This window comes from Empidonax traillii, unplaced genomic scaffold, assembly GCF_003031625.1.
Source record: "Empidonax traillii isolate 1590-97213 ecotype Southwest subspecies unplaced genomic scaffold, ASM303162v1 scaffold91:size2966241, whole genome shotgun sequence".
Taxonomy (NCBI): Eukaryota; Metazoa; Chordata; class Aves; order Passeriformes; family Tyrannidae; genus Empidonax; species Empidonax traillii.
The window spans coordinates 1886480-1957574 of NW_020955284.1; the positions used below are offsets into that span (position 1 = coordinate 1886480).

Below are 71095 nucleotides of genomic sequence, written 5' to 3' on the forward strand. Positions count from 1 at the left end.
AGGGGCACAGGGACAAAGAATGTGTCCAGCTCTGCTCCTGTAACTTACAGTCTCCAGGCATTTTGATATCAAATTCCATAGGACAAATGTTTTCAGCTACAGCAACTGCTGTTTCAGAACTGAGGAACTGATTGTACCTGTTACTGGCACTGACCAAGAGCAAACGATGAAGATTCATCTTCAGTTCTTTCATTTATCTTTATTTATGTATTTTTGAAGGTGAGTGAGTGGAGGGAAGCATATCAAGAAGGAGGGATGATAACAGTGATTGCCATAACTGGTCAATTGTTAAATGTGACCAGTAAAAAACTCCTTTTGATGGGGCAGAAAGGCAATAATCTAAGAAAGCTGTCTCATGGTATTAACTGGAAAAAATCCAACCATCTTAAGTTCTTAAAGCAAACAGGAGCACTGGTGGAGTAAATGTTCAATGTTGGATGGTGCTGGAAAGCTCAGAGAAGAATTAGAGCAGCTCTGAACTAAGAGAGCACAAGAGTCCTGAACTGGAATATCCATGGTATCAGGTTGTCTGAGGGTATATTGTTGATAAAACATCCCTGGCAGGGTCATACTTTGCCCACAGAGAATCCCAGACCAATTGAAGAAAACCCTGCCAAAGTCAGCTATCACTAAAAAGAAATATTTCAAACATATTCTAACAAATCCTGACTGTTAAATGTGCAAATTGGATTTCCAGTAATGAGACCCATCAGTAGGCACATTTTCTTGACATATTCTGTCTTGGAAATAGTGATTCAATTTTCAAAAAGTTCTTTGATTTGCTTGGAGAGGAAAGCATTTTCATTTTGCCAGGTCAGTTCTAATAATTTGCTAAATTCAAAATATGTGAAATTACCGAAGCTGGTTGGCTGTAGTTACCAGAAGGACCTCTAATCTTTTAATAATATTTTTTCCCCCATGAATGATGTAGACTTGCACAAGAAATTTTTCAGAGCAGATAAAACACAAATCTTTGTTGACATGCCCGCTGCTTGTCTCCTCCGTGGACAAAACTCTGGACATTTGCTAGTAATCTCCATTCAGAGGATTTGCTTTAAAAATCTCTGCCAGCTGCTGGGGTGTGTGGTTAGAAACTCCCATCTTCTTATACAAGTGCTCCTTTTTCTTAGTAAAGTTCCCCAGGAATTCCCGTACAGATGAGACTGGATACTGATACTTCCTATCTTGGCAGGCAGTAACAAGCGTGACGAGTAAGATGAAGAGCAGTTGGGAAGGAAAAACAGTATTGCACAGCCCTTTCAATACTGTAAAGCCTTGAAGGGTTTTAAACAATAATCCTTTATCCTACGGTTTATTCTCTGGGCATCTTGTTTTGGGCACAGGATGTTGAGTTACACGGACTTTGGAATGCCTCAGGACAGCCCTACTTAAATAACTCCTGTGTGAGTTGCATGTAGCATGTATTAGTGACACAATCTTCTGTCCCATAAACACTAGGGGACATTGCCCAGGCGGTTGTGTGCTCAGCTAACTCTTCATTTCGAAAATCAAGATCATAACTAATCTCTCTCCAACAGATATTTTCTAGGTATTTCCCACATAATAACTAGGTATTGGTAAATACCTTGTGTTTAAAAAGAGGATAACCTCTCATGCTGTCACATATTTATTCAATCAAATATCTTTCATGAAAAGAAGAGCTGGTTTTTTTTCTGCTCTACTTCTGGAGTTCCAGTAACTGTTAGGTAGATATAAACATTTTAAAAAGTGGATGCTTTTGCCATTCCTCTTCCCCTAGTGAGGTGTTCAGTCCAGAACACTGATTTGCAGTCAAAAGTGGTGCTTTTGTAGCTGGCAGAAACAGTCCGGTACTCACGAGGACAGATACTGTCCTTTGGTGGAAATAGGAGTGTAGAGAGGTACGATTATCACAAAATAAAAGGGGAGGGTACACTTCCTTTTCAAATCTACTATTCAACTCTTGTTATTTTACTCTGCAGGGGTTAAGACTTTTTCCTGGAGCATACCATACTTAATTTTGAATATTAATCCCTATTAGGAGCATTAGACTTCTTCAGGGATTCACTTAAGGACAACTGAAGTACATGGGATGATTTGAAGACCAAGACTTTAACAGTGTTTTGAGATTCTAGGGAGAGGACATGCAAGGGCATAAACTGCAAAGAGGCTCTTAAGTAATTTTATTTATTTCCAGGTATATGTATGTAGTAAGATTTTATTTGCCCCTAAATTCAAAGTAAAAAAAACCAAGAATATTTTTCCTATAGGTTGTCAAATGTTTGTATTTCAGATGCATATGAAGTCTTGATGGTTTTGCTGAACACTTGTTAGAGGAGACTGGTACTGGCAGTGATACTTTCTAATAAACCCCAAATGTGGGTTAATTTCATCATCTTGTTTGACTGAACTTGTGGAATCGAGGTATTACTGCTCAAGTCCCAACTTTCAGCATTTGAAATGATCGGTGGCTGGGTGAGGAAAGGACAGGAAACAGGAGCAAAAAATCACCAGTCAGAATTATCACTGTCAGTTTTTCATCTATTTATTGATGGGCCCGTAGTCTTCCGAAGGTCAGTTAAGACTGAAACCATCTGTAGGCTTCTCTGCTCTGTCCCTTATCACCCCAGTCCTTACCTCTCTGTCAGGTATTCCTGTAATGAGTTTTAGGCTGACTAGATTTAAAAAAACAAAGAGAAAAAGAATGGCATTACCACAGCCTGAGACACAGTGTCTGTGTCATGATCTACATAGGCTATTTCTAGGGGGAAAAAAAAAGTATTTTAAATAATAATATCCTTAAGGGAGCAGTTGAAAAGAACTGACAGCTCTCTGTTTTTCCTGTATAGCTCCTGCTAAGTTCTGCTCTTTGACACATGGAGAATCCATATGCGCCTGTGATATTCAAGATCTTTTGATGTAGCTGATAGGTGAACTCCACAGCATTCATTGTATACTCAGTCTGATTATTTCTACACCAACATCAATAATTACCTGTAACCCATTACTAGAATTCTTATGCAAGTTGCTCTTTTATATCATTCAAAACGTGAGCAGTACAGCACAGAGGAGCTGGAATCCCTGCCCTGAAGAATTCAGTGTAGAAACTTATTTCCAGTGTCAAACAAGAGACAGAGAGTATGAAAAGATAAATTATTCGGTAATGAATCCTACACACTTATAATGCACAAGTTGTAATGAATCTCAGTTGCTCTTGTAATTTTGTGAAGTTGTTTACCTAATATGGTAGATGTGCCATATGGTACACTAAAGAGAGTGTTAGAATGAGGACGTGAAGATTTCGAGGTTTTTATTTCTAGTTTTGTAGGCATCTGTAAACTACATTCAAGCTGCCCTGGAATGTGAGCAGAGGAACAATATAGGCTGCTCTGCCCCTTGATGCTGGCTGCTGCTGCTGCCACTTGATAACATCCTACATCTCTTCCTGTCCCTCTCTCTTCCCTTGGGCACCGTGGCCCAGCACGGGGCTGTACCCTGGTGAGATGCCATCAAAGACTTTCAGCCACTCTGTACCTTTGGGCTGGTTTAGCTTAAGTCGAGCTTTTCCACCCTTAATAAATCATTTGAGCAGCTGATGTAGATTAACTCTTCTGCTGGTTAGGGAATGTGACCAGGCTTCTATTCCAGAGAGTTCTTTGGTATGTTGCTTATAGAATTTCACCATAGCTAAAACTAGCAACGTGCTCGACTGTGGCAGCAGCAGAGGTAGGGACAGCCCTGCTTGAAGCAGCATTCCTGTCTTATAAGAAACAGGCAACGTGACCTACAGTGATGTCTGTAAAATCACAGCAACTTTGCACCACTGTAATTTGCCAAAAATTGATAAAATGGAAGTTAAAAGTCACAGTTATGGAAAGGGCAGTTTCTGTCCTTGAATTTCAAATGATGACTGAGAAAAGCATTTGACTACAAGAATAAAAGATTAATATATAACTTCTCAGAGGACTTAGGCAGTCTCTCCTAGTCATGCCACCTGGTGAAGTGAGTGAAGCCTTGGGAAAGGCTCAGTGTTGTAATTTTTAGTCACTAGCCAAAGATTACTGCAGGTTAGAGGAGGGCATAGAAACCAAAAGAGCAACATCCCTTACAGGGAACTGAATTTCTAAGATTTTTGATTTAAAGATACTTATACTGTTATTTGGGGCCTATGTGTTAAGACCAAACACCCATCACTTTTAATGTTTTTTTCCTGAGAGCTTTTTTAGGTACATTTGCATGTTTGGGGGCAGGGTATGACATGGACAGTACTTCGGCACTGTTTCCACTGCTCACAGGGTCAACTGTCAAGCAGATCAATTTATTTCATGCTACAGCATTACAAGTGATCACCACAAATATGCGATGGGGAAAGCGTTGACACCCACATTTGGGCAATCCTAAGTAGACAATACTCTGACCTGTTTAAATCCCCTTCTCAAAGATAACTCAAAGCTCTTATTCTTCCAGGTCTCCATAAGCCTTCAGGCAGCAGCTTTCAGGTCAGTCAATTCTGGGCATCGCAAACCAGCAGGTGCTGAGCCCATCCCACTAACAACAGAGGTCCAGCCTCTAATGCCGCCCATTCCCAAAACATAAGAGCAAAGCTTATTTTAAAATACTGATATAAGAGGTGCTATTTTAAGCTTGTTGCCCCTTAAAACTTAACTGAAAATTAAGTTAAACCAGGCATTTGAATAGGTTGCCGAGGGAGGTGGTAGAGGTGTTTAAGGGGCATCTGGATGTGGCGCTGGATGATGTGGTTCAGTAGCTCAGGGGTTACAATGGTAGTGCTGGGTTTATGCTTGCGCTTTATCTTAAAGGTCTCTCCCAACCTTGACGATTCTACAATTTTATTCCCCGAAAGATAAATCGTAGCATCTGGCAATATTGTTCCAGCAATCCAGTTTTTCCAGGGAAACAAGCGCCTGGCAAGAAGAAGAGAGAGAGAGAGAGAGCGCGCTTATTGAAAGGCGGGTTGTGCCTTTTTTTTTTTTTTTTTTTTTTTTTTTTTTTTTTTTTTTTTTTTTTTTTTTTTTTTTTTTTTTTTTTTTTTTTTTTTTTTTACGTTATTTACTTCCTTTATGATGGTTGCACAACAAGGTCAAAGTGCAGCCGCCTCCCGCATACGCGATCGCGTCCCACCTGCCGGCAGCGCCCGGCCCCGCTGCCCGCGGGCCGCCCTTCGGGGGGCTGCGCTCCGGGCCGGGCGCTGCGCGCAGCGCGGCTCCCCCACAAGGGTTAAGCGGCGCCGGGGGTGTAACGCGGGCTGACACACGGGCGGGGATCGCCCCGCCGTGCCGGCTCGCAGCTGCGACTGGACCGTTCAAAATCGCCGTCTCCCTCCTTCTCTTTTCTCCCCCCCGCCTCCCCTCTCTCCTCTCCCTTTTCCCTGCGCGGCGCCCGGGCTCGCAGCGCTTTCCCCGGCCCGTGCTGAGTCAGACCGCGCCCGGCGCCCGCCCCCGCGGCTCGGCCGCGCCGAGGGGCTGCGGCCCCCGGGTCGCCCCGCTAGCGGCGGAGGGAGGGAGGGAGGCAGGCACAGGGGCTCCTCCTCGCCCGCTGCCCCCGCCCGGGTCTGGGTGTGCGCCCCGCCCGCCCCGCCGGTGGATCAGTTACACGCAGCTGGCACAGGTGCGGGGCGCCCTTCAGACTCGCGCCGGCGGGGGAGACCCGGACGCAGGGAGCAGCAGGGAAAAACATGCAGCCATTTTGGGCCGAGGCAGACAAAGGGCGGCCGCGGCCGCTCCCCCCGCCCCGCTCCGCACGGGCTCCCCGCGTCAACCCGCGCCCGCGGCGCGGCCGCCCCGAAGGGGCCGCAGCCCCCGCCCGCCCCGCGGCCCGCGCGGAGCCGCCGCCGCCGCCACCCGACTCCCAACTAAGCCTTCGCAGCCATTTGCACGGCCTTTTATAGCGCGGGCGCCGGCCAATCAGCGGCGGGCGGAATCCCTGGCCGGCCCGGTGATGTGAGGGCCGGGCGCGCGCGCGTGCGCGGTGGGCGCGGGGGGAGCGGGTGCGAGCGGGGCGGGGGGAGGAGGGAGGAGTGAGAGGGGAGGGGGGGGAGGAGGGAGCGCTCACAGGAACCCTCCGAAAAAAAGATGGCGGCGGGCTCGGATCTGCTGGATGAGGTTTTCCTGAACACGGAGGTGGATGAGAAGGTGGTGAGCGACCTGGTGGGCTCCCTGGAGTCCCAGCTGGCGGCCTCCGGCCACCACCACCAGCACCACAAGGCGCAGGAGCCCCTGAGGGCCGCTGGGGGGCTGCTGGGGAACCATGTTGTGAGCGGCAGCAGTAGCAGCAGCAGCCCAAGCCCCAGCCCTGGAGGAGTAGTAGTAGGAGGCAATGCTAATGCCCAAACAGAGAGCGGCAGCGGCAGCAAGATGGGACTGAGTGCCCCAGAGATCACAAAAGCAGGTAACGTGGGCAGGGGTGGGGGGCTCTGAGGGAGAGGGGCCCTCCCCTCCCCCCACTCCCCAGCTCCCGCTGCCTCCTTCCCTCTCTGCTTTCCCCCCTTTTCCCTCTCTCCTCCTTCTCGTTGTGGCAGGAGCGGGAGTGCAAAGGGTGGTATCGATCACACGGGGGAGAGCCTCCCCTCATCATGCCCCCTCGGTGTGTATCCGCGCCTCTGCTCCCTCCCCTTTATTTTCCCTCCTCGCCCGTGCTTACTCGAGGGTGTTGGATCATGTGTGGGGGCAGCCGCCCCGCAGAAGGAGCCGGCAGTGCCCGTCCGTGACTCTGCCGGTCCCCTCAGCTTTTCCTGCCCTTGTTGCTGGAGTGTAAAAGGGCTCTGTTAATCCTGGGGGCTGAGGGGAGGCAGAGCCCACCCCCTCGGTCATGGCTGTGCCTCCCGTGCCGCCTGTGACTGCTCCCCTTCCCTTCCCAGGGGTGGAGGTTATGGGGGGGATTCCCTCTCGATAATGCCGCCTTAGCTGTCTGTGTAAATGCTCCTTCCCCTCCCCCTTCGCTGTTGCTGAAGTGGAAGGGGGTGTTATTAATCATGACACCTATTTCCTGTAGAGGAGGAAGCGAGGGGGGATTTCAAGGGGAGGAAGTCCCTCAAAATGCTTTCCCCCCCCCTCCCCAATATCTGCCTGACTAGATATTCCCCCCCTCACTCCCTCCCTTGTTCCAGGGGCTTGCAGGGGGCATCCAACACCTCCCGTTCCTCCTCTGCCCTCAAGGGGGGGTTGTCACAACGCCGGGTCCCAGCAAGGGGGGGAATTCAGGCCACAGCACCCCACCTTGCACAGCGCCTTCTCCCACCCGCCCACCCCCGGAGCTGCCTGGGAATATTCCCCCCTTCGTGCTGGGAGGGTTGTAAGGGGGGCAGTGTGAAGGCTGAGACTGAGGGCTCACTACATGGGAATGGAGGGAAGCTGTTTTTTTCAGGGGGATTGGGAGGAATGTCTCCCCAGAATCTCTCTGCAATTCCTCCCCTCCCCCCCACTTTTTTTTTTCCTGCTTTCTACTTGCTGAAGTGTAAGAAGATACTACAGACCCTCTGTTATGATTGATGAAGCTCTTCTAGGAGGATCTCCTTGACCCTTATAACGTGCATCTCAGTGTCTCTCTGTCACTATTCTTTTCCCATTTCTGTCTCCTTTAGGGCCAGGACCTGGACTGTGTATGATTGTACTTGTGATAACACCAGGCCTCATCAAGGGGCATGAGGATTATTCAGGACAAGAAGCTACATCATCTTGTCCTTTCTGAAACCCAGCTTTGTTTTTTATTTATTTATTTTTAACTGTCTCTGGCTGTGGGAACTTCAGGTCCATAAGAACAAATTCTGTAATAAAGAGAAGGGGTCTTCTAGCAACCTACTTGAGGTCCTGCAGTACTTCTTATCTTGCCAGGCCGATGTTTTGCTTTCCTTTCACTTTTCATATTTTGCTGTTGTTGAATCTCCTGATCTGATTGACTTACTCTGTAGGACACGACGGGATTAGAGAGTAATATGTGCTGGATATAGGGAATATGTCTCAATTATGTGTCTTGCATGGCCATTTTTCCCTCCTTACAGTTGCAGTCCTTTTGCTAAGTGTGATGTCAGGCTCTAGAATGGGGAAGAGGTCTAAGATGATCTTCTTCTTCCCTTCTTTTGGTTCAGATTAAATCTGTTTTCCCTGTTTTGTCTTACTGTAGAGTCAAAGGCAGGGGTTTAGGTTAAGATATTCAATTAATATTGAATCTGCCAGAGTTTGGTTGGAAATTGAAGGCTTCAAGATAATGTCTTCAAAGCCATGTTCAGTTTGTACTCTGTCCTGTTTTCCTGGCTTCAGGCAGGCAGCCTGGGAGATGGAGAAGACCTGGTGATGAGGGAGAACATTCTGTCTTCTCTTCTTGCTCATTCTCTCTGTTTATGCCTTGCTGTTGTTTTGCAGGAGCAGGAGGAGTACAGGGGGGTGTTATTAATCATAACACCAGGTCCCAGACTTCAGCTCTGGATGGAGCCACCACAACTAGCACCAGCACCACCACTGCAGCAGCAGGAGGATCTGAAGTCACTGCTGCTCCAGGGACCCTCAGTCAGGGCAAATCGGTGGTTATCAGCACCATGGCAACTGCCTTGTCCACCAGGAATGGCAAGATTGGGACCACAACAGTGCAGACTTTGAATGGGAGTAACGTGGTGATGAACTCTCACCACACAGGAAGTGCTGCTTTCTCTGGGACTCCTGTGACCGCCAACCCCGCTCCCGCACCTGCTGTTGCCCCTCTCGTTAACAATGGACCTGGATCCGTGGGGAAGGGAAACACTGTTAATGCTGTTTTGCCCTCAGCTTCCAACACTGTCATCCAGACTTCTTTCCTTAACACTGCTGTGTCCTCTGCATCTTCCTCCTCGCCCACAGTTATCTCCTCACAGCCACCGCCGAGCGTCGGGACCGGGGCGCCCACGGTGACGCTCGTGAGGCCCCCGATCCACACAGCAGGACCCACGGTAGCTGCAGCTGGTGCAGCCACTCAGAATGGGAGCAATACTGTGATCAATTCAACCATCAGTGTGGGGAGTTTTCCTGCTGTTGCCACAGCCACTGTGGGATCTGGAGTTTCCCTCCAGACATCGCTGGTGAACAGCCAGTCTGGTTCCGCTGTGCCAGCAGCTCCTGCCACACAGGTCATCAAATCTGAGTCTCCTAAAACTATAGTCCAGGCAGTGTCCCAACAGCAGACGCTGGCTACTGGTGGCCAGCCCAGTACTACAGGGGGTAACATGATTATTGGGCAAACTATACAAGCTGGGCTCTCCAATGTTGCTCCCAATCCTGGTGGGATACCTCCTGCGGCTCCTGGCACCCCCACAGGAATGGCTAAAGGCACTGCCAACACGGTGGCACAAACTCTGCCGAGGACTCCAACACCAACTACCAGTGGAATCAGAGCAACTTTGACTCCTACAGTTTTAGCACCTCGTTTGCCTCAGCCACCTCAGAATCCGACTAACATTCAGAACTTTCAGTTACCACCAGGTAAGTAAGAGGATTGAGGGATTTTGTTTTTGGAAGTGTATTTCTTGCAGGGAGAAAGAGTTCCAAGTAAGATTCCTTGCTGTTTAATTGTGAATTGTGGAAAAGGCATTACATGTAACAATGGGAATCGTCTGGTGTTTGGTAGTAGCATAGTAGCATTCCACTACTCAGAGTATGACTTCGGGTGACTGGAAAGTATTTTCAACAGTAATAATTTGAAAATAACTCTTCCTGGTATCTTTGTTCCAGTGTGAGTGTAGATGAAGTTGCAAACTGCCAAAGTGTGACAAGGGAATGTTATGCAATGAAATGTTGATATTTCATTTTCAAGAAAGGCATTTTGACTTTTCAGTTTGTTTTGTCAGTAGCTTGTAACCTTCACGTGCTGCTCAGTTCCCTCTCTGTCCCTGCGTGCCCTCAGTACCACAGAGCTCTGGTGAATAGAGAAGCAGCAGATACAACACGAGACAACTGCCTTCCTTTTGCTTTAAATACCTTCAAAGTCTGACTTAAAAACTCTCAGATTTGAAGCTTATGATCATCTTTTTAGTCACTGGCATTCTGATACAAAAGGCAGACTTCCTATGTCCTTACCTCACCCTGTTGTGTCTAGGGCTGCAGCGTTTGTAGTAGCTAGTCTCGTGCTTAGTGCTGAGCATCTCTGGACAAGGAATCTAGTCCTGAACTCAGTGAGTGAGTAAAAACGAGGATGAGAAGCATTTCTTTGCTGAGAACTGGTCTATCCCTCCTTAAATATCCTAAATTTGGAGATTTTAAGGTTATATATTTGCTATTATTTTGAGCCAGGCTTGTTACTTGTATCTGCTTTGATTTTTGACTGAAAATACTTGTGTGAACCTACACGTTGCTTCCTGTCTTCCTAATAATACATTCAATAGCTGTATTCTTACTCTTCAGTGTTTTCAGGGCAGTGTACAAAGAACAGCTAATTAAATTTTGCTGTGAATGCCGAGTGAAGTCAGTGGTGGTTGTGTATCATCTATTTCAAGTGGTCTTGGTAAAAATACATCTCTTGGAGTTCCTGACCAACCTCAGAGCAATGCACCTGTCACATAAAGTAGATCAGGAACTGTGCTGTGTTACTACACACTGTCTTTTTGTGTAATATAGTATCAGTGGTATGTGCTGCCATGTAGTTTGATGAAGTCTGTCAAACATTCTGGGTATCCAAGTTTTAACTGGCAAAAATATTTCTCCTTTTTTTTTTTTTTCTTTATAGAAGATTATTCCCTATATGAGTAAATGGAATGACAATGTTGCTAATTTAAAAAAACAGCAGGAAAACTCAGATCTTGAAATCCCAGTGCTTCATTTGAACCTTGTAAATTGATAGGCTAGAAAATCCTTATTTATTTGTTTATTGCCATACCGTATCAAAGGATTGTTCAGGTTTACAGTCTGTTGCCATGTATACCTACGTTTTTGTTAATACTGCATTATAAACCTGACTATGGGGAAAAATACTCCTGTGGAGTCCAATGGGACCTTTTTTCAGGTGACTGATGTTTTCAAACTGCCACAAGGTACTGAAATGCGTTACTCTGAGAAGCAGCATTGCCAGTCCTTACGCAAAATTGGACTGTAAATTTGCTTCTTTGGAGTTCTCGATAGATCAAAGTAAAACAATATAAGTTCTAAGCACTTGGGTTTTTATTAAGCACTTTTCTTGTCTCTCCTACACTTTAAGAAATATTTATAACTTCAAAAGAATAAGCATGATTTAAAATAAGCAAGTGTTATGTGACTGGATACATAGAAATTGGAAATTGGGTTCTTACATGACAAGACAGCCTTAATATGGAAAAAGAATTATTTTTTTTTTTTTAGTGAAACAGATTATTTTTCTTTTAAATTGCTTTGACTTGTTTGTTATACTTTCCAAAGTAGCCAACTTTGAAAATGTTTTGTATAAATAATTTCTTTCAATACACTTAAGAATTGGTGGATGCTGAGCTCTTACAAATGTCTCCCAGGTTCAAGGGCCAAGCGCCTCTGCAAGTCTGGCCACCTGCAACTGCTGGGATCTTTAGCAGAGTGCAGGTACATTCCTAGTGAAAGGAGGATAGGTGGCTGTGCTTTTGAAATTGTATTTCAAATCGGAGCATCGTAAGACAGATTTTTGGAGGCAGTTTGGTGGGATGAAGCTGCAGCTGCAGTGCCTGCGTGCTGTGCACCTACTGCATGCATCACATTTGCATTCACAAGTTTGTTTTTAAAAGTTAGTAACGTGTGCTAGTAAGAGTTTCTGAGACTTAGTGCTTGAAATCGTACACTGCACACACAGCTTTTTACACCAAGAATTACAAACACTTAGAAAGAAGGTTCTGATGGAAGGTTTGACCAATAAACAGCACATGTTTTACGGTTATTTTCTTACCCAGAATCACTGTTTCTAGCTCTCCAAAATACAGTTTGTGTCACACATATGGAAAGCAGAATATAAAATGTCAGTGAGTGTTATTAACCTGGGCCTTGAAAACTGGAAACCTTTCAAGGTTTCGAATGTTTTCTTGAAAAGAGCATGTGGGAAACAAGCTCATTCAATGGTCTTTAAAACAGAGGACTTTTAGAATAATTCTTTGTATGAATTCAAGGCAATTGTGCAACAAACCTCAACTGACCAACCGGAGATGTTTGAAGAGCCAATGGGCCATGGTTGCTGTGACCTTGCTGGATTTTGGTGTATTGATTCTCTAAGCAACTGGAATACTGAGAGTATCCGTGCACTAGTAGTGGTTTTCCACTAGTGACATCTTTGAGGAAGAGGACTCTTGCACTTGGTCTTTTCTTCAGGAGCCTGTGTTTGAAACTCTGTAGTCCAATTGGGCAGATTTGGGTAATGATGGTCCCAAAATAACCTTATTTATACCTTCTTAGCAGAGACGTGGAAATATCGTGAGATGATTTGTAGGGGGCAGGAACAGAAGTTTCTCTTTATACAATCTTGTTTTAAGGATGCAACATCTACTGAAACTGTGACTGAAAATAAATTGAATGAAGTTTGTTGTTTCCGAGTACTTCAGTAATGTGAAACATGTTCTGTAGAGTAATATGGTAAGAAGTAGGAAAATCAGTGAATTTGTTAAAGCAGTAAATCAGTGTTTAGCTGTTACAGGTGCTTAGAAAAACCTGCATGAAAATATGACTGGGGTTATGCCCTAAAATTTGTCTTCTGCATTGTACAAGTTTGTAAAATGTTTAGAGGTCATTGCTGACACAGAATAGAATCATCTTGTAAAATGGCAAAACTTATGTACTTAAAAATCACTTTTGAAAATACCATCTTGTCCAGCCAGTGCTGTAGTACAAACCCAGCACTGTGAGGTTGTACCTGCTTTAGCACTACTGTCAGTTTGGGGTTCAAAGATTTGGTTTCTCTTCTTGCAGTGTTGTCACTCTGCTGCTTGATCTTTATGTACAAGCATCTCATGATAAGTTTTTAAGGTGCCTGCTTAGAGAAAGGAGCAGATTGGCGAGTGCTGTAGGTTTATGGTAAGAACAGTACAGTGCAGGTGGCTATGAAGAATTTTCTCTATTAGCTTAGGTAGAATTGAAATCTAGAAACTTTCACTTCCTCCTTTCCCCTGTTTTATTTTACCTACTGAGTAACTGTTTGTACTTACAGAAATTTGGTGGCTTGATCCTAAAGGCAAACTCTTTTTTTTTTTTTTCCTAAATAAATACAATTCTGTGACAGTCCTGTTTGAAGATAACAGATAGGATGGGTTGTCTTTATGTTTTGGTTTTTTTTACTTCTGCAATCATGACCAGTGTTCCCACTGGCAGTAGTGCAGCTGTAGTAGAACTGCTGTCACAGAGTTGTTTTGTTTTGTATCTAAAAATAAAACTTCTTTATTACTTTCCCAAAACTCAGTTGGATCTGCCAGTAGCTGAAGACAGGGAATGAGACAAGACTTCTTCGTTACTTTCTTCCTGGAGGGCATCTCATGGGCCATTTCTTTGCTGAGGACAGGATGGGCCCTTTCTAGACTGAGAAACTGCTGGCGCCCCTTTAACGTGGAATGTTCCAGAGCTCTGAACGTTTCCAGTGGTTAAAACTTTCTGTTGATGCTTTCCAGAAGCAAAGGGTACCCTGAGGAGCGTTGTACATCTGCAGATCCTGGAAGATGTACCATGTGAATATGCACCCTCAAGGTTTCCTTCATGGCCTTGGAGGCTCAAAACTTCACTTGGTGTTAAACAGGAGCTTCTTTTGTAGAAAGTGATCAGTTTTTAGCTTTGTTCACTATCCAGGAAGGATTTGAACTTAGGCCTTGGCTACAGTGGCTTTAGGATGGGAAAGAGTGGGCTCAGGTCCTTTTCACTTGAGCAGTCATACATTTTGGAGCTGGAGCAACTGAAAAAAAACTTCTGCAGGAGTAATTCCATTTCTTTCAGTTGGGAGTTGGGGTAGTGGGTGGTTGGGCAAAGGAGAGTGTATAAAAAATGGAGAGAAGTGACAGCTGAGACGAAAGAAACAAACAATTTGTGTTACTTTTTTATATTGAGTGCCTCATTCCTTGGGTTACTTTGTACTTGAAACATGTACCCCAGAAGCGCCCAAAGGAACTAGAACGTGGATAGATGAGGAAATCGTCAGACTTCCCTAATATAAGAATTACAGAAAGGAATGATAGAAATACTATGAAGTAGTGGAATGTGGTTGTTTCTATTTCTCACTAACTAGTAAGCAAGTTCAAACATATCCTCATTATAGTTTCCCTGTATGTTGCATGTGCTGCCAATATTATGCCTGTTAAGTGTGTTGGCATGGCTTGATTTTGTTAAAAATAATGTCTGTAATGCACCATGACAATAGGAGCTCCTTAAAGTACTTATAGGATGTTTTACTTTCAAAGCATTTTACAAAACTTAATCCTTGCAACATGCCTGTGTGGTTGGTAAATAAAGTAGTATGAACTCTGCTTTAGAGCTGGGGGAAAGAGCAACTTAGAGAAGTTCTGACTTGCCCAAGGCCATGCAGGAATCGATATTTTGCCAAGACTAGAGCTTGGGAGTCCTACACTTGGCGTGGAAAGTGGTATCTCCCTTTCTGAAAGATAACTGTGGATCTCCTCTGCAGAACTCTTCTGGGTGAGGGGTGGATTTTATGTGCAAATCATTCATCAGCAAAAGGAACATTCTGCTTTATTTGGAATCTGCTACATCAGATTTGCCATATGTCGCCAGACTGAAAGTTGTGTTTGTTCGCATTGCAACTTCCATAACTGAGGAATCCATCCTGCATCCTGGGGTCCTTTGTACCCCAAAGGACCTGAGGCTCAGAGCTGTGCAGTAGGATTTTTTGGCTCTCTTGAAAAGGGTGTCTCAGTGTTTTGCACATCTGATAAGAGTGGCTCGTTAAGTGATGGGATCTAATGGGAATATAATTGTGATTCCGTTAAGCTATGAAAGCTACTGACTTTGACTACATATTGTTCACTTCTGTTGTGGAAAACACTCTCGTTCCCAACAGCCTGTATGTCTATATACGCTTCAAATTGTGGTCTTCCGGGTTTTTTGGGTGTCACTAGACTTATGATAAAGGTTATTGGTCAAGTGAGTGATTTATTTCTTTTGAGCTGTTTTGCACTCTACAAGAAGTTGTGTGTTTTCCATCTCTGAAATCCACCAGGTTACTTATGAAATGCAGCTTCTTGGTTTGAGGACCTCAAATTTGGATGCTGCCTAGGACTTGAATTCCTTACTAACGCAGGATGCTGCAGCAAAGTTAGCAAACTGAGGTAAAAATGCGTTTTGGGCACTGATAAGATACAAATTAGTAGGTGTCACAAACTCCTCAAATAAAATGTTTTGGTGTATGAAAACTCTTACTATTGTCTGTCTTCCCTGTTTTGGGAAATAGGCTATAAATAGACCTCTAAAAATTTTTTGGAACTAGTTCAAAAACACAGTTGAAAATACTGATATTTAAACTACCTGGGTTTTCAGCAGAGGAGATATTGGTGTGTGGAAATGTTGCTTTCTGTTCTCATAAAAACTGGGTGATCAAAAGTGAGTCTGCTCAGAAGGAACTGGACATAGAAGTCACTTTACACATTAAACACTTTTTGTTACTATAGGCAGTTTTTGTCAGACGTACTCAAAATCAGCATTTTTACCTGAAAACAGCTACTCTTGTCAAGGTTATTCTCTGTGTTGAAACTTTATGAATGTTTATAACTCCATTTATCTGTCTGACTCTGCTCCTTGAATTTGATGCTATTGCTTTATGTCAAAAAAAAAGGCTTCTGCTAGTTGGAAGACTTAGCAGGTTTAGCTTTATTAGGCAATGTTATCTCTCACGAAAGAAGGTTTGAAAATCTAGTGGCACAAAGAAAATAATTTTGAAACTACAACAACCAAAGGCAATGATGGAAAGGAGATTTAGCCATAGGTAACAGTTATTTCAGGTGCATTATGAACTGGGAAGCTCAGAGCACCTCCACAGGGATGTTCCTGTTACAGGGAGTTGTGTGATCCTGGAATGTTGCTGAAGGTTCCCTGGTGCACTCCTGGGACTGGACCCTCGGGATGCCCCTGTCCCATTGACAGGTTGCACACGGTTGTTGTACAGAGATGGTGGCTGTGGGGATGGTCAGCCTTTGTTTTTGTGCTCTTACGGGTTGTTAATCCATTACCTTTAATTTGTTTGGAAGCTAATTAAGATCTTGCCTAAGTGCGAGAAGTTGTGTATTTGTACTGATAAAGGTTTCTTCAAAGTTGTAAAAGCTTTCTTGTCTGAATCCAGTTTTTGCTGTATCAGCCCTCTTGCATCTGGTTCCTCATAAGAGAAGCAAAATACAATAAGCTGCTTCTACAAGAGCAGGGTTGTGTTCACACTGCAGATTTTAAGACTAAATTGGTGTGGCAAAACATCCAGCTCAGATGTTGAGAGAAGCATAAAAACTGCGCACAGACCAGGCTGTAATTAAACAGGTGTACAGACTGTGTGATCGCTCATATTTCAGATTAGATGAGGCTTTGCTTTTCACTGAGGCTATGGACACACAAATGGAGCTTGTTGGTGGTTTTAAACCTTTTAGGACAGTGTTACCTCAGCTTACTCTAAACATTTTTACCCCAGTTCCGTTCTGTGGTAATTTCTTTCCAGAAATGCTGGTTGTCTTCTGGAGGTGTGGGTATCTCAAGGAACTGAGAGCCAGTTTTTTACCACAAAGCCTCCTGTCTTGGAGTAATTTTCTTCAGGTGTCTTTAGCATAATATTTAATGTAAAATGAAATTGTCCTGGAAGCCTTTAAGGATTTTCTTAAACCATAGAATGTCTTTTAATGAGGACAGAACCTTGATTATCATCACTTTATAGAGGTATAGATTATCAATAGTCAAGAAAGAGGTGATAATCATAAGGAATTGATACACCTGCGTCCTGTTCCTGCAGTGAGATCTGCTCAGTACCTCAGTAGAGCTGTCTTAAGGCACTGTACAAACGTAGCTAATCTTTTGTCTGTAACTGTTGGAAGGCTAGAAATAAAAATATGAGTTTCTATACTTACATTACCATGATCAGAAAGTTACACTTTGAATATCAAAGGTTGATTCTCAGCAAAGTGCATAAATAGGTTTGAATCCTTGTAGCCAGGGGTGGTGCTTTTGCTGTGTATTTATACAGAATTTAGTGCAAGGTCTGACTGGGATACCAAGCTCTTTTTTGTGGGATTTAGAAAAGTATATTGATAAAAATTAAGTGACTTTTTGCCATTGCAGAGCTCTATAAATTGGTATTGTAAGTTATGAATTATGAGTAACGTTTGGTGCATTTTTCCTTAAAATACATTACTAAAATAAGTTTGTGTTGTAATCAGTACCTGGACAATGAGTAACATAAAATTTACAGGAGTGCGTAATGTTATTTTACAAGGCTGGCATGACTGTTCTATGACTTCTATTGATTCAAGTAAGCCTCTCTAGTAAGAGTGGTCTAACTTATGATTATAACTTGATTAATATACGCTTCTGAGAGTAGCTGAACTGTTAAAAGCTATCACAGTGCTTTTGTGCAGAATAAAGCACGTGGTGGACAGACTGTGCTGACAACCAGTATAGTTGAAAAATGTGCGCTCTAGATACCGGGGTATAAACAAAACCAAACAATGAGGTGTGGTGCCGTGCTCGAGCCTTTCTGAAATGGTTTGAGGGGGCAGCAAGGCTGTAGTAAGTTGTCTGCACACCTTCCTTCAGTTTATTAATCAGATATTTCTGTAAGGGAGGGTTGGACTGAGAACCTCTGTCCGAATGCAGAATAACATCAGGTGCACTCGGCCGAAGTGGCGGAGTGGCGAGTGGGACCAGTTGTGCTCACATGAGTCAGAGGTACCAGCTCTGAGGAGTAACACTGGGGAATTGCAGCACTGGTGCAATTGACAGAGGTGACCAGGAGAGTGTTTGCTGAGGGATCAGGGTGGGGATGTCAGGAGACGAGATCTGGAGCAGGAAGGCTGAGAGTGGCTGAACTGTGTGGAAGTTAATAGACAGGCGTGAAGAGTTGTTGGTTTTTAATAGACATACGTGCGGTCGTGTTTGCATTGGTATTAAGGGTGGATTGGGAGAAGATACAAGTGTTCATGCCCTGAGCTTCAGCCTCTTATTTCCTTTCATTCTTCCTTTTTTGCAGTGTATCATTTGGTTTTCTTTCCTTCCCTGTCCTCCATGGGGGAGGGGGAGAGAAGGCACTAATTATTTATAAGTGTTAGTCATACCCAGTCATTAAGCTTAGTCACTACTCAGGACTGTGCATTTGATGGTTGGTAAAAATCAAAACGAGACCTGATTTTGTGTAAAAGCTTTCTGAATTCAAGCTTACAGGTGTGAAAATAGTTCTGTTTCTGTGTGCAGACTAACTGAAAAAGCAGAGCTATTTAATAAATGTTGCTATCAGCCAAATGACATGTAATATCATGTCCCCGTTGATAGTTTGTATTGAACTTGCAGGCGTAGCGTTTGGCATATTCTCAAAGCAGAGTAACTTCTGTATGGGCAGTGAGAGAGGCGTGGAATCCCAGAGGAGGATGTGGAGGGAACCTTTCCACTGAGGCTGCCCTGGGGAGCTGGCAGTCAGTGAAATTGTCCAGTGTCAGGTCCCCACAGCCCTGCGTGAAAAGGTGGCATCAGCAAAGGGTTTTCTCACTGCTGAAGTTACAAAGGGCACATACCTGGAGTAGGGAATTCACAGTGGGGACAAATTGAAGGAATCCACTTTTTATGGGTTTTCATGCACTTAGGTGGTGTAGGGTATTGCTTTTTGAAGGAAGAAAACAATAATTTAAAGCATTTAAGGCATTACTCCCCATTAAGTGTGTGTGTGTGCAGGCTGTGGTAAATGCAAAGTAGATTGGCCATTCCCATTCAGCACAACGTTGATATGCCTTGGTTTAGACAATCTGTTTGTCACAAATGAAGACTAGTTGAGTTTTAAAGTCTCCTATTGAACTTAACAGAGGAAAAGAATTAGTGACAATTTTGTCTTCCTTTCTGAAGACCAAATCTGATTTTGTTATAACTGCATTGTTGTATGATATAAATATATTGAAAATGGCAGAGCTAAATCTGAATCACTTGGAGATCAATAATTAAAGCAATTGGTTTAGCTCTCGATAGTGTTTTTCTTAGCTCTTGCTACATCAGACTAAAGACAGATTTGTGTGATGATTGGGTTGCAATTTAACAGAGCACTCTGATGTTTTGGCTTTGTATGCTTGACTAGAAAGGAATGTTAACACACTTTCAAGGAATATAGCTTTCCAGAGAAGTCAGAGTAGCTTCAAATCACATTGTTGTTGAAGCATTTGTCAATTGTTGCTATATAAATTGATATATTTCCCAGAATGATTCTTGCACACCTTTTCAACGGAGCAGGTAAGATTTTTTTTCCATATGGGATCACTGTTAAATGCAGGGGCTTTTTGGCTCTCCAGCATGACATTATTCCGTTAACTATATTCTTAGAAGACTTGTGAATCAATGCTTTACAAATGATTCACTTCCTCACCTTTTAGACAGTACAGTTGAGTTCTGTAATTTGAAACTGAATTCTTGCATAGTAAGAGTAAGCAAAAGCTTTTAAAATGAGGTTGAATTTTTTGTCTGTGGACTCTTTAGTAAGAAAAAAGAGACAGCTTTTCATAATACGAACTTGTGTACTTGGTCTGTACAAAATACTCTTTCTGTGCACTGCAGTCAGGATTCTTGAGGATTTTTGCAAATGTATCTTTCACTCACGTTGGCAATAATCATAAATCAACTGTTAAAGAATCAGCATTTCCAAGACCGTAAGGATTAGTTTTGATCTGTATGTGCAGGTTGGGCGTGTGGAGAAAGGGCTAATGGCAAACAGTGGAGCACTATAGTAAACTTTTAGGCATTGGATCTGGGTAGAATTTTACTTTATTCCAGAGTGGCAGGAGCTGAAAAGTAAACAGAGTGGTGTGCTTTTGTAGTTCTTGTCCAAAACTCTGTGCCGTGCCAGTCTTCACTATGGGTAATATTTAGTGCCTGTTGGGAGAGACTCCAAGTGTTTTGTATTGGAGATGCTCTGAAGCAACAACTGACAGTCATGGCATGTTTTTTCATGCTAAGTTGTAACTCACCTTCAGCACAGCAGGTGCCCTACAGACGCGTGGGCACAGTGTGCACTGTGTGCTCAGTGCAGCCCTGCAGAGCCTCAACTTCATGGCTTTGGGGTGCCCATTCCTCTGAAACAAGCTGTGAGGGAATCTGGTACACACTCTCAGGTTGCTCCAGCGTGCTGGACAGCTCTAGCTCTGCTGGCAGTTTTATGGCCTGCAGACCTGCAGCTGAGCAGGGAACGTATCTGCTACTAACTCGTGTTTGTACAGCCTGACCTCGTCGTGCCAGCGCAGGGGAGGCACTTCTGGAGCAGCTCAAGTCACACTTAGTGTTCATTTTGTGCTGGCTGGTTTGCGGGACCTGATACCTGCGCTATGGAGACTTCTCTGTCTCAGCAGGGTAACTGTTGTTATCTTGTGGAGCTGAGATGCCTTTATAGAAGTCATGAAACAACCATTTTGTTGATGAAACTCAAGAGCCTGGATCTCTGATGGTGTCAAAGGCTTCAGCGGGAAAGTTCAAGTAAAAGCTTTCTCTTGGCTTCTTGTGCAGCACAGGTCACCTGAGGTTCTAATCACCTAAACTTAAGCCAGAGCATTTAATGCAGCTGGTGCACACCTTTCATGAAGAGCAAAATAATGTGTCTTCAGTGACATCTAATCCACAGCTATGTTACCATTTACAGTTCTGTGCTATTCATCTTGACTTGTAATTCCCATTTCTCATGAACTGGTATATAGATTGTCCTTCATGAGCTGCTACACGTTCTGCTTACAGATGCTGCTCTTTGACATGTGTAAATAATTGTAAATGTGCTAGAAGTGGTCTGGTGTTAGGAAAGATTCCCCTAATTACCCAGGTTTTCATGGAGCTGCAGTGGACCAGCAGACTTCAACAGGTTCTTTCTGCTTTACCTGGCCCTTCATTCCTGTAGAGTTAGAACTTTTCCAGGTGGGTCAGTTACTGTGAGAGAAGGAATGGTGGATTGTTGGACAGCATTGATGTCAGTACCAGGTTGTCCATTCCTTTTCTGGAAAATAAAGGACATATATCTCTTCTGCTGAATGCTCTTCCTGTAGTTTGTACAGACAGCTATCTTTTTCTCCAGCTCTCTACAGTATTCCAGCTTTTTTCTACTGGAAAAATGTTAGAAACTTTGTGCTTTTATAAAGCTTTTTTTCATCTCATGGTCCCAGTATTACCTGGTCCAACGACCTAAAGAGCCTGGACTCGTCCCCTTTGCTTCAGATGGTTTTTGTGGTGTGTATGGCAACAACTCGCATAACCTTACAGACATTTGCTTTCTATTCTTTTGCAACAGAATCTCTTCTGACAATTCCATAGGGATACTCTCATAAAGCTTTCTCCTGCTAATATGGCACAGCCCACTTAGTATTACTGTCAGAATTTTCTGCCATGTCAAATGTTTGCAGCATCTTGCGACAAATGAGTGTGCGCTCGAGAGCTTAAGGCCCCAATGCTTTGACGTGGAGATAGATAACCTCCTAGTGAACTTCCCTGGCAAATCTAGTTAGGATTTGAAGATTTGTCGGATGTCAGTGGACTGTATGATCAATAACCTTCTTTTCTAGAGGTGTTTGTAAGGACTTTGATTTCCTACACAGGAAGCATCAATCCTCTAGTTATTCTTTCAGGCTTGGACGTTCTTTCTGAACACCAGCATGTGTGTGTATTGATTCTTTTCTGCCTAACCTGACCCCAGCTGTTTTTTCTTGGGAAATAAAGTTCAGTTACCTTTCTACTTTTAAGAAGAGAATTTCCTGCAAAAAGATATTCTCCATGCACTTTCAAGATCATACACTCATTAATTCTTCTGTCATGTCTCAGCTACTGAAAAAAACAACCTATTAAAGGCCTAGGTTCTGGATTAGACCATGAGCTACATTGAGTGTAATGAGCAAAATCTGTAAGCCTGAACCTTCTGTTCTTCTCTTCAGTGTCTGCATCGGGAAGAGAGATGTTGTCACTTGGGATCTGATAGGATCCTGTCTAGGGTTTGTATGTCACAGATAGGCAGGAGTTTTGTCCTTGCACACTGGTGTGAGACAAGCATGGGCACACTTTTTTGTGGTCCTCTTGTTAGATGCTTGCCAACTGTAGATGAAGTTCTTTAGTGTGTCACCTGTGGTGTGGATGGAGTCCCTGAGACATGGAGCATTTATCCTGAGAGGTGACATGTGGATACTCCTGCTGGGTATGGCAGTGAGAGGGGACAGTCTGCTGGACTGGAGATTTCCTCAGAACACTGATCTGAAGGTGCCTGCTGTACCTGCAGCAAGTTTTAACTCTCTCCTTGAGAAGTCCAACTCCTATAAATATTATCAATCAAGATTTACCAGCAAAACCTGGTAACAAAACAGGAAACTTCTGTGGTTTTTTTTTTTTTCCTTTTGGATGTAGAGCTTCTCTAGCAAAAAAGCTGTATGTCTTGGGATTTATGTAGATAATCAGAGTGGTCTGCAAAGGCTACAAACTACTTTATTATTCTTTATTATTCTGTTATTTTTTTTCTTTAGTCTTTACAAAGCCAAGCCACATTTCAAAGAAATAAAGAAGAGGGAGGCATTCGAAAAAAGCCTGGTTTGTGTTTTTCTGACATGTCCTATGGCCAGAGCTCTTCACTTTTGATTCCAGTGCGTGATTTCACAAGTTTTATTAATTAAAAAACAAACACCCAACAAAGAAACAAACCCCCAAAGCACAGCACTTTGTAAATGGAAATGCCAATAGCAAATGGAAACACAAATAAGCAAGAGGCAAAGATGGCACTGTAGAATCATGCAGCTACATCCTATAATAATGACATTTTCCCTTCCAAACACTCTGGTAAACAGGAGGGATGTGGGAAGATCTCCACAACAAGAACACATGAGATGACCTTTGGCATAAGGAGCAATCCAACTCAGTTTTGTTAATCCTTCATTTGGAGCCATGATGAATTGTTTAATTCAAACTAAAATATGAACCTCTTTCAGGATTCTCTTAAGCCTCTGACTTCTAACAAAAATGGTAATTAATTTTAATTTTAATTAGTTTTTAATGAGAGACTTGGAAAGAATGCTTGAATATTTGCATTTTTAATATTGAATATGATTTTAGAGTACACATGATCAGACTTTCTAGGAAAAATAAGGCAGAGAGATTTAAAATGAACAAGTTTTATTGTCACCTTTTCATAATTGAACATTTCCAATTATCTTTATTAGCTCTTTGAGCTTAAATAGTAATTTATCCATTTGTGGAACAAACCCCTGGATGATAAACTTGAAACAGAAAGATGTTTTTCATCCTTTTTTATCCTACTTTAAATATGTTGCTAAATTTAACTGAAACAGTGAGATACTTTATAAAATATTGTCTATCTACCAGTACCTGCTGGTCAGTTCTGACCTGGTTCATTCAGCATTTGCAAGCCCTTAATCATTGGAGTTAGAGGTTATGATACTCACCTGTATTTAAATATTTAAAATATAAGTTTTGGGATGTAGGAGAAAGAAATTTGTTTTTCTGCACATGTGGCTGTCAGCCCCTCCTCTGTTCTCTTGCCACAAATGGATTAACTAAGGTTCAGGTATGGATGGAGAGAGGGGGCTGTTACAGTCCTACATTGATGTTGTTTAGAAGGAGGAGGTAAGTGGGACCTTCTTTTTAATTCTTAATCGAGTTAACACCAATAAGCCTTCTAAACTTCTCTGAAAACCCACTTAGTGCCAGCCTGGGTGTAGTTTTGGGTTAGTGAGTTCCTTTTTTAGCTAATTGGGTTGGAAAAGAGTCTGTAGTTGGGCTGGGGGGGTAGAGAAGCTGAGAGAGCAGCTCCACTCCCTTTTTAAAGAATTCTCAACAAGGCTTGAGGGGTGTTATGTATTCAGTCAAAACTTGCTTGCCTGCACACTGTAGTGCTGGTGAATTGCTGCACAGAAATTTCAGTAACCGAGTTCATCACGATTTGAATTTTTACACCTTGTCCGAAATCGCTGATACACCAACATTCCAAGCAGGTAAAATGTCTCGCATCATCATACCATGATTAAAGTTAGTGCAAGACTAGTCAGATATTAGTAATTGTCTTTATGTTTGTATACAGCCCAGTATGTGTGCACAGGAGTTTATATGGGGTAGACCCCGAGTTAATGACATGTCAGAAACTCTCCAAGTTGAAAATAACTGTGTATCAAATTTGAGTGGGGATGAAAGGACTATTCAAATGTAGCTTTGTATGAGTTACTTTTTTATTATGACTTCAATTCTCCTCGGAAAGTTCAGACTTCCCATAGTTAGAAATCTAGCAGGGTAGTACTTAAAGTCAGGGTTTGAATTACAAATGATTGTTTTATCTGTCTGCTGCCAAAAATTGAACTTTCTTGATATGTTTTCTAAAGCTCGCATTACTGTGCTTTTCAACTGTCTGTTTGAGCAGTTGTGCTATGTTAATGTGTAGGCATGTTCTAATTTTGCATGTAGCTCAGGGAGAATATTTCATTGTTCAGACGTTGTGCTTGCATTTTATGGGTATCCAACCTTCATTTTGTGGTTATTTCCCCTCTTTTCTCCCTTCTCATTCGTATTTGGGGAGAAAACCAGTAAGTTGACAGGACTGCTGTGCTGAGGGGTGGCTGTGATGTTGCAGGGCATTACTGGGCGGTGCAGACCCATTCCTGAGCCTGATGTGTGTGTTGAGCTGGAGGCAGGAACAGTTAACACAGAGCTCTGATGCTATAAAAGTTCCTCATATGCAGGTGAGGGCTTTTGACTTGGTGCTTTCAAATAATTTTAGTCACATTTCACTGAGAGAGAAGTTTGAAAAACAATCCCCCCCTTCCCGAACTATGGTTAGTGTCTTTTATGTTGCTTCTGGAAAACAATATATAACTTTAAAGAATTTGTATATTACATTAACCTTAGAATATCCTAGGGAATCCCAAAAATGGTGAGTTTTAAGAAAAAGAGTTTTCTGTGGGGTGTCAGTATAATTCTGTGACATTTAAGGACTTATGAAGGCACAGGCATAGGTAGTTGCATTGGGCCTTTTCAATTGCTAGAAACTAAATGGTACTCAACAAGCTTTAATATTTGATGTTGACTTGAAAATAGCTCCTCTAATCAGATTTTCACTGTACTGATGTTTTCAGTTAGAACAGTATTGAAGATTTCCACTGATTCAGTGTTTATCTGCTTCAGCTGATTATTATGAGGAATGGCAAGAATGGGCAGTGTGAGTTCATTTCCTAAGATTTTGTTTGCACATTGGAAGAGGATGGCAGGTTCTGTTTGTTCGGGAATGAGCTTGATGTAGTAGTAGTTTATTCTTTAGTCTTTAAAATGTTGGATTTCTCTGCTTTGTTTTGTTTTGTTTTCAGTAGCCCCCTCCCTGTAGTGTGAGGTTAATGGAGAGAAAGTTGTGATGGTTCTAATGAGCAACTGACAGGATCAAGCCCTGTGTTCACTGTTAAGGCTTTTAAGGCTCTCATAAGCTGCGGTGATGGTGTGTGCCCTTGCTGTTTTAAGGAAAATACTTCGTACATAAGTTGTGGGAGAAAATACATTACTGTTTGGAATGGCTTGGAAAATGGTTTTTTGGACTTGACAGCTAAACAAAGAGTATTTATTTCTGTAGTCTGCAAGACTGTAAATAAGTTTTCCCTCCTCCTCCTTTCCTACAGAAAACTAGTTTGAGAATATTTGTTTCTAGATGTAACTCTTGTCCATAGCACATTGTGGATCTCACCTTAACACTTATAAAACTTAAAATACTGATAAAACACTAAATAAATTTCAATGGAAAATCACCTTTTGGGTATAAACTAGTTTGATGTCTCTGTATGACTCGGCTTCATTAAAAGAGGGTTAATGTATAGAATGTATGTAAAAAATTAGGGGCAAATCAACTAAGGCTTTTTTATAGAAATAAGTCTATGGATTTTTGCAGTTTGACTTTCAAACGGTCCAAGAAAATTGTTTAAGGTGTTGTCTGTAAACATTTTGGTACTTCATCTGAATAGAAAAGCAAAGAAAAGCTTGACTCTTTTGAAGTAATCGTGCTCTGAGATGGCATAGACCACATCTCCAGATATTGTTGGGGAGCGTGTATAGGCTTTTGATTCACTGAACAACACTTCAGAAAAACTTTCTGATTTCAGTAGTGCCTCTTGATTTTCATGGTGAAGGTTCCTCCTGTAGTTGCTCAGAAAAGGCAACTAATTTTGAGTGCCCAGTTTGTTTCCTTAGGTGGCTTTTTCAGAGCTGATGAGGTCCTGAGGCTCTCCTGGGCTGACTGAGGCGTGAAGAATGAAGGAGCTCTTGGAAAACAGTTCGTGTTGTCCAGATCCTGTTTGCTCCTTCAAGGAAGAGAGAGTCTCATCTGAAAATCTGCTTGTTAAAAGCTGGTTCCCTCCAGCTGCCCAGTGGGGTTAAGGGTATTGATCTGAGTGACTGAGCAGGGAGTGACGGCCTCATTTCCCCCTCCGTTTTATTTTCCTTTTGAGGTGTAACATGGCACAGTGCAGCCTGTTGCTGATGCACATGAGAGAGATTATGATTTTATAGCCACTTTCATTACTGAATTGGTTATGGGAAATTAATTTAGAACTTAGACAATTGTGTTCCTGTTGATGGTAAAGCTTATGCTTGATTATTTTTCTTCCCCTCTTAACAAGAATCTTGCCTAATGGCAGGATTTTCTTTTATTTGTAGTGTTTCATAAACCAAATTTCTTAGTAAAGAGCAAGTAGGATTTTTACATGTTGCTAATTTTAACATTGAGTCACATGGAATATTTTTTGCTGGGGCGAATACACCTCACTGTGTTCGGATGCACAATATACTGAGCATTTAGACAGAGAAGAAATATTTCTGATATTAAGCTTTTCTACACAAAATGTCATCATGCAGCCGGGTATTTTGATTTTATTCTAAACCTCTTTTGTTAGTTGCTTAGTCCTTCAGCAATGCATTAATTCCATATGTATCCAACTTGGATAAAAAGATCAGAGGAAAATGTTCTTTCATGTTTGGAGAGGATGTGTGTTGCTTGACCGGTATCTGTTTTCCAGGCATGGTCCTTGTGCGCAGTGAGAACGGGCAGTTGCTGATGATCCCCCAACAAACCTTGGCACAGATGCAAGCACAGGCACATGCCCAGTCTCAGCCTCAGAATACTCTGACTCCTCGTCCTGCTACGCCGACCAGTGCACCCCCAGTGCAGATATCGACAGTGCAGGTCAGTTCAGTGATTTGTAGGGCTAAGAAGTGTAAGATTTATTTTCTTCCTGTGAACGATACACCAGAAAGTAAGGCATGGTTTTAGGGATTGAAGAAACCATAGATCTAACTGGCCTATACAGGCTTTTCGTAGATACATAGAATGGTTTGGGTTGGAAGGGACCTTAAAGCTCATCTCGTTCCAACCCCCCTGCCCCTAGACCAGGTTGCTCCAAACCCTGTCCAGCCTGGCCTTGAGCACTTTCAGGAGTGAGGAGTCCACACCTCTCTGGGCAACTTGGGACAGTGCCTCACCACCCTTATAGTAAAGAATTTCTTCTTAATATGTACTCTAAATCTACTTTCCACATGGCATAGGTGATGTATCTTGTTCCTGGTTCTGTTACAGCTTGGCTCTTACTCATCAAAAATATTTTTACCTGTCTGAATCTCATTAAATTTAAAACTTTGATACAGAGAAGACCTGATATGGTTTATGTGTACAACTCTTTGCCCCAGAGAAAATGTAAGACTAAAAGAAAATGTGGATATGGGTGTATTTACACTGAGATTTTGACAGTTGAATTAAGTTCGAGTCTAAAATTCCTTCTCACGGTTTTCTAGTGGTTTAGGTGCATTCTTTGGGATCTGCAGCAATATTAACTGTCCAGGGACAAAATACTAGATAAGGTAGAGGATATTTAACTACAGGCACTGATATGTTTGGTTCTTTTTCCTCTTCCCCAGGCTCCAGGAACACCCATTATTGCACGACAGGTGACACCAACTACTATTATCAAGCAAGTGTCTCAGGCTCAAACAACAGTGCAACCCACGACAACGCTACAGCGTCCCCCGGTTGTGCAAGTGAGTGTGTATAGGAAAGCAATGTATAAATGAGACTGCCAGACAGACAGGAAATGCAGTTGCAAAGTGCAGGGAAGAAGTGCCTTCTGGATTATCCTTTCTAAAACATTTGCGGCTCTCAATGTGTATTTTGGATGCACAGGTATAATTTTTTATATCTATGGTGTTATTATTTCATATTATACCTGTATGCATCTCTGCTTAGAGGTATCCTGTTAGTATTCGTATCACCACAGAGCTGACTAAAATAAAACACCTTTATGTTTTCTGCCTCAAGAAAGTGATGGGAAATTCCCTTTGGATTTGGAGCTGTGGTGTTATTCCTATGATGGATCTGCAGTCTTGAATTCTGCAGCAAAATTTACAATTGCAAAGACAACTGCACTGGCAGCCTTCTCTTCCCCAAGCCTTCTGCCTCTCAAACAAGTCTCTTCTTTGGTCTGTGTCCCTCTGGAGACTGAAGGATAGGCAGTGGGGTCAGTCTGGGCTGTCCTCTCGTAGCCTGGCCTCTGGTAATCATGGGCTGGCTTGGAAATGTTTTTTGAGAGATGGTGGTGTGAGTTTAAAAAACAGTGCAGGAGCGTGAAATGCTCCACATGGCTTCCAGGCAGCACTGATACAATATGATTGCTGTCGCCTAATCTGTCTCATTGTGCTTTCTTCATCCTTTGAGTAGACAGGATTAGAGAGTTTTAATTTAAAACATGCAGGTTTTGCTATGCATCCAGTTAACCTTTTTTCCCTCAGAGAGCCTTTGCCTATGCCAGTGATCTTTCCAGATCTAAGACTTAATTTACCTAACTGAGTCCCCTTAATTTGCACTGCTGTTACACTGGACAAAGAAGAATAAAGATCATTCCATCTGCATATTTTGTGCTGTAATGAGCACACCATGGACTTCGTTCATCCTGATTTCAAAAAAAATGAGACAAGTGAAACCCTTGTCTCATTTAGTTTCTCTCAAAATACCAGTGTAAGTTAGCTTTGGCAGCACTGGAGCCTCTTTTCTTGTGCGCCTTTATATAAAGAGCGAATTTACAAATGATTTGTTAAAATTCTGAGTGTCAGCTGTAACTTGATAGGAATTGCTGTCCCAAGGTTGTTGTTAATAATTAGACTGTGTTGGAAGTCCATGAATGAGCTGAGTACGTGAGAAGTTCTTGTTTACAGTGGTGATTCTTTAGAGGTGATGTTCCTACTCTGAGCTGCCGATCTGTCTACAAAACTAGAAAAGTGTTTTGTCCCATTGTTCGTCACAAAGACCTAAAGAAGATCCGAGCTTTTGTCATTAGTGCCTTTTTAGAAGTTCTTCCCTTTGGAAGTGGCATGTAACAAAACAGGCAGAAAAAGCTGTTGCGTTCACAGGAATTCAGTCTCGTTTAAGCTGTGTTTTTAAACCACAGTGGCTGAAGATATGTTTGTGGTATTTTCTTCAGTGACCAAAAATCGCACAATTTTTCAACTTTTTGGGATTCCCGTTTTGAATGTGTTTAGTGCCATCTGGTGGCTCTTTCTGTTCACTGCAACAGATCCCACATTAGTAACTCATTTATAGTAGCTGAGAAAGGTGTTCTGCTGTCCCAGAGCTCGTTTTCCGTTTGATGGCTCAGGAAAACGGGTTTTTGATATCTTTTGAGTAATCTTGTGTTTGTATTCTCTGCAGCCTCAGATTGTTCTGGGTGGTACTGCCCAAACAACCACGTTGGGGACAGCAACAGCTGTACAAACTGGAACTCCTCAGAGAACAGTGCAAGGAACAACGGCCACCTCCACTGCTGCCACAGTAAGATACTGATAAATTTAATATCTCTCTGTTTATTCACATATACATGTGTGTATATATATAAACACAGAAGTGTAAATACAGAGTGGAGAGCAGTAAAGGTTCAGGACTTCGGTGAGCCATTGATGTTGAAAAAGTAAACTTTTACGAGAACCATATAACTAAAAGGTGTGGATACAGGTCTCTTGAATTTTGATAAGTGTCAAAGTATTAATTTTTATTTATGTAACAGTTTTAAAGCATTCATTTTTTGAAAACATGTTAGATGTATTTTATAGAACAGTCAATTGTTCAGTACTGCAAAGTAGAATCAGTATGACAAGGAATAAGAAGTTGGCACTGATTCATTCAAGCTGCATGTTTCCAGGACTGCAGAACAGAGAGAATCCATGCACTGTGAAAAAAAAGCTTTGCTGTTTGTTGTCCTGCTAAAACACTTATTTTCTCACACACAACGTGCCATTATTAAAATCATTGGTGTTTCCTAAGTTCATGAAGAATCATACTTTCTTAAATTTTGATAACAAAAATGTACAGTACATACATATGAAGAAAAATCATAATTTCAGTCTGGTTATGTCTTAATCATTGAGGAACATAAATCTGTATACAATACTCTGCAGTTTTGAACTTTATTTCTCAAAGTATATGATCAGATCACATATGAAAAGAGTTTATCTTCACTTCTCTGACTGTTTCACTTTTACTCTTCCTCCTAAGGAAACTATGGAAAATGTGAAGAAATGCAAAAACTTTCTGTCCACATTAATAAAACTGGCATCGTCTGGAAAACAGTCTTCAGAGACTGCGGCCAACGTGAAAGAATTAGTACAGAACCTGCTGGTAAGAAAAGCTGGCAGAGTATCTGGGCAAATTCAGACTCAAAACTGAGTGCTTTGTTTTTCTTCAGGGGAGAGAGTTTATAAAATATGAGATAAATTAACTTTGCTTCTTCTGAATTAAAATAGATGCATAAATTTTCCATTGAGTTTGTAAATGAGATATTACTGCTTATAGTCATGCATGAGAACATGAGTTAAATTGAACTGTAATGTATATAGTGGGTCTTTAAATTCTTCATTTTGATAAAATGGTGAATAAAAAGATTTATTATGTACTTGAGACAAGACACTACAGCCAGTGCAATAGCCGAGTGCATGAAATCACAAGTGAAATCACAATGTTATATGATTCAAATGTAAAGCCTTGAAATAATTAATATTTATAGAATGAGTACTAGTATTGCTAAGCCTAGTTGTTAGCAACCTCTAAGGTAAGGTAGAGCATCTTCCAGATGTCATGTGATAACCAGAGGTTTGTAGGTCTTACAAGTAGAAATTTATAGTAAAATTAGTTACTACCATAAAGCTATTGGCAACTAAAAATAGTGAAGGATGATAAAGTCACTTATTTCCAATAAATTGTTATGTTTAATTATTTTTTATATTGGATGTCTGTAAAAGTTAAGTTTGTTCATTTGTTTTTTTCTGTTTTAAAGGATGGTAAAATTGAACCAGAAGACTTTACCAGTAGGCTGTACAGAGAACTTAATTCTTCACCTCAACCTTACCTTGTGCCTTTCCTGAAGGTAACTTGTGTGCACTACTTCTCTTTATTTCTGTGCTTATGTATCAGCAGCAATGAACACAAGCACATCCTTTACAAGTGGAGACAGAATTCCAGAATTATGTAAAATGGAAGTTTTAAATGGTGCCTGGTTAGGCTTTTGCTCTCTTAAAAAATATTTTTACCTCTTAGTTCCGAGAGTTTGTTAGTGTGATTCCTTGGCACGGTCAGTAAGTCATGTAAATTCTACCACAGTGTCCCATTGTAGCTCTTTCGAGAAATCTGAAAAGTTTTCTTTCTCTGACTTAGACCAGCAAACCTATGAATTGATTTATTATTCTATTTTTAGTCCTGGAAAGGAAACAAGGGATTGAATTATACAGAAAACTGCACCTTCTGAGCAAGTCTTTTGCCTGGGCTGTATAACTGTTTGTATGGATAAGCAAGAAATTTACCATGTCTTAATAATAAATCACGTTTGTCTTAAATTCTGTAGTAATTGGACACATCTCAAAATAGTGTTTATTCCAAAACATTTACCATTTGAAAATCAGGGAAAGTACACCACCATTGAATAGTAAGAGTGTAACTGCTTGACTAATGTATGATTAAGGGATATAGTTGTAGGTGTATGTTGACATTTCGGGGTTCTTAAATGCTTGCTCAACCTTGAGCTGTTCCTGAGGATAAAAATTGTTGCCATAAGAAAACAGCTAATTTAAGAATCCAGTAAAACACTGTGGTCTCTGAGCTATTCTGAAATCCTCCTTGGTGTTCCAGTATGTCTTTTGAGCCTTCGCATGTAGCTGGGAATGTGTGGAGGAGCACAGTCAAGGAGGGCAACGTGGGCTTAGGTTGTTAAATACATACCAGGGTTCCAGATAGGCTGCATAACCTGGATGCCCTTGATATCCAAAAGGCATTGACCCTCTGTCCTGCTTATTAAATGTGAGCAGCCTGGTATTCCTGCGTGCTCGTTTGCCATCTTTTCTCAGGCACACACAGACCGATCCGACAGATTGAAACGAAACGCGGCGTTTTTCTCCCGTTCATGTTTCCTCGTGCGAGGACTAGAAAAACCCGACAAAATTCTTTCCTTCCCTCTCTTCCAGAGGAGTTTACCTGCCTTGAGACAGTTAACACCAGACTCTGCAGCTTTCATTCAGCAGAGCCAGCAGCAGCAGCCGACGACGCAGGCGACGATAGCCACGATCCCGTCGGCGGCGGCCGTGCTGCTCAGCTCCTCGGTACAGCGCACGGCGGGGAAGGCGACTGCCACTGTCACAAGCACCCTCCAGCAACCTGTCATCAGCCTCACTCAGCCCACACAAGTTGGTGTTAGTAAACAAGGCCAGACCACGCCACTGGTACGTGAGCTGAAGTGCAGCCCGAAGTGGTTCAGCTCAAAGATCTTTGAGCTCTCCAGAGAAACCAGCTACTGGGAAAAAAAGCGTAGCTTAGAAAAAAATCCATCTTGATTAAAGAGCTGTTAGGGTTTGTTCTTCCCACTTGATTACCAGGTTATTTACAGTGCTATTTTTCCTTATTATTTGCAGGTTATCCAACAGTCTCAGAAAGCAGGGGCGTTGATAAGGCCCCCCCAGGTGACATTGACACAGACACCCATGGTAGCATTGCGGCAGCCACACAGTCGTATTATGCTCACAACTCCTCAAATTCAACTGAATCAACTTCAGACAGGTAAGAGGTGAAGATACCTGGTAAATGCCCTATTTGATAGCATTACCTGAAGTGTAGTTTTGGGATTGCTTGCCCAGAGAAGTTGGCATCCCATCCCTGCAAGTGTTCAAGGCCAGGTTCAATGAGGCTTGGAGCAACCTGGTCTAGTGGAAGGTGTCAGAGGTTCTGAAGCTAGATGATCTTTAAGGTCCCTTCCAACTCAAACCATTCTGTGATTCTATGTCAGTTTTTAAATGCCCTGGAGCTGTATGATGGCTTTTGTACTACTGCTAAAATCTTCAGTGTATAGTGCCATAGTGGCTGGGGATACACATTCCTCAGGGCAGCATTTACAGCCAGAAATTGTTGTGGGTGCTGAAACTGTGTGGGAGGGTCCTGCTTTTTAGGTGAAATGCTGTCAGAAGCTATCGAGGTAAAGTCTTTGTACCAGATCTATTGCCATAACTACCTGTGACTGGCCTGTAAATCTGAACTCTTACTAATGTAGTACAAATCTTGTCTGTCTTGCAGTACCTGTGGTAAAACCAGCAGTATTACCTGGAAACAAAGCTATTGCTACTGTTTCAACACAAGTAGCTGCTGCTCAGAAGAATAAACTGAAAGAACCTGGGGGAGGCTCTTTTAGGTGAGGAACTGTATGTTGGTACTTGTGCTGCCTGGGCAGCTGAGCTCTGGGGCTCTCCTGGGTGCTGCAGTGGTGCTGAATCCAGCTGGGGAAACTCACAGTAACCTAGACATGAATTTTCTGAGGGCAGTTTTGCTTCTTTAATAAATACTTCAACAAACAGTGCTGGACTTATTTGTGCCAGACTGGTTTTAGCATTTCGCTGGCACTAAACCTCATAAACAATTCCTGCCCAGACAAGCAAATGGAATTCATTCCTTCACTTCTCTCAGCTCTGCTTGAGTTATTTGGATGTACAACTGTCTTAGTGATGAGGGCAGATTATTATTGTTTTGTAGTAGTGATTTGTCTGGTCTCTTGTTTCTTAAGGTGTGGAAACAATTCATAAGAAAGGATCTTGTAGAAAACAGGAACTACAAAATTAGTGCTCTTTGAAATCAAAGCAGTAATTTCTCATTTGCAATTAAATTAGTTTTATCATCTAAGAAAAGCAAATAAAATGCAAAAATAAAAGTATTCTGGTTTTGTGAAATTGTTCAGAAATTGTGGAATTCATTCTATGCAGCTGTGGTATGTGTGCACAGATAGGCACTAAATATTATAATACAACATTATAATAAGTTTTCCTTCCTTTAAGGGATGATGATGACATTAATGATGTTGCATCAATGGCTGGAGTCAACCTGTCAGAAGAAAGTGCTCGGATATTGGCAACGAACTCTGAGTTGGTGGGCACATTAACAAGGTCCTGTAAAGATGAAACCTTTCTTTTCCCAGCACCTTTACAAAGAAGGATATTAGAAATAGGTATGTTGTTTTATCTTGAACATTAATAAAACAAATTTTACCTCTCTTGGGTTTAATTCAAAGCATTTTCCATGGAAATTGATTTGAATGGATTAAGTTGCTGGAGTTGTTACCTTTTGATATTTTCTGATATATTCTGATGCTGTGGGCAATCACTTGGCTTATGAAAGTAGAATAGTGTCAAGGAGTAGCAAACCTATAGAGTTGTCTTCCAAAGTGATGGCAATCAACATCAGAACTACTCAACCTGGTTAAAATTCTGACTGTATAAATAGATTCAGTGTAACAAACATGACACAAACAACGAAATGTACTCAGAAACACTTTTATCATGTTCGTAGTAATTTAGAGTTGATGGGTGAAACAAAAAGCAACCTTGAATTATTTGTTATACTGTAGTATACAGCATTTGTTGATATATAGTAAATTTTGTTTAACTAATGTACATTTTCATGTGTATGCCATTTCCGATTTGATGCTGGTCTGAGAAATACCCGAAAGCATCATTTTGAAGAAGGCATTTGAATTTCCATGACTGAGAATGACCTCATGTTTACCTCTGTTGTAAGGTACTTATGTACAACTGACCTCTTTTCCTGATTGTAGGTAAAAAACATGGAATAACAGAAATCCATCCTGATGTAGTTAGCTACGTGTCGCACGCCACACAACAAAGAATACAAAACCTCGTGGAGAAGTTATCAGAGACTGCTCAACAAAGGAATATTTCTTACAAGGTAACTGTGTTTAATTGCACAAACAAAGTGGCAGAATTGCACGAATTCAGCAGGCTGTCGTGCTGGCTGTAATGCAGGAGTTCAGGTGTTGTTTATTCTCTTTGAATGATTCATCTGCCATTAAGGTATTAATACACATGGATGACTAGAACTTTTCAACTTGCATATACAAAATGGTTTTAAGACAAATGCAGAGAAACTGTGCCCCTCCCCTTTATTCATTATGTCAAATGTTTGGAGTCTGAGTGATTGTACAGTCAGACAGACAGATAAAAGCACTACTTTGAATTCTCAAGGGACTGTTATGTGACAGATGCGTGTTCTTAATAGATGCAAATGCCTGAGCAGCGTTTAAAAAAACCACACAGGCTCTGTGAAATACGTTTGAGAGGTTAAAGCTGTGATGATATTAGTTTAGAAGTCAAAATCTGACGATTCATGGACTAGAACAAAATGCTTTTAAGAGTTCTAGCTGGTTTGACTGGTGTAAATATACACCTGCTATTTGTCTGAAAAGGACACAGTGAACACTGGAGCTTTGAATGTGTATGTTCTCCCCCAGTACAGTACAAGTTAACAGCTTTGTTTTTAAGAAAGTAATGAGAAACGTATTTGCTGTATTTTCAGGATGATGAAAGATACGAGCAAGCAAGTGACGTTCGGGCACAGCTGAAGTTCTTTGAACAGCTTGATCAAATAGAAAAGCAGCGCAAAGATGAACAAGAAAGGGAAATTTTAATGCGCGCAGCAAAGGCAAGTGCTCGGATTTCACACGTGGTTTGCAAAGTGTCATTTTTGACATCAAAACAGCAGAGTTTCTTTTCATTCTGAAACACTTGCAGTGAAGGGGAAGACTGAATCTTCAAAGATGGAACTTGATGAATGTGTTCTTAACTAGAACTCAGTTTGGCTTTTCACGGTAAAGCACGTGAGACAACTTCTTTGCCAGTCCCATTGCATGTTCCCAAATTAAAGTGGGCCTTAAAAGGTAGTTTTTGCATTTTGCATTGTGAAAAAGATGAATTTACAGCTTGGTACTCTTGTATGCAATAGAGAGGTTACAGGTGTTTTGGAGACTGGAAATAGAACTCGGAAAGATTTTTACGAGTTGGAGAAACACAATAAATAAAGCAGTTGATGTAAACATTTAACTTTGTGGTTTTTACTCAGTGAATATAGAATGAATATGATTAGGTAAGAGCACCCTAGAATAATTCACAAAACACCCTAAGGCTTCTGTTGGTTTCATGATCTGGTATGAATCGATAATGTCAAGATCCAGATTTGTTTTGTTGTTGGTCTAAAGAATGTGTGGGATTAACAAGAGTCAGGATTAGATAGGACAAGAGGAAATGGCCTCAAGTTGCGTCAGGGGAGGTTTAGATTGGGTATTGGGAACAATGTCATCATAAAGGGGTTGTCAAGCCCTGGAACAGGCTGCCCAGGGCAGTGGTTGAGTCACCATCCCTGAAGTGTTTAAAAAACACGTACATGTGTCACCTGGGGACATGGTTTAGTGGTGGGCTTGGCAGTGCTGGGGAAACAGCTGGACTTGATGTTCTTACAGGTCTTTTCTAACCTAAGCAATTGTGTGATTCTAGAAGTATGACACATACAGGGAATTGCAGGTGCCCAGTGAAATGGGCATTGCTGATGTAAATGGTCTGTGGGTCAGTCAGCTGCAGTTTGTTCAAACAGGAGCCTGACCTGCATGTGTAGGTGTAGCAGAAAGATCTGTTCTGAATAAGTGCATAGTTACACAGCAAGGAGAGGAATTTTTCCAAAAAGTACAGGTTTTATTCCTCTTTTCATATGCAAAGTGTCTGTACACAGATCTATGCATTTTGTCTCTTGTAATGGTTTTTTGCCTGGCTATTCCTTTGCTGTCTTTAACAAAGCAGAAAAAGGGGGTGCTTTTTAAAAAAAAAACCTAAGAAAAGGGAAAACTCCTTTTAATTATTAAAAATTGCTTTTCCCTCTCAGGGAGTGGTGAGTATTCCCCACTTCCTGCTGAAGTTTAAGAAAAGCTTCCATATGCTGTGTAGAGCAATCTTTAACTACTTATGTAGTTAAACTACTATAACTACTTATGAATTAATTTTTCTCTCTTTTCCTTCAACCATTTCATGTTCATCCTTCGCCAACACAGTCTCGATCTCGACAAGAAGATCCAGAACAGCTTCGGTTGAAACAGAAGGCCAAGGAGGTGAGTGTTCACCCTAACATGAACTTTTATTTTGGGAATTGAAAGAAAAGTAATGAACTGTACTTGTTCTGGCAAATGCAGATGCAGCAGCAGGAGCTCGCCCAGATGAGACAGAGGGACGCCAACCTGACTGCGTTAGCTGCCATCGGCCCCAGGAAGAAGAGGAAAGTGGACTCACCGGGATCTGGATCAGGGACAGAGGTACAGTATCATGGTCACATCTGGGTTTGCTGCCTCTGTGCAAACCTCTCTGTTCAGAGCTTTCCCCCTGAGTTCGTGGAAGCTTCCCGAGCAGCACAAGTGTGTTTTGAGTTCGGATTTCCTCGCTCCAAGGCCGGGATCAGTTTTTAGCATCTGCGTAGTGGCATAGGGAGTGAAATTTGAGTAGTCACAAGTCTCTGCGTTTTGGACCTGCATAGTTTCTGGGAAGATGTTTTTGTGGTGGTAGCCAATCTAACTAAGAGTGCAGAGTAATGCTGCTGAGGTAGGTGGGGTGGTAGAACTGAATCACTGCTAAGTTTGACAGCAGGAACTTCAAAGCTGTAGGAACTTAAGTAATTTCTTTCTTCAGCAGTTGAGTTGCCTTAATTTTAGTGTCTCCACAGCAGATCAGTTTGACCAGTTCCATCTGATTATGGTGTTCTTGCATATCCTTTGTGTATTGTACTCTTGAATCTGGCCTTTCAAACATTTCTCTGCAGATTAAATATCAGAATGCTCAGTGCCTGATTCGTTTAATATTAATTTACATTCTGGCAGAGGACTACCTACTGTATTTCTAAACAAATGAATAAACATGAAATGATATAAAATTGCTTTCTGCACGAGACATTCAATGTGGGATTTCTCCACCGTTTAAAAAGAACAAAATCTTCTTGAAAATTGTCATTTGTTGGGCTGAAAGCTCTCTTCGTAATTTGAGGATTTTTCCCTGTGGGGCTTTTTGTCTGATAGCAAGTGACAGGATAGTAATAGTTTAATAATTCTGTTTATTACTCCTTGAGCATTCTGAATTTTCAGTGCTACAGCATTTATACTGGAGAAAAGCCTCAAAAGAGTTTACTTTGGTTTATGCTGAATTTCTAGAAGCAATAATTTACATTTTCTTGATACAATATGTTAGAGAACAATCTGAATACTAGTAAATGTTATTTTTGTTTGTAAAGAAATCAAGCCTCTTGAGCATCTTTTAAAGTAATTTTAAGTTTTGAAATATCCTAAAGTGTCTGTGACTGGTAATAAGACTTATTTTTATACAAGTTGACAAATAACTGTATTAAAGGTTTATAAATGGGGTTTAAAATTCTGAAAATTGCAGAATGGGGCACTTTACAAAGATAGATGTGTACACAAATGAAGTTGTCTCAGAGGAATATGCTGAAGTACCTCATGCAGAGTTAATGTTGGCATTGCTTCCTCCTGCATGCTCAGCTGTGCCACCTTAATGGTCTGTTAGTGTCACTTAGGTTATGGGATGTATTTTACATCTACTGTGAACACTTGTTTGTATTTCATCTAAATCTGACTAATTTAGTTATCCTGGATTAATCACTTACTGGTTAACCAATTAACTACAGGTTCCCCTGGAAATCTAATCTTTTTGTCTGTTTAATTAAGAACCAGCTGCCTTTGATCTGATACTCACAGCTGTGCTTTGGCTGCTGTGTCACTTGACATTTTTAAATTGGGCTCCACTTGTCACCATTTGTATGCAGTTTGTGGTTAAGGCATATTAGAAGAAGTGTGGAAAATAAGGTTTGTCATTACTTAGGCACAGATTTGTAAATGCAAGCTTTTGATGTCTAGGAATACTGAATCTTAATTACAAGCAAAATGACTTCTAAGTAGTTTTGTTTCCAAATTCAACAAATCAGTTTGCTGTCAGTTTTAGAGTTTTATGTCCATGTGATTTTACTGGAAGTTACCGAAAAGCTTCTTAACTTACTCCATGCTTTATAGGAGTAGCATAGTCTTTAAAGACTCCTGAAATTTTACCTTTGCATTTAAAGTATTATGGCCTACAGAAAAAAATCAGGCTTGAGTTTTCTACTAAAGGATATTTGAAAAACAAAAATAACCCCCTTACAGCCATTCTTTCTGTTGTCCAGTAATCATATGTATGGATTTGAGAAAATCTAGTTAACATCCAGTGCTCTCCTACGTCTTCTAATTTCCATTGAAGCTGGTGGAAATTAGGGACCTAAGTTGTGCAGGTACCTTAAAAAATCCCTTTGAACATCCAGCCTTTAAGCAGTTCTCAGTACAGGATTTTGGTGATTTGATGTTTGCTGGGTCAACAGGTAACTTGCTTGAGAATCCAAAATCTGACTTCACTGTTAGCAGGGTGGTGAAGCAACTTCACCTGCACTGAACACAGTGTTCTGCTGACCTAGAGTGATCATTTCCAGGGCAAGTTTGGATTGGTTTCTTAAGAATTTACACTGATCCTAAATACATTATTTTCACATGTTTAGTGTGAGCCTCAGTAGCTGATTCATGTGGCTTATGCATTAATCTAAATTTTGACCTTTTTAAGTGCTGGGGTATTCTTGTTAAGAAAAGTTTTTTAAAATTATCCAAGCTGTCAGGCAGATAAATCTGTACTTAGTAGTGGAGGGTGTTTGGACCTTCTGGTGTCAGCAAGTGTCAAAGTTCCTTTAAAAAAAAAGGAAAGGGAAAATTATTTTAGAAAATTCAATTGGAGGGGAAAAGGACCTATACATGCGCCACAGAATTATAACCTGTTCCCAAAAGAACCCACTACGTAGGTGTAAATAACCTGTCAGCAACAGGCGGCTTCCCAAAAGATTCCCGGCTTTAAAATTGAGGGAAAAGCCTGGATTTCTGTGTGCGCGCTCCATCTGCCGGTCACTGGGCGGTACTGCAGCGTGAGCCGGAGGTCCCTGATCCCTGTCCTTGCCGGGCCGCTCCTTAATTGCGTTAATCACACGTATCCCATCAGAACTGTGTTTTCTGCAAGTGAAATCGCCTTGGAGTCGGCCCCAGCAGACCTGCTTTACACCTCACTTGCACTACACAGAGTGCCTCTGAAGAACTGAAAGATGTGGGTAACTCTAAAGATAGCAAACGATTTTTTTTCCTTCTGTTTTTTTTCTCCTTTTTTTTTTTAAGTGACAAATATAATAATATAGTACTTGTTTATCTTGCCACTGTGTGGGGAAACTGCCAGTGTGTGTAGCAGAGGGATGAGTGATGCTGAATGATGGAGAAGCATTCAGAGATCACTAGAGAATGTCAGGAAAGCTTCTTCTAAATACAGTCCCGAGCTTGGTTACAGCTGTTGTCACCAAAAGGAGAGCTCGTGGCACCCTGCCATGGAGACTGGGGGGATCTAGGACATTACTCAAGGCCTCCCAGGCCAGGGAATAGGACTCTTCTCCAAGTCATCCAGAGCTCCAGGACTGCCCTTGGGATCTCTCTGTTGGTGTTGTGAAGAATTCTGTCCCTTGTGTTTGGGTTGGTTGTTGGGATTGCCTGTCCTTGGTGCCTTCCTGAAAATACAAGCTGTGCTTTGTTTTTGTTTTTTTTTTTTTTGTTCTGTATTAAATATCACCGAAAACTTGTTGTTTATAAATAAGAATTAAATAGAAAACCTCTAATCTGGCAGCATAAAGCTTCCTGTACAGAGTTCTTCCCTTGCATGTTTTCCCTGGAAAGTTTTGCAGTACCTGGGAGCGTGGACTGATTTCCCTGTTCTTTTCCCTTACAGGGATCTGGTTCAAGCGCAGCAGTCCCAGGCAGCTCTGGAGTTGGAACAACCAGACAGTTTACGCGACAAAGGATAACGCGGGTGAACCTCAGGGACCTCATATTTTGTTTAGAAAATGAGCGAGAGACAAGCCATTCACTATTGCTATACAAAGCATTCCTTAAGTAAAATGGAAAAGATCAAGGTATTTTTGACGGAGAGACGCCTGAGGACTTTTTTTAATATATTTGCAAATTACGCCTTTTTGTAACAAGCAAATGGGATATTGTTTAAAAAACAACCACCTCTTTACATGGAACAGTTTTATATTCCTGTTTATAAATAAACTCTTCAGTATGAGAGAAATACATTTCTGTAACAGTGAGGATACTTACAAGGCCTGTGGATACTATAAAAGGACAATTAAATTTTAACTCATCTCTTGATTGAGTGGCCTTCTTGCCAAACAAGCCATATATAAAGACTGATGGAATCGTTTAGCAAATAACTAGCTACCCTTTGTCAGCCCTGTAGCAGTTTCAACATTAATTGTTCATTTTAGTTCAGTTTTATTCAACTAAATCCATTATATAGGCATATGTCTTCAGCAGATGACCTCATTTCATTTAGCTTTTTTTTTTTTTTTTTTAAAAACAGTCAGTTAGCAAAGCAAACTGATTTTTTTAAAGAATATTTATCTTTCCCCAAAATGCTCAAAATCTAGAGGGATATACAGTTAATTTTAAACATAACCTCAAATTTAATCACATTATTGCTTATTAGAGGCCCTGAAATCCCATGAAGGAGGGTTACTTCTGAATGTTTTAGCAGCATCTGTAAAAATGCATTTTATTTGCTATAGTTTGTAAAGCTGTAAAGTTAAAAAAGGAAAAAAAGGAAAAAAAGAGAAACCTTTTCAGCATAAATATATTTTACTTGCACTGTGTTTTTTAGCTAAAGTGAAAGCTTAGATTAAATAAAATCAAAAGTTGAGAGGAATCATCAAAAGACTGTTTCTCAGTGTGAATCAAGTGTCGAAAAATGGTTGGTGTATTTTGTCAGTAATTGTACATAATTTTTGGCACATAACATAAAAATGGCTATGTAAACTATAATTATTTTGCTAAAAGACTGTATGCAAGCTGTGGGCCTACTTTAAAGATGTCCAGAGCAAAGTCCCTTCTTTGTACCTATTTTTTTATTACAAATATACTAATTGGTTCTTTATATTTTCAGAGGTTATTGTATTAAATTGTCTATTGATAGTACTTTTATGACTGTAAATACTTTGGCTTTCTTTGTGTGAACTCTCATGGTAGAATTTAACTTCTCTTGCGTGTAAACTGAATGCTGATCAGTATTTTTATCAACACCTGACAACTGTTACACCCCTTTTATTTTGTCTTTTAGGAAATCCTGTCTTTCCATTTTTTTTTCATGTAAATTTTGCACAGTTACTTGTTCATATGTAAATATTTTACTTTCAAAAATGAAGTTTTTAATTGCTATTGTTTTATATAGGATTGAAAGAAAATTAACTCCTTTATTAAAAACAAATTTATCTGTATTTGCTAATGTATTTTTCTCTCTAAATCTTTTCTCCACTTGGATTTATTTTGCTTGGTGAAGTAAAAGATGAGTCTACCTGAGGGGATGCTGTTTCCTAAAGATGCACTTTGGGGTGTTTTTATATTGCTTTGTTTTGTCAGTGTTCTGGAGGTATGTGAACTTTATGAATCTTGACATTTAATTGTTGTCTTAGGGGTCCTGGTCTGAGATCAATGGATAGTGGGTTTGGTTTTTAAGCAGGGAAGGTGTCTGAAGAGATCGGAAATATTTGGGATTTGTCTAGTGAAGGTTTAATAAAACACCTTCTCCTTGAGGGCAGCCTGCTCCTCAAACACAATTAACTACAGTGGTTTGCAGAAGATGGGACATAAACCAATTTAAAGCACAGTTACAGAAGAATATAATCAGGGACACTTTTGATTATCAGTGTGAAAATCTGAGAAGTACTTCTGATGCTCGGTACTGAATATTTAGCTTTTGGTTTGGTTTTCTTTAATTCCTCCTCTCGTGGGTGACTTAACTCACAATTGTGAGGGCCTAATCCTGCTAGTACATTAATTTGATGATTATTCCTTGCAAACAGACAAATCTGTCCACAGGCTGCTGCCCCGAGCGCCCTGCTGTGGATCTGGCACTCGGCCCTCGGGAGATCAGTGTCTCTGGGAAAGCGGATTAGCTCCTTAAGGGATGTACTCACCTGGCTCCCTGTAGGACACTGATCCCAGAACTTTCATTGTTTGTCAACTCCAAACTATCTTTCAAATTATGCCCTGTTATTAAGAGGAAACAAACACCTTTGGCTTTTGACCAAAGCGCTGTCAGAGCCTTCCTTTAACTAGCAAGAGTTTGGATACAATTGTTAATCACCAGCGACACCATGTCTGCAGAGGTAAGTGGGGAAGAAACTGACCTTCAGGTGTTGCTTCCAACAGCAAACTGGGGGTAAGACAACGTTTGAAAAGTTCAAGTTAAGACATGGCGTGCTGTACTTTGCACTCCCTGTTCAGTAGTAGCTTAGAAATACGCTGGGGAGGCCAAGGGAGGAGGGAGAGATCTGTAAGACCAGGGCTCTTAGTTTTGTTGTAAGTAACACGAGTTTTAAGTGCACAATCAACCCTTTACTCCATACAATTTTTCTCAGCTTTTAAAAGTTCCTGTTCTTTTAGCCTAAAAAGCTGGGAGCATCCATCTCCTTCCAGTAGTTCCAATTCGTGTAATTTCAGACTGGGATATTGGCACCTAACTTTATTGTCAGTACTGGAGTGAACACTGCTTTGTGCAGCCACTGGCACCTGTGAGAGATTCTCACGGCAGAGCAGTTGCAGATTTTTGTTGATTTTTTTTTTTTTCCCTAATGATAAAACTGGTAACTACTTTTGAAGCTGCTCAGAAGTTTTACATTTCAAAGCAAAGTCGCAGCTGAGGAGAGGTGGCATTTACAGGGCAATGCACGGGTACAACAGCACTTCTCTTGTGTGTTGGTGACCTGTAAAGAGAGAAATTGTGACCCTTTCCTGGCCCCAAAGCTTCTGCAGTTCCATCAGAGGGTTTATGTGTGAGGAAATTTGCTGTCCCTTCATCTTCACTGTACGAAGAATGATGCAGCTTCCCTGTAGCACCCCCAAAACTGAAGTTTGCCATAGCTGGGACATTCTCTGCATGTGCAAGTCTGTGAAGGTTTATTGTAACTTTATTTTATCTCACTTTCAGCTCCATGCCAGGGACAGGTTGCTTGTCTCTTGCCTGTGTGTGACTTGTAGTGCTTGTAGTGGGCTCTCTACCCCCGTTTTACAGAAGTCTTGGTATCTCTTTTTTAAAACACCTTTGATTAGATAGTGCATAACTGTAATGTTCCTGAACTATTGATACCGTTCTTCTAGCACAAAAATTGAACAGAACAAATAGGATACAATAGGGATACAGTACAATTCTGAATTCAGCTGCTTATTTCACAGGTTTATAATTAAATAGGTACAGGAAGCCTGTTGAAATATGTAGTGGGAGATGCATGCTTGAGTGCCCTGATAAATACCATCAAATTCACAGTAATTATGATTTTGTTGGAGGTTTTTAAGTTTTCCCGCACTTCTGAGGTTGTGTAATGATAATTGCAAGTGATAATTTGAACCGTTTTCTTACGTTTACAGTTAATTGTCCACCTGCAGAGAAGAGTCTTATCCTTTGAGGGTAAGTCAGGTGGGGTGGCATTTCAGTAGTGACAACTCCCTGCAGTGTGTGAGTGTGGACCCACGTGCCCAGGTAAGTGTGCAGAGCCCTGTGCTTGTGCAAGGTGGGAAGGCCCCTTCTCTAAGAACTTTCAGTGCTTGTGCCAGGACTTCTGCCCGTCGGGGCTTTAGGCAAGTACAGGCCAACCTGTTGTGTTAAAATGTGCTATACAGTGCCAAGAGGAAAATGTTTCAGTAGTATGGGTTGATCCTAATCTTCAAATTTTTGGGAATATCTTGTGAGCAGCCCCACGTGTAAAGCTTGCTCCTCAGTATCTGGGGAGGTTTTTTAGCAAGTGACATTTCCCTGTTTGTGAAAGTTGCCAGGCCGACAAATCTGGGAGATACTTGTTTGTTGAAGGGGTGAATAGGGAGGGCAGCGTGTGCTGCTGACCTGCCTTTCATTTGTCCAACACAAAAGCCTTGCCACTTAGGATATCACCCTGGCTGAATTCTGGGGGGATTAAAACCATTTTAGTTGCACAGATCTGTCATCTCCCTGCAAAACTGAAGTGACCAAACCCTGCACTCTACAGCCTGGAATGGATTGTGCCAGAGACTGGGACAAGCCAGGACTCTTTTGTTTTGTGTGGGAGTGTTATTGCCCAATGCCTGTGAGAAAGTGAATAAATACATTCTTTAAAACTTGCTTTTAGGAATTTAGTCAGGCTCCTTGTTTTCCTGTGGCACCTGAGAGACTTGCCCTCAGATGTGGGAGGGCGAGCAGGAGCTCTGGGGGCACTGCGGGGAGGCTTCGTAACCGCTGCCTGATCTTGTTTTGTTCTGCTCCTTCAGAAATAGCTTTCCATGGGAAACACAGTATATTTTCCCTTTGTTTTCCTACTCGGCTTATTTACTGTTACTCTCTGTAAGCAGCTGGGTTGCACCCTGTTTGGTTTCCTCCTGGGAGTTTCCCTGTTCCGAAGTCAATAGACGACTTGTACAAACAACGCGCGCAGCGCTCGGGCTGTGATATGTACCACGCTGCCGTGGAAGTGCTGAATAAATGCATAACAAATCTGGCTCTTACTGCACTGTAAAAGTGCAGTATGGTTTTACTTGAGCACTTGTGTACTTTTTCAATCCAATAACAAATTTAGGTTGCCAAAAAAAAAAAAAGAAAAAAAAAAAAAGAAAAAAGTTGCGAGTGCTTTCGAGTTTGCTGTGATGCATTTGGTGCTCTAATTTCAAGCAAACGTGTTGGAGTGTTGCCCAATTATGGCAGATTGGAATATGAAGAACAATATATCTAATTTCCCAGGAGAGCAACGTGCTGATGTTTAGGCACAGCCTCTTTAAGTGAAAATGAAACTCCTACTGTCTTGTCGAGTGTGTCACTGTTTAGCACCTTGACTTCTTTGCTCCGGTTTGAGAGGGACAAGAGTAAAACATGGGCAAGTTTTGGGTAAGGTCCATTTCTCTTTGAGAAATAAGAGTAAAGTTCCTTAAAAAAAAAATTATATTCTTGCTGATGTAGAGCAGCAGTGTGTGATTGGTGTGTTTTTTCCACCATGCAGTAGTTTTATTTCATCCTTATTATTCTTGAGTGGTGGGAATGTGTTTTGTGTGTATTTGCTTAATCTTGATGCAGGTATTTCAGGGTCCCTGTTTGGAGCACAGCCCTAAACCAGGTGTGCTGGCAGAGCTGAGTGTGCCAGTGGGGATGGGCACAATTCCCATCCAGGCCCCCTTCTCCCCAGGCACCAGAGGAGGACTGTCCCTCCTGTCTCTGCATGGCCAGCTCTGCTGCTGCTTGATCCCAGAAAAACTCTCCAATATTCAGTTCCACAATTGCAAAATGCCTGAGAACTCCTCTGGAAAGGGATGAGGGCAGGAGCTGATGGCTGGGAAGGAGGGAATGAGAGACCTGGACAGCTGAGATGTGAGGCAGCATGGGATGGGTGAGCTGGAAGCTCTGAACAGCTTCACCCCGTAGGAACATGCCTGAGGCTGCCCATAAATTTGAAAAATAAATAAATTCCCTAGAAAAATAGCTAAACCAGGTACCTACACAACACAAAGCAGGTTGGTGTGAGCACCCCTCATCTCCTTGGCAACGGAAGCAGGCAGGGAGCGTGAGGAAGGTTGTGTGTGATGGGTGAGCAGGGTCAGCTGGGTGGGCAGTGGCCCTGCAGGAGGTGAGGAGAGGACTCATCCCCTCCCCAGTGCCAATATCACATTCCTGAGATAGGAACTGCTGTCTTGGGGGATTTACAGGCCTGGTTGGATTCTTCTGTGACTTTAGCAAGGTGGTTTGCAAGTGTGGAGGAAAGTCAGGATGTTCTGGGAGCCCCTGGGGCTCCCCATGGCATGGGCTGCCCCCCAAGGCACTGCCCCTGGTCCCAGCCCACCTAATTTATGGACAGATACATGCACACATGGAATATATGTGTCTGTATGTATATATTATATATATCTGTATATAAATACATCATACACTATAGATATTTATAAAACTGTTTTATATGTATAAAGTCTCCTCTGCAGGGACACTCCTCTCTTCCTGCAGTGGGGCTGGCTCTGTGACCCACCAGATCTCCAGTATTTCTGATCCTGACAAAAGCTGATTTTGCAGAACTGGGGTGTGTAAGTGTCACCCAAAGCTCCATGGAGGTGTAAGAGGGAACTGTTTTGTAATTGTGCAGCAAGGCCCACTTGGATGTTTCATGCTGGGCGTGGAAACTGCAGTGGGATGCTCACTGAGAGGGTGGTGGTGCTAACAGCTACTTTGAGGAAAGCTCCTGGTTCTTCCACCCCCTGTATCCAGTGAACATTTCTGTTGCACAGTATTTTGTGGCTGGATTTGGAAAGGGAGTGGGGGGAGGAAGTGTGAGAAGCTGAGAGGAAAAAGAGAAATAGAAGTGTTGACAAAGTAGTTCAACACTCAGCGTGAGTTTAATGGCAGAGCCAGGTGGGAGGGAGTAAAGAGGTCAGTGCTGGGCACTCCCTGCCCTGTGGTTGGGGGAGAAGGAAATAATGATTTCTGGGGGAAAAAAAAATATATTGAAAAAAGAGGAGGATCGTGGAGGCAGCTGGTCCTCGCTGTCCTGCGCCTTCACCTGTCGGAGGGGATTAACACCGACCGCATCCCATCCCTGCCTCAGCTGAATTCCTGCTCAGGGAGTACGTGGGAACCCTCAGCAGGGAGACGGTAATTGGTGTTATGTCATTAATAAGGCACCGTATCCGTTTCTCCCTGCTCAGGGAAGGGCTGGGAGCCCGCACGGGCGACCGGCTCACGTCGGCAGGCAGCAGATGGTGCTCTGAGCCTGGGTACGCCGTGACAGAGCCCTCCATCCCTGCTCTATCCCTCCTCAGGGAAACACAGCCCTGCCCAAACCACAGGCCGCGATGGGGGCAATGCCCTTCTGTTTAATGCAAAGTATAAATTATTTATTTGCTGAGTGCTAAATAATAGAAAGTGGGAAGGGGAGAAAAGCTTGGATGATGCGGCAGGAAAAAAAAAAAACAACAAACCCAACCTCCAATTAAAAAAATAAATTTAAAAAAAGGAACGAGGAGAGCCCAGTGTGCTTCAGCAGACTTTGATCAGAACGGCTGCCCTGGACTATTTATTTATGTATTTAAGTCTTTTTGGAGGGCACAGTTGCTGAGTGGAGCAGATGTTGGTGAGCTTAGCGGTGCAAAGGCAGGTACAAGCAGGAGGAATTAGTGGAGGTGCAGAAGGAAGTGAAGCTGCTGATTAGAAACATTTACAAACAGGACGTTTACAAACAGGGACAGTTCAAAGGGGTCTTCTGGTGATGGCAAGAGGAGAAAAAATCAGTGTCAAAAAGCACTGTACACAAAGAATCAACATTTTAACCGCTGCCTCTTAGTTTCCCTTCTTTCAAGTGCTGCAATTCCTACAAGTTACAAACCCATAAGGTTCCATGAGAACTGTGTTTGGAGCCAGGAGCTGTGGCTGCTGGAGGTAAAAAATCCCAAATATCCCAGTAATGTGTTTTGGGAGTGCTGTCAGGCTGTGGAATTGGGGGCTGTGGAGCGGGGTCTGTCCAGGCTCTTGTCACGATTGGGTTTGCTGCTGCTTCCTGCCATTGTGGGATTTCCCAGCTGCCTGGATCCAACTAGGATCCCTGTGGCTCTTGGCCCTAAATCCCAGTTAATCTGTGTTGAGCTCAGCTTTGGTGGGATTTCTCTCCCTTCATCCATCACCAAGGGATGCAGTGATGGAGAGAGATGGGTGCAAGCCAGGCTGTGGGGTTGACACTGGGATGACCCTGCTTCCAAACCATCCCTGCTGCTGGCCTGCCCCTTCTCCCAGCTCCCTGGGTGCCCAGGACACTGCAGACCTCCAAGATGCTCCCAAAGCCACACTGTAATGTCTCCATGTGGCTGAAGGGCTGGCCCAGCCCCGACTGCTGCATCGATTCCAGGTCAAACCACCCCACAGGCAGCACCGTGCCAGGGAATCGCTGAGTTTCCAGGTCGTTAAGTCCTTTACTCTTTAATTCTTCGCCTCCTGAACGCCCCCAAGGTGTGTTATAATCACCCCAAAATGCAGCCACTAATTGTTTGGTGTCCCCGGGGGGGAGGAAGAGCAGAGTCACATTAAATCGCAATAATCAAGAGCTGCTGCAACAAATGAACTCGAACCTACTTGACAGGAGGAAGCCGAGGTGGTGCCTCGTGCTCTGTGAAGGGCTGTGTTTAGTGGTAATCTTATTTGTAATCTAATCAATATGTTTACTGAAGGAGAGAATATCATCAAGTATTACTTTAAGACACTTAGGGGATGTGACACCTTTCACAACTCAAACACAAACCCGTTTGCTGGCTGTGTTTGCTCACAGGGAAAGCACGCTCTGCTTTGGTGGGGCTGGCAGAGGGGCTTATCTGGGGAGCAGAGGGGACCCCACCTGCTCAGGATGGGCTGTGTCTGAGCCCCTCCTTGGCTCCCCATCCCACCATCTCCACATGAGTGTCTTGGCCCTTTCCCAGGTTCATGGACAGGCCGTTCCCTCCCTGCTGTGGCTGATGGTGACGACTGCCCTGAGCCAAGTCTGTCCCGTGAGACTTTTACTGAGTGTGTGTGTTTTCAGGAAAGTTTGGAGGTTTTATTAAAAACTTAGAGGCCACCACATGACATCCATAACAATTAGATTCTAATGCACCCCATGGAGGAGTTTCCTTCTCATCCCAGGCAGTTAGAAGGTGCCTTTTACCCTGAAACATGAGGGTTATATGTATAAAAGTGTATAATGTTTCCCTTATAAAATTTTTATCCTGTCTAATGTATCCCAAAGCTCTTTGAAAACTGAAAGCAGACGCTCTGGAGGTTTGGCTGCATTTGTGGGGAAAGGGATGGCTGCTGAGTTCGACACAGCCCCTGCAGACTGACAGCGAGCGGGGACATTGTGTCCTACCAGGGCAGAAACCTCATCCAAGACAGGCAGGATGGGACCATTCTCAGGGGTCTTGACAAGATGTGCCAAACTCCTGAAGCATCTTTTGGGGGCCAGAGCCCATGGCATCACACAGGCATGCACCCAGCCCACCGCTGCAAAACCCCTCACATCTGAGCTGAACTGACAAGGAAGCTGGTAAGAAAATAAAAATGACACAAAAAATAAATGCTGCCTGTTTAATTATTTAAATTAAGACTTATTTGAAAGCTGTGTTTGCAGAAAACACCCCCCCTCCCCTTTATTTTTTAATGAGCTCTAGTGCATTGAAGGGGGGGGAAACCAATAAACTCCCCCTTGCAGTTTCGTAACATGTTTAATTAAACAGGTAGGAAAAACCCCTTCATCCTCCACTTCCAGAACAGGCAGCATCAGCATTCCTTCCCAGGCACAATATCCCCTGCCTATGGACAAAGCTCCAGGGGATTTCCAGTGGGGTTGGGGTAACCCAGGAGGGGTTTTGGATGCAGAGCAGAGGGCTCAAAGAGCTTCGGCTTACGGAATCCAAGGGTCACTGCCAGTCCTGCTCATGTGGAGGTTTTCCTGCATCCCTAGCACTGATACTGCAGGGGAATGGGCTCCTCCCTTTCCTAGTCCAAAGGAAAAAGCTCACCACATCTCTCCCTGTATGGACGTCAGAGGGTGAAACCCAGTCCTGGGGGAGCTGGAGGGCAGGACTCTGGGGCCAGCAGTGCCTCAGTGGGATTCAGGTGGATGGACTGGGCTGGCACTTGCAGCCCAATCCCAGTGGCTCAGGCACTGCTGTGGCTGCAGGGGCTTGGCTCTGGTTTTCCAGCTGTGCAGCCAGTGAGAAACAATCCAGGAAGGGGGGAAGGACTGGATGAACTGGTCAAAGCATACTTAAAGTGGCATTTTTCCAGGTCAGAGGGAGGCTGTGGGGGCACAGGCACCCAGGCAGCGAGGCCATGGCCATCACCTGGGTGTCCATGCAGAGTGAATTTGGTTAAGCCTTGGAACAGGCTCCCCAGGAAATGGTGGAATCACCATCCCTGGAAGTGTTCAAAAAATTAGTGGATGTGGCACGTCACAACAGGGTTTAGTGGGCAAGGTGGTTTTTGGTCAAAGGTTGGACTTGATGGTTTGTTTTCCAACTCCAACAATTCTGTGATTCTATGAATGCACCCACTGCTGTGCTGTGTGGAGCTGGCACTGGGCTCCCGAGGTGGCTTTTTGTGGGATTTTCATTATGGTTTTTTTTTGGTTTTTTTTTTTTTTTTTTTTTTTTTTTTTTTTTTTTTTTTTTTTTTTTTTTTTTTTTTTTTTTTTTTTTTTTTTTTTTTTTTTTTTTTTTTTTTTTTTTTTTTTTTGAAGTGGAATAGTTTTTTTTGAATAGCATAAAGAGTGATTTAAAATAGAGCCCACTCATCATAGATGGCAGGGTAGTTATAAAATCCAGTGTTTTTAGGAGAGAAACGCCAACACAACAACCCGCAGGCGGTTGGAAAAGCCGATGGATAAAGGGTGGGTGGCTGTGCTGGAGCTGGTGCCTGGCACCGTCCAGGGCTGGGAAGCTGCTTCCCCCTGCCAAGGAATGGGGGCAGGGGAGTAGGTGATGGCATTTCTGGCACAGGGAAGTGCCAGCCCAAGTGCCTTTGGCTGCCCAGCGCGGGTGTGTGGGATGTGGACTGGGAGCAGAGGAGAACCAGGAGCCGTGGGTGGGTTCCCTCAGCAAGCTGTAGGGATGCTCTGGGGCTGATGCCTCAGCCAGGGCATCCCCTGCCAGCTGCTATCTCTCCAGAAAAGTTGGGTAAGTTGGCAGCTTGTCCACCTGAACACCCAGCTGCTGTTGCTGCATCAGAAAGCTTGGGGGTGCTGGTCCCTTAACTTAAGGGATACTGGAGGGGAAAACACGGGAGAGGTGTGTTGTTTTGGGATGTTTTTCCAGTGGACCTGCTGGAGACAGGTAACTGCTTCCCCCGTGCTGCCTCAGATATGCTCAAGGTCTCCAGTCCCTTCAAATTGAGGCTCCCCGAGCTGGTGCAATGGGGCCCCGCAACCCCGAGGAACCCCTGAGGAGCCGCTGGCATCCCATGCAAGGCAACAGCACGGAGCTTGTGCTCCTGCTGCCTGCAGGCAGGGAGCAGTGTCCCCACGCTGGTTTCTCTGCAAACCCTCGGCTGCTGTGTGGTGACACCTCCACATCAGAAACGCTGTCCCTGGATGCCCCGACCCCTGTCCCTCTGTCCCTGCCCATTCTCGCAGCGCGGATGTTCTGCTGCTCCCACACCCACTGACCGGCAGGAATTGATCAGGATCTGGTGTGTTCTCCTGTGCAGGGAGAGGGCTTTGCTTTCATTCTGTTATTATCAGAAAGACTGAGCCACACCAAGATAAATCCTGCAGATATTATAGCCTGTGTGTGCCTTGAAAAGATGTATGTGGATGTTAACACTGCCAGTTGTCACCGTGCTATGAGGGATGTTGTAGAAATAGAAATGGAGAAAATATAATAGATACTTCAGATTTGCAGCCTTAATAGCTTTACAGCACATCTAATTATTATATATCTATCACATCAATATACTGCAGCACTCGTGGTATTTTTATTTAGCTCCATCTGGTGTATGATAACACACTTCTGGTACCAAAACAAGCATGAATTGGAAAGGAATTTAATACACAGTTCTGCAGAGAAGTCCCTTAGAAGACATCATAAACCAAGCACGTGCCATGTAAAACCAATACTGCAGTTTGGACAGAGAAGGCACTTCTGGGTGAAAAGGAGGGATGGGAGCAATTGCAAGTACACTGGGATGGACACACTGCTCCGGGTTTCTTGCCTGTAGCCTCCAAATCCAGTGTCAGTGCTGTGTTTGCTGATCTCTCGGCACTCAGCGCATTCTCTGGGGTACAGAGATGCAGAATGATTCCAGGCTTCCTCTGGCTTTGTGAGAGATATAGGGGTGAAAAGGACAGGCACAGGAGCACTGGAGACTGAGAGATGAGAGGGGAAGGGGCCAGCAAAGCCCCCTGTGGAGGTGGGAATGGTAGGAAGGAGAAATACTGAGCAGCTAAAGAAACCCTGCTCGCTGGGGGCTCCTTTGCCAAGAGTCTCTGACCTCCCGAGCTGTGTGGAAATGAAAAGGGCTTTACTTCAATGGCAAAACCAACAAAATAAATTCCCTGCTTGCTTCACACTCTGTTCCCCAAGTGAGGGGCAGCAGTGAGGGGATGTGCCAGCCTTGGTGGCCCCATTAACTGCAAATGGAGCAACACTGGGGAGCATTGGAGAATTTATTTTAAGAGGGAGAAAGTGGCTTTGTGGGGGGTAAAATCCATTCCCAAGCAGTGTGGGATGAAGGAGAAGATGCATATTCTGCCAGCATCCCTTGCTGGGGAAACCAGCTGCAGAGCCCCAGGATGCAAGAGCACCGAAACCCTCCTCCCTCCTGCTCCTGCAGAGATTCACCTTCGTTCTCCCAGACGAGCCCTAGAAAACGTAATTGTATTGAACAACTCCGGTAATGAACTCCTGGGTCTGCAGAGAGTCTGTTTACAGCCGGGCTGGCAGTGAGCAGGTGTTGAATCCTTGGCTCCACCTGGCCCTGGGTGCCCCTGGAGCACTTTGGCACAGTCCACGGACCCTCCAGGCTTTGAGGCCGCTCGAAGAGAAGCACTGAGCAAACAGGGGCTGTGTTTGTGCAGTCAGGGAACCACATGAGGCTCTGAGGGACTGCCCATGACACAAGGTGGGAGATGAAGGTGATAAAGGCAGGTGAGCAAAGACCTCTCTATTTCCCTGTCTGTGAGTTCAAGTGGGATTTTCCAGGGAAATCTCACATTGATGGCGGCACAGACCCCAGCTTTAGGCTGGAAAGGACAGTTATATCACAAGCTCCTTTACAAAACTGACCTGTAGCTCAGTGCAGCTGGTCCCACACCGGAGGCAGAGACATGCTCGGCCATCCCGCAGCAGGTGATGGAGGGGCAGCTCTGTATTTACTGCTGGATTACTTTTAATCATATGTTTTCCTCCAAACAAAGAATTGCAAACTTGGTACTTAGAGATCAATGCGTTTTATTTATCATCTCCAGGCAGGCACTGTTTCCTATTAGCATTTTCCACACTTTACAGTCTAATTAAGGTCATTCGACCAGCAGAATGCTGCTGTGTGTGTTTTAAACTGCTATACCTAATTATTTCTTTTAAACCTTGTGTGGAGTAGCCTTTGTCAGACCAGCAGGTCCCTGATGCAGGCCAGAGGCTCAGCATCCAGCTCCCTCCTGCTCCTGGGCAGGAGTCAGCACAGGTGGGGACATTGCACATGGTCTCTGGTGATGTTTTCTTGTTTGTTTGTTTTATGGTTTGGGAGCTCCAAAAAAGCCCTGGAAACTGCTTGATGTGTACACAGACTTTTAGCGTGAGTGGCACCAGGGCCTCTTGCCATAGTGTGACCTCTGAGCAGTGGGAAAGTCCCACCTGAGCCCAGTCCAGACACACCTGGACAGTGGTGCATCTCCAGCAGTTTTCTTTGATGTTGTCCCAACACTCTCAGCATTGGTGTCATTGAGCTTGGCTTGGTGTCACATCTGATTTCAGTGCAAATAACCTCAAAATCCTTTGAAAGGCACTGCTCCCCCTAAACAGATTGTGGGACCTGCACCTACCTCTCTGCTACCTTTAAATCAAACTTCTTTGAATACATTACACCACAGAGCCATATGTTCAGTGCCACTTCCCTTGGTGTGTCATGTATTTCACGGCTTTCTGAGATATATGGACCTTGCCAAAAAAAAGAAACACTGGTCAAGCTCTCCTCCCTTCAGCAGAAACACACTTTCAGCTGCCTGGGGAGGAGGAGGGTGAGAGTGGGCTTGAAAGGTAAACCACTAGATGCAACACTCAACTGAATGAAGAAACTGGACTGCATTGGGCAAAAGGCACAATAATAAATTTTTGCTGCCATGGGGGAACAAATGTGCTCCTTTCCCATCTGAGCAGAAAAGGATCTGCCAAAGACCTGATAGGTTTCATCTTCATTAATATTAACAGACTCCACAGGGCCATCAGTTCCCTGTCACCATGAGGGGGACAGTGGGTCCTGGTCTTCTCCCAATGTCCCATCCTGGGATGAAACATAGAATAGTTTGGGTTGGAAGGGACATTTAGAGGTGAGGCCCTCCCAGGTTCTATTTTCCAGTGTCCTTTCTATCCCCCTAGTTTTTTCTCCACCCTCTGGCTGCAGCTTAGCAGGGCTGCCAGCCCCATGGGTGATGCAGGTTTCGGGGGGTGATTTTGGGGGTGCTTGGTGTGTACAGAGGTGCTGCACCCCGGCAAATCCATGGGGGCTGCCCTGGCTCTGCCTTGGCAGCGGCTCCAGGGCTGGCAGGGCCCTGCTGAACGGGCACCGCCGAGTGCAATTACGGCTCTGCAACCACTTTCCTGTGAATACGTTCCAGTACCAGCTAATATATGCTCTGATATTGGCACTGCTCTCGCTAATATTCCTGCCAGCGAATTCTCTGCTCTGCTTGAATATTCATGGGAAGCGAATGTGAGGAAAGGCACAGCCTAAATGAGGTGAGTTCGTTTAAAAATTCAGGCTCTGAATTCAGTGGCTATTTCTTGCAGCGCTCACCCAAGCGTTAGCTCCCACACTATTAATTTTAGCCTGGGTTTCGGACTTCTGAGCAAATTCTCTGTGTTTTTCCCTCACCGGATCTGCAAACTCTTCCCCCCTTGAGATCAGTAGCTTTGTACAAAACCAGCAACTCTCCTTGATGAACTTTACAGTCAAAGGATTTGTTTTCCCTGACTCTTACTTAAATTATTCTGCCTTCACCTCCCCGTGCATGGTTCAGAGCCTGTGGTGGCTCTGTGCTGGGACTGAAATGAGTCTTGCTTAGGCAAACTCTCATTTGGACTTGTCAAAGGAATTTGGCGTGCTTGTAATTAAGTGCCTCTCACACCTTCTTTAACCTCACTTACACGAAGTCGAAGTGCTAGAAAAGCCTGTAAGAGACAGGAAAGGCTCATTTGCACCTTGAAATGCCCATGTTTCGGGAGATCAATGCTGTCTGTATGGAACAAAACCATAGGCAACTTTCAAGTGCTTTTTTTTTGTGCAGTGCCTCTTTTGCATATTGGATTTATGTCTGATTATATGGTGACTAAGGTGCGAGATAATAGGATGGCAGCCTCTAATGCATTAACTCCTTCACACGTGCAGTGGCTCGAGGATGGCTCAGCTGCGCTTTCTTGTGCTTCCTCCCTCCTAAATATAATCACACCCGACCGGATGATGGAAAAGAAACACTACTGTTACAAAGCCAAGCGTGGGAAGTTTAGACTGTATCAAAATTAGGGTAATTAGTGTTTGCATTAGGCTGTTTCTCAGCCGTACAACTGGTTCCAGGCGTGGGAGCGGCAGGGAGGCAGGAGGGGCTGTGCTCTCCTTCTCTTCCTCCTGGGAGGTGACATCAAGGCAGGACGACCACCCGACCTTGTCCTTGCCCTCTGGCTCCATGGTGGCCTGAACCACCCCTGGGTCCATGGTGAGCTGGAATTGAGCAGTCCCACACTTTGCCCAGCTGCCGCTCTGCCTACAGCACTGCGGGGGTCGGAGGAAGCAGGTACCTCAGTAATCGTCCATGAGCCACTCCTGAAAAGCTGTGAAATTTCCAATTAGCCTGGAAAAAGTGTAGATAAGCATGTAATTCTCAGCCTAAATTAAATCAAGCATCCAGGCACGCTCTTCCCTCACTGCTGTGTTACATCCACCACCATCTCCTCCCTGCATCCTTTGGCACAGCACATTTTTCTTTTTAATTGGTGGCAGACATTATCCTTGGAGTTTAAACTTTGCTAGCTGATGGAAGCAAGGGGCTGTTTCTTTACTTGATTTAGGGGAAGGCTTTGCTGTTGGGAGGATCTAATGCATCAGCCTTTGGGAGAGTTCATATCCACTCCCTGTCTCAGACTGGCTTTGGTCTGACAAAGCAGAGGAAAGCAGGAAGCTTAGTTTGAGATACAGAGGGATGAGCCCTGGGCCTGGCTCATTTGGGAAGCTCTGCCATGGGGTTTGCATCAGAAACATGTTGATGCTGCTGAACATGGAAAACCAAGGGAATATTAATGTTCCATTTATTAAATATCTCAAAGTCCATTTAGGATCCCGTAGAGACTCTGAGTAAATTAGAGTTCAGGAGGCAAATGCAACATGGAATTTGTGTGGCCAGCCTGCTGTGGTGAGGGACATCCCCTGCTGATGGATGCCCACTAGGAGGGCCAGACCCCAGGACTCCTGTGCCTCTAATGGCTCTCAGCTCAGGAGATGCTGGACATGATACAAACAGGAAAATTTGCTACAAAAATAAATAAATGACGCATCAGGTCTCAGCTTGCCTCACTGGAGCAGTGTTTTGGGTGCTTGGGGGTGGCATTTATAGAGGTAGTACCCACTGAAACTGTCCTCACTCAGCACAGCCATCCCATCCTTCCCACCTGGAGTAAGCATTTCCCAAGGATTCCTGATTTTTCTGCCTTTCAACATTTAGCAAACAAAACCCAGCACAGATCCTTTTTTATTTAACTCTATCCCAATATAAAACTGAAAAATGTCCAAATCACAGGGATGTCCAGGGAGCGAGTTCCACCCCAGCTCAATTGCTTTCCCAGCACTGGGCTCATCCAAAGAAATACTGACCAATTATTTTTCTGTCTATGCAGCAATTGCTCCTAATTGCTGCCTCCATTGTGTGCCTTCTGGTTTGGAGCATGGTGAGGGGGAGATTTGTGCTCATCTTGAAAGGATGCCTGCTTTAATGATCGGAGAGAGCGTCAGTGAGCTGGAAGTTCACAAAGCAATGCCCTTATTTTCTGATTTCCAGTGTGAACTTCTCCCATCTGCAGCTCCTGCAATTTAATACTGGGGGAAACCCAGGGCTGGGCAGAGAGTTTGCAAGATGGATGGTGGTTCAGCTGGAAAACCATGGTGGGGATTTCAAAGCTGATTTTTGGGGTCAAACAGTATTGCTCAGGGACTACTGTTCATGGTAAAGTGCTTTGGGATGGTGCTTAGAAATCTGCCTGTAAAAAAACATGAGTCATGTGATGAACTGTGAAGTGAATGCTGATTGTCTACAGCAACGACGGGACAGGAGCTGGACTCCATGATCCCTGTGGGTCCCTTCCAACTCAGGATTTTCTATGATTCTCTGAGCCCATCGCTCCAGCAGAAGCACAAGACATCAAGATCTCCTCCCCTTGCTGCAGAGGCTCAGCTTTGCTTCAGTGTTTGTGTAACAGCAGGAGAAACCCAAACCTTGTGAGAATGTGCTCCGTGCACGAGGGATTTCAACTTGGGCCAGGTGGGAGCCTCTGATCCCTCTGTCCCAAGGTGATGTTTGGCAGTGAGAACAAAGACCCTTGCAGGGACAGCCCGGTGAGACAGCCAGCAGAGATGGTCGTGGACCATGGTGGGGATTCCAGATGTTTTGTCTGGGTGGATTTGGACATGGTGTTTTGTTGGCCTGTGCTGCCTGTGGAGGGACAGCAAGAGGTTGGGAAGGGATGGAGGAAGGGAACGGCGCTCTTACCTGTGTGCAGGAGGGAAACACCACTCCTGCAGCCACACCCCCTCATTTTCCTGTGTAATTCCATGGAAATGGGGATGACTGCCTGTGATTAGGTGGGTTTTGGTGGAGAGCTTTGATCCTGTCAGAAGAGACAGGAGAGTGATGGAAAGAGAAGAGAATGGAAAGAAAGGAGAGGGGAGGTGAGAAGCACTGCGGAGATGGTCCTGACAGATGGGGAGGAGGTGAGGGGAGTGGGGAGAGATGTTTCCCACCGCTTCTCAGAGAGAGCTTTCTCTTAAACCTAAACTGTGATTTCCATTGGTACCGTCAGATCAGCCCCGAAACACTGACAGAAAGGGCAGTTTGACATCAATTACTGCAGTCCTGTCTCTCCCTGGTCTGGCAGCAGCCCGGGGAGTGCACTTTGGAGACAGATGTGTTTGACTTGCAGACGTGATGTAGAGCAGGATATTAGGCAGTGCACTGGGTTTGGTGGTGCTTTGGGTGTTTCAGTGGGAACTAAGACCCCGAACATGCTGGATACAGTGGCCTTAGCTAGTGATACACTACCCAAATTCCTGTTTCTGGGGCAGAGATCCACACAGCCACAGGGAACTCTGGAATTCATGACTGGCAGCACTCAGGATGTGGGGACAGGGCTGACAGTGTACAGGCTCTGTCTCAGAGCCTTGTGCTTTATTGAATTCTCCCAAAATAAAGCATCAGACACCCATGGGCTCATGGATGCTGGTAGTAGCTCCATGATAATTGCTGATAGGTGTGCAATTCCCCTGGGAACTGAAGGATAAATAAGCCTAATGCAAGATAATTAATATCATCTCTCCCTTTTGACCTTCCTCTCTTTGCTGGGGAGACCTGGGGAGTGCCGTGTGTTGGGTCTCACCTGCACCTTTCTCCAGCACAAAGCCCAGGGTTGTCCTGCAGCTGTCACCATCCTCCCTCCCCCTTGGCTTCCCCATCCATGGCGGATCCCAGAGGATGAAGCAAAACTTGTCTGGATCACTTGTTTTTGTAAACACAGCTCCGACACCCCCATGCTTTAATACAGCACTTCCTGTTCTCTGCTGGAGGTTTTGTAGTGGAGGCTTCTAAAAAAAGGAGAATTTCTGGCATTATTTACAGTTAAAAAGATTGGGTTTGACACATTTATGGCTGAGACAGTAAATATGACTTATGGCAAATCAATTTACTGCATTTGACTGTGACATCCTTGCTGCCAGGGATTTGATTGGGAATTGACGGGGTTATTTGCTGTAGGGCTGGGAGATGCCACTGCTGTCGGCACTGCAGCTCTCCGGGGTCCAGGCTGGAGAGCCAGAGACTCTTTCAGAGTCCTGAGAGCTCAGCCCATCCCTGCCATACCTTTCCTGCTTTTCCCAAACCCCGGGAATCGCTGTCATAGGCTGTAAAGAGACTGGTGCGGTCCCTCTGTGCTGAGTTGGCATTTTCTCAGCTTCGCCAAACTTTTGGGTTTGTTTTCCATCCCTCCCCCTTCTCCTCAGAGCCCATTTGGATGTCTGAAAACAGAGATGTTGAAAACTGAATTTATGCTACAAGGCAAAGTGGTATAGATACAGGGGGGCGAGGGGGGAGCTCGAAAGGCAGCTTTTTTTTTTTTTTCATTTTTTTTGCTGATGGCAAGTGGTAAGCATGTTTTATTTATGTACTCAGAGATCCGCCAACGTTATGTTTTTCTCCTGACTGATGCATTGGCTGCAGTGACAGCTTACACCGAGCAGGCTGTGCACGAGCCTTATTTACCCTCCACAGGCGCCTTCCCGAGATTGACAGCGAATTATTCTGCACCTTGAACTGCTACTCAGTTAATGCAATGCAAATTTGGCCTCTTTATTAAAAAATGATTGTTTTTTTTCAAATGTGCAGATTATTTTTTTCAATGAAAGGGGGCTCGAGGCTTTTCCGAGATGGAAGAAATAAAGCTACCTCAAAAAACTTTAGTAAACTCTGCCTCCCACGTGCCTTGTTCCCTGACTACGGTGGCAGTGGAGAGCCTGTGTTAGGTGAGAGCTGAAGGATGGTGATTTCTTTCTCCCTCCTTTTGCTGTTGGAGGAGAGGAGGGTTTTGCCCGTGAGAGCCACCCTGCGCTTTCCCAGTGCCCGCTCTCCTTTCCCATCACATCGTTGAAAACTCATTTGTCTGCTTCTCTCCAAAACACTTTTTTTGGGTGCTGGTGGCCAAAACCAGGTCAGAGCAAAGCTCAGGGTATAAAACTGGAGAGCAATGAGAGCGTGCTGCCAGGGCAGCTGCCAGGCTTTGTAGGAGATGCTCCTTCTCCGACATGTGTGTCCAGGAGCACACGTGTGTGTTTGGGAGAAACTTTTACCAGCAGGAAAGTTCCTGCCAAGGCCGTTTTACTGGTGCCAGTCAGCTCTCCCTGGCGGAGCACGGCCTCGGCCCCGCTTCAATCCCAGCTAGGAAACTACTTTGGCAAAAATCATCACTAAACGAGGCTTTTAGCAGCGTGCGGTGTGGAAGGCATCCAGGATTGTGGTTTTCCAAGGTAACAGCCAAAGGAAAGAAAAAAATTAGGGGGGAAAAACAAAAAAAAGAAGGTAAGACTGAGCTTTTGTTAAGTAATTAAAGAATTCCGGCTCACTGGAAAGCCCCAGGGCTGTGCTTCTGCGGCTGATCGGAGTCTTTGTTTGCACGAGGCTGGTAAACAATTTGCAGTTCTTGGCAATAACCTGAATTATGTTGTATTAAAAAAAAAAAAAAGAAGTTGGAAATGCTGGGTTTATATTGTTATTTCAGGGCAGGGAGAGGAATGAGGGAGGGAGTTTTGATGGCGCTGGCGTTCACTGAGGTCTGTGTGGAGATGCCCCCACTTCTCTAGCTCTGTCCATGGGATGCTTTGAGGTAAATAAATAAAGTTCAGCAAGAGCAGAGAGAGACCAGGATTACTCAGTGCTGGAGCTCCTTCCCTCAGATTGGGTCTTACCACTGCTTTTAAGCACAAAACATTAATATGCTCCGTATGTATCCTGGCTCTGTGCTCACAGCCGGGAGATTTGCATGCGAAATCTCTGCTCCTGGAGCCTCTACACCCACATCTTTAATTAGGCAATGCCCCATGTTCCTGCTCTATAGGATAAGTGAATGTATGCAACTCGAATGCACAGGAGAGAATTTTGCAGTGATTTTGCTGTTTGTTTAAGTGAGGAGGGAAGTTAACTCGGTGGGTTCGCCTGACCGCCAGCTACACTTGGGTGGAAAAATATATAAATAAAGTGAGCTGTAATCTCCCAGCTGGGGTGAACTGACAAGGTGGCTCCTTCATGGGCACACGGGGGAGAAGTGGGGAGCATGGATGCCTTAGCACGGCCTCCGTCTCCTCCTGGCAGGGCCAACTCCTGCCTGGGCAGGGTTAGCCCACACCCAGTGATCAGCAAAGCTTTGGGTTGGGGCAAACTGAGGTGAAGACGAGATGTGAAAGTTGAAATGAAACCAAAAAGCACATCTAACACATTCCCTGCCTTGCCCAACCCTCCAAGGGTGAGGTTTGCAGTGGAGGCTGAGGAAGTGCATCCCCCCTGAGCTGGGGGCACTTGGTGTTCCAGCCCCTCAGCTCCATGTCCCTGCATCACACTGCGCTGTCGCTGCTGCCTGGCCTGCCTGCTATGGGGATCCTGCCTCAGGGGTGGGATGGAAGGCAGGAGGGTGCTCACTTAAATCCTCTTCAGTCCTGAAAATGAATTGAGAAAGCTTTGGGGGGGACTCCTCCCAGGAGGAGATGCTATTAGGAGAGTCTCTTTTAAACACTGTTGACTCTGCCCAACCTTGGGTCAAGTGGTGTTTGATAGCGTGGTAAAGGACACATACTCCATGGCCTTTGCAAAGCCACAGGAGATATTTTTTTATTAGTCACAACCACTGAGACTCAAAAAAAGCTTCTAGAAGAGGCACCACTCCTCACTGCGCTGCAGGAAAGATCATCTGAATTAACATGAGCTCCTTGGCTATTAAACGGAAATTTTAAATGGGGAGAAAATTCTGCAGTGACTGCTAAATTGTGTGTCAGCAGAAAGGGGAAAAAGCAACGTGTGTCATTCCTATTATCATCTTGAAATCCATCTTCCCTCTACACGCCATGACGGTGGATAATCCCCCAGACGATGCCTGCATCGCTAATATTTGCAGAGGCACAATTCCTGTTTTGGAAGCCTCTTGCTCTGCATATCTTATCCCCCACCTTGAAAATATGGTTTGAGATGATGGGAAACGCTGAACACACTGTTCCTGCGGGGGGAGGGTGAGTTTTGCCACTGGTGGCAGCAAACTGGCCTCTGAAGTCCAAGGAGTCAAGAGCTTATTGGAATGCCGAGCCAGTGCCTGCGTGCTGGGGTGTGAGCTGTCGTGTCCCTGTGTGCTGCGTGCCCGGCTGTGGGTGACACCTGCTGCAAGGACAAGGGACGTTTTCATAACAAGAAAATGGTGCTAAGCCCAGTCAGGGTGAGGGTGAAACGGCAAATGTGTGTACCCAGGGCTGCAGGAGTGCGTCTTCAAAAAGAAAAATAAAATCTGTGCTGCTGCTTTATTGCCTGTGGAGGAGCACAGAGATCAGACAGGGATGCCAGGGCATGATAAATTTTGCAGCACCTGCGCTTTCTTTAACCCCTTGGTTGTACTGGATGGGATCAGGTGCTTTGCTGTGGTGGGTTTAGATGTGAAATGCATGAAGGTGGTGAAGAGGTCCCTGTTTCCAAGGTGGAGTTGCACCTCCCACAGCTCCTCCTCAGGAAAGGGGACCCGGGGCTATTGGTGACACCTCAGTGGTGGGACAGCCCAGCTGCAGGGTAGTCTCACTGCTCTGTAGGGTTTATCATGATCATTAGCCAAGTGGCATGGGGTGGTGGATAGGCTCAGGCTGGAGGGAATTTGAAGCAGTGTCACAAATAAGTGGTAATGTACAGTTTGTTAGCCTTGGGACTCAGCTATGATCCATCACAAGTCTGCTCTCCAGCAGATGTCCTGGGGGGTGGAGGGAAGTGATGGCTGTGATCTTGGTCACAGGTTTGGTTTTTCAGGCCAGGCGTTGGTGCTTTGATGGTGAAATGGGGCTGCCTGTGCCAGGTATCAGCCAGTGGGCAGGTTTTGGAGAGTGCTGTGCGTGTTCAATACTTTTGCATTGCTATCCCCACAACGACTCATGGGCTGTGGGAGAGGAACTGGAATGGGTTTGTTTGTAGCTGAGGAGTCAAGACATGGGAATGAAGTGAGTGGTGGAGAACTAGACCTTGTGTGTGCATATCTTTGCATATGGCACTGAAAAATTCTGGACCAACCCACTCCCTCAGAAAAATAACCTCAGCACTAAGAAATCTCTCCCTCCAGGTCCCCATCCCGCTGTGCCTGACAGGGGGCAGGAGCACAGAGATGCCCAGGAGGAGAAAAGTGCGGAGGGGAGGGTGATACAGGCCGAAAAAAAAAACAAGCTAATGATGTAGGCATTTGTGCAGAGGTTAAAAATGAAGCAATAAAACCTTTACACAAACTTCCAAATGCTTCGGCAGCTGCACACCACGGCTCAGAGCGGGGAATAAATAAGGGAAGGCACAGGCAGGCAGAGGGAGGCTGACAGAGCCATCACTCCTCCCCAGCGCAGCTTTAGCAGCAGCAGCATGAGAAATATGTCCCCACAGTGTCCCTGTGGCCCCCAAGACACGTGGCCTCTGCCCCCACTTCTCCTGGCTGGAGGAAGGGAGGCTTGGGGTGCCTCCTGATGGGTTTGGGCCATACTATGGGGAGCAGGAGGGACGATGCATGAGCTGAGTTTGCCAGGTGTCTGAGCTCACAGCCTGGCCAGCACAGCACAGTGGGTTTATGTTCCCTGGCAGCCTGGCAAGGGGAGAATCAAAGTCTGTGTGTGGGATGAAGGATTTATTGACCTCCCTTTCAGAAAACCTCCGAGAGGAGGTCTTGGGTGAGAAGTGGGGTGGTGGGTCAAGGGTTCCCACCAAATCCCGCTTGGATTTGAGGAAAGGTGGAAAGCCACCCGCAAAGCCAAGCAGGATTCCTGGGCAGGGGGAAAAATGTTTGCACAGTTGTGGGTAAAAGCCCCATGAGCTGGATTCGCAGAGCACGTGCTCCTGGAATCAAAGTAAATATGAGGGGAATTCCCACCCCTGTGCAACCACCATTATCTTTGAAATGGCTTTAAGTGGCTCAGTGTAATGGGACTGTTTTTATCCTCTTACTCTTTGCCTAGGGGAGGTTTGAGCTTTCTCCTGCCTTGTGAGCTGGAGAAATTTGTGTAGGTAACTTCCTGAGCTTTGGGCTGACTTCCTTGCCTTTGCCAGCCTTCAGAAGATGCTTTCCCTTCATCATTTCCTTCCCTGGCACTGCACTCTCCTGCCCTGAAAAGCTCCTGTCGTTGTTGTGCTGCAGGGGAGCAATGATGAAAAATGATGTTTCCTGAGCACATTCTCGTTACTAAGGCTGATGCACGGAGGATGCCTCAGCCCTGCCTTTCATTTGGCTGTGTCTGGAACAGGGGTGCTGTGGCAAGGAGCTAAAACCCAGTTAAAGCTCAGCATTTTGGTGGTCCACAGCAGCTCTGCATCGTGGACTCCTCCACAAAGATGTTATCCAGATGGCAGGTGAGAGCAAGGAGCAATTCCTGCACTTGGTATATCCTGAGGCTCTCATGCAGTTTGCAGTGACATGAGGTTTTTATTAACGGTGTCTCTGATTAGAAGTGCTAAAGATACAGGTAATTCATCATGAGTTTCCAAAGGCTGCCAGGAATGCAGTTGGACCTCCCTGGTGGGTGTAGCCTCCCACCTCCCATCCTGCTGGACTTTCTGAAGATGAACCAGCAGCCACAGACATTGCCAGTGCTACAGCAGCATGAGGCTGCCTGGAGAAGGCAGGTGGGAAAAAAGGTTTTTTATCCAAGTGAGCTTCAACATAGGGTGTGTCTCTCTGTTCCCTGTGGAAAGTCCTTCTTGGCAAAGCAGGCAGGAATGCTGGGTCATCCTGCCCACAGCGTGCTGGGGTTCCTGACCATGAGCCACATCTAGCCCTGCTGGAACCTCTGCCTTATAAATGAGTGTGCAGAAGGAATGTGAGCATAACACAGCTTCCCAGGAAGCAATTCTGCAGCCTCTGCAGATGAACCCACCATCTCCTTAGCTTAAGGCCTGGGTAAAGAACTAATTATTTGGACCTAAGCTTAAATCTGTATCCACAAAGATGGATTTGTGACTCTTGCCAGCTTCCCCTAGAGGATTGCAACCTCATTTTGTTCCTCATGAACTTCTGCTGAGGTGTAAAATAACAACAATCTTGAGAACTAAAATCGCTGAAGGATGGATTAAATTATAATGCAATCAGTCCAAAAGACCTTCTGTCTGCAAGGAGCAGCATTAGGCTGTCCCGGAGCGGGCAGCTGAGCTGTGCCTGTGCAGGATTACCCAGCCTGGGCTGGCTGTTTTGTCTTCACCAAGAAACTGCATTTCCTGGGCAGAGTGATTATGTTATCACCTGCTGAATGTTCCTCGGGAGCCTTGGCATCACCCTGCCCAGGCCAGGGCTCACTCTGAGAAGAGCTCCATAAACCCATGACAAAAAAAACAAGACAGATGGCAATGAATATTTTGAGGTCTGCAGCATATTCCTGCAGAAGGATTGCTTCTGACCTGCCATCTCCACGCAGACTTTAAATCACAACTTGAGCAGCAAGCTCGGTCTGGGGTCTGTTAATACGTGTTTGGAGAGGATTTAGCATAGCAGGGCTCCAATCCCCACTGAGACTTTCAAGAATAAGCTCCTATAAATAACTAGGACGGAGCCCATGGGATGATTGTCAGGCATTTGAAATACCCTGGGCCATGGCCTCAGAGCCCTCACACAGCACGGGAAGCAGCTGGGAGAGCAGGAGCTGCCTGGTTGGGACTGACCCTGCCGTGTCCTGCCCTGCTCCCTGTCCCACTAAGCCCCACACCCCAGGGTCCAAAATACTGCTTCTCCAGCTGTCCTGTGCCACCACATCTCTCTGTGGCAGGTGGAACAGGGCTCATTCCTCCAGCACCTGGTGGGATGTTGGACAGTGACCTCGTAGCAAACAAGGCATCCCACAACAGCCAGTGCAAAGAGTTGGGTTCCTCATAATTCCTTGTAGCTGGCTGCAAAAGCTGTTGGAGGTTTTATCCCTATTTGGGACAGGTTTAAGGTCTTCTTGCCAGGGAGACTTTTTTTCCCCTATATAAATTCTTTTTTATCTGCTTGAACCAAGCACCTGAGCTGACAGAGAACTCCTTTGGCCCCTTGTTTTTCACAAAAGGTACAGGGATTTAATTATCTTTCTGGCTCTGTCCAATTTAGTTTCTCCTTTTCAACAAGTTCAACAGTCTGTGTGGAGCAGGAGGAAAGCAGGGGAGGGCAATGCAGGCAGAGCAGAGGTGCTTTTGTTTAAGAAGCCCTGCTAAAATGACATCTCCTTTCTGGAGGTAACCCTGTGTTGCTCTCTGCTTCACGCTCAGCCCACTAAGGAGCCCCTGCATTGTTAGGCCACACTTATTAGGATCCTTTGGGAAAAGTGATCCTTGAGAACCCTGCTCTGATACTCTCTTACAGAAGGTAGGCTGAGCCTGGACTTGACCCTTTGGCTCTTCATCTGCCTTGTTCCCAGGTGATGAAATGCAGAGTTTCTCTTAAAAAAGCAGCTCTTCTGCTTGGATTGAAGTCTATAGGTTTACTGCAGTCTGGTACAAGAACGAGGGAGCCCACACGATGGGGGCTGAGCTTCCATCTGCCGAGGGGTGGCATGGCCAGGGACTAATGACTGGGTATCATTTCCAACATGTCTGAAGTCTCACTTTTTTTTCTTTGCTACCTCTGGATGAAAATATTTTGTTCTTTCTGTTTGTTTGTTTTAGGGCTGTTCCTTTTTATTTTTTTTTCTTTTTTTTTTGGTGAAGAGATTGCTGTGCTGAAATACTGTTTCCTTTGTGAAATGGCAAGTTGAGTGGGTCTCCCTGCCGTTGCACGTGCAGTTGCCTCCGTGCCACCAGGGTCCTTCTGCAGCTGCAGAACCATAAGAACAAATGGGAGAGACAAAGCATGAACAAGAGGCAGAACAAATGGAAAACCAAGATGCTGAGTGAAATATTTAGAGCAGCATTTTAAGCAAGGAAAAGGTTGTTCCTTTTCTATTTATTATATGGTTTGGAAGCGAGGCACTGCCTGCTTGCAGGGGGCTTGGTACCTGCAGCAAAGCCCTGCTTTCTATTTACACATTTCCTTGCATTAAGGCAGGGAAGATGATAAAATGCTTTTGATCAGAGGCACTTAAATAGCAGGATTCTCCTGTACAAGCATGTTTTCCTGCCCTGATGTACTTAGGAGTGTGTCTTAGCGTGGGCTTGGGGGCTGTGGTGATGCACAGCACGTGGTCATGATGGCATCTCGCACTGGGGCAGGAGGTAATGCAGATTTCGTGTCAGCCTTGTCCCAGGTCCCCTGAGCCAGCACGGTTGTGGTACTGCAGGGATGTTTGCTTGTTCTGGGATATTTGCTCTTGTCTTCATGTCTTTTACAAGAGCACAAATGTAATGTCAAAAGAAACCACTTTGGTAATGTACTTAAAAGTTAAATATTTTATACAGTACTATAGTAATGTGATGTATTGCCTTCCCGACACCGCTTTTTGCCTGAGGTCTGGAATTTTGGGTCATCTGTGGGGCTGGATTCCTTCATTGTCTCCTCTCCAGAGTTTCAACTGCCTTTTTCACATAGTGCTGAATTTCTTTCTGTCCCTAAAAAACCACTCATGTCTAATTTGCACTTACCGACACTCCAAACGTAGTAGTTGGATGATGAGCATCTGCCTTAGTGACTGCATAGGCATTTGCAATGGTGCACTCTGGCAACCTTGAGCTGTACAGCAAAGTGTAAAAACACAAAATGCATCCCCCAGCTTCAAGCAATCAGTAAAGTGTTGGTCTTTGACCAAAACTAAAGCACGTGCACAAGCACCACCATCACTGTCCTATTGGCGCACGGCACAGCCAGTGGTGTCTGGCACTGGATTTTATCCCACCCCAAACATCTGCCTGGGGATATATATAGATAGATATATAGATATATATCCATGGGATATAGCAGGGCACCCCATCCTGCCCTGCCTGTGGCATGAGGGCTGATGATGGGCTGTTCCAACACCTGAAGCAAAAGGCTGGGTGTTGCACAGGGAGCAGCAAGCGCTCACTGTGTGCGTTAGCAGAGGACTATCGATGCTCTCTCCTCACCTGGCGGCTGCGTTCCAATCAATATGGTTTTCACAGACCAGGATTAGTTGTGTCGCCCTTTGTGCTCTGAGGCAACTCAAAGTACTTCATAAAGTAATGAATTTAGCTATAGATAGCACAGGTTAATGGCATGGCTGTTATGTGCTCGGTGATAAAGCTTCCAAGTGGCCTCAGATATTATAAATCTGGTTCATGAAGAATGGAAGTATTGATGGAGATCTGACTCTGCCTTATTCCTTTTGCAGCCTCCAGGGGATTTTTGACTATCCACTTCTGTCAGCTTCCAGCACAGGTAGAGACTTTCACCTCTCAAAGGGAAACTGCTATTTTGGGGTGAAAATTAACCCCCATTATTTATATTTGCAAACATTTGTGAGTGTTTGGAGGCTAAAAGAGAGCCAGGATAAGCATACACCAGAGGGGCTGTGCTACTTCTCCAAACCAAAATAGGTTTGAACTATTGTGAATGATGCTGACTGGACATGTCCAGTCCAGATATCCATCCTTCTCTTCTCATCTCCCAACTGAGCATCATTCCCGGCTGCCCAGCTCAGTTCAGCAGCTGCTGAGCACTAAATGATGATTCTTCCATATTTTTATTACCAGATCTAAAGATAGATTTTTAAAGGTGCAAATGACAGGTCAGCAGCCAGCACCAGGGAAACCCATGGCACTGGATCTTGCTCAGCAAGGCGAACGTATCAGGAGCCGCCTACACAAAGCAAATCAAGGACTGAAAATGCCCTGAGTTGCTGCTGCTGCTCTAAATTAACTTCTTGTAGGATCAGTTTGTGGTTTGGGGTTCACTGCTCTGCACACAGAGAGACCCTGACCCCAGGGTGTGAATTCCCAATTAGCTGGGGAGGGACTGTTTCACTGCAGGTGGAAACAATCCTTTCTGAAGTCACTGGTCACTAATTAACACAAAATCACAGCGTTCCTTGAAGCAAGGTTTCCCTTCCAACCCTGTCAGCTGAGCACGGCTCACCAAAGCCTCCAGACATTTCAGCAAAGGTTTGGGGTCATTTGGGTTAGGCTGGCTTAAAAACCACCTTTCCAAGGAGGTGGATGAAAGGTGTCGATGGAGATATCTCTCCTCCCACTCCTCTGATCTCCATGGAGAAGGGGCTGGAGAAGGGCATCAGTGGGGAGAGCAAACCTGCCAGCAAGCCATGACTTTTCAGAAAGCCCCAGGAGTAGCCAGGAGGGTAGATTAAAGTTTTATCTTTCAGCCCTGGCTGTGGCATGAAGCCCTTGTCACCAGATTGGAGGTGTCCTGGACTGCAGCCTGGACCTGATGTCCCATCACAGGGACACTCTGCCATTACTCACAGCCACCCCTTGCTGCTGTGTGACCACTTACAAAGAGCACTGCAGCAAAAAAAAAAAAAAAAAAAAATCACACAGAAAAAAGAATATTTTCTCATTAAGAAAAGAAAGTGGAGAGGGGGAAGGCGAGGCGAGGAGCAGGAGAGATGGATTGTGCTGGGGCACTGAGAGGAGTGCGGAGCAGCCCTACATTAATCATAGCGAGAGGGGAGGGGGGAAAATCCTACAACTCTATCCAAAGTGTTTGCTGTTGGGAAACGATGCTGCTGCCCATGTCCAAGCTCTGCCTGGGAGCTGTTCCAGCCCTGCTGCTGGTGGGGAATTGCCAGTTGCCAGGCTCGGGTTCAGGCTGGGTGCACCCGACCTCCTCTGCTTGGCATTCCGTGCCCTCTCTCCTTTACACCAACATCCAAATCCTTAATGTCTCATTAACTCCCTTTTCCCA

General features: G+C 44.1%; 1 protein-coding gene across 2 annotated transcripts; it reads left to right on the top strand.

The window, feature by feature from the left end:
- Window positions 1–6027: 6027 nt before the first annotated feature.
- Window positions 6028–42270, top strand: TAF4 (TATA-box binding protein associated factor 4). 2 transcript variants are annotated; one of them, XM_027881636.1, is made up of 16 exons: window positions 6028–6387; window positions 8358–9446; window positions 27125–27291; window positions 28020–28139; window positions 29803–29922; window positions 30643–30765; window positions 31421–31510; window positions 32601–32855; window positions 33045–33189; window positions 33700–33814; window positions 34452–34621; window positions 35228–35358; window positions 35986–36111; window positions 37508–37564; window positions 37646–37765; window positions 41295–42270. In XM_027881636.1, the coding sequence occupies exons 1-16, from the start codon at window positions 6072–6074 to the stop codon at window positions 41460–41462; spliced, it is 3312 nt and encodes a 1103-aa protein (XP_027737437.1). In that variant the 5' UTR covers window positions 6028–6071; the 3' UTR covers window positions 41463–42270. The 2 variants fall into 2 exon arrangements, 1 of the variants encoding a protein (XP_027737437.1); XR_003571002.1 differs by lacking the exons at window positions 37508–37564; window positions 37646–37765; window positions 41295–42270 and having other exon boundaries at window positions 34452–34624; window positions 35230–35358; window positions 35986–36092.
- Window positions 42271–71095: the final 28825 nt, after the last annotated feature.

What these genes read in the sequence shown, in the direction of transcription:
- TAF4 (XM_027881636.1), top strand. Translation starts at nt 6,072, where the DNA reads ATGGCGGCGGGCTCGGATCTGCTGGATGAGGTTTTCCTGAACACGGAG. An exon ending in CCACCTCCACTGCTGCCACA is followed by an intron (nt 29,923 to 30,642) that starts GTAAGATACTGA and finishes CTTCCTCCTAAG; the next exon opens with GAAACTATGGAAAATGTGAA. An exon ending in AAGAAGGATATTAGAAATAG is followed by an intron (nt 34,622 to 35,227) that starts GTATGTTGTTTT and finishes TCCTGATTGTAG; the next exon opens with GTAAAAAACATGGAATAACA.